At 34.6% G+C, this 72089-nt stretch overlaps 1 protein-coding gene across 1 annotated transcript; it reads right to left on the bottom strand.

Annotated features, from left to right (window-relative positions):
* Positions 1–8403: 8403 nt before the first annotated feature.
* LOC123554030 (uncharacterized) lies at positions 8404–35928 on the bottom strand. Its single transcript, XM_053548561.1, has 9 exons — positions 35544–35928; positions 26385–26549; positions 24389–24553; positions 23506–23682; positions 22209–22405; positions 21614–21674; positions 15249–15348; positions 13092–13279; positions 8404–10438 (listed from the first exon to the last, which is right to left on the bottom strand). Exons 1-9 carry the CDS (start codon positions 35815–35817, stop codon positions 10392–10394), a joined length of 1374 nt encoding a protein of 457 aa, XP_053404536.1. The 5' UTR covers positions 35818–35928; the 3' UTR covers positions 8404–10391.
* Positions 35929–72089: the final 36161 nt, after the last annotated feature.

Consider the following 72089-nt stretch of genomic DNA (forward strand, 5'->3'; position numbering starts at 1 on the left):
ATCGCCATCATAGTTGTTTTATGTGAAGATACTGCTTGAAGTGGGTGGCGTGAGTTGACTTCTGACCAACAATTATCTTTAGCACAATTGTGTATTTGTTTTCACAAAAGCAAGGCATTTCTTTTGTATTAGGTACATATCTGCCGGCTATTTTAAAATGTGAACCTATGTCACACAGCCAATATAGCTGCCATTTTTTCAAAATGGCGACCAAGATGACCATCAAAGGTAAGAATGTTCAAAAGTATGCATATACATGAGCGTTTATATTTTGATGTAATTTATTGCAGTATTAAGATTGATAAGTACAATTGATGACATCATGATAAGACCACACGCCATGTAGGCAACCTCAGATAACCAATATGGCGCTCAATTTTCAAAATGGCTGCCAAATGTCAATATGTTAAGGTTTCTTTGCGTACATTATAGAGTTTACATAGTTCTTTTATGTAGTTCAGTAATAAATTGTGATTGAAAAAACATTACTATTTCAAATCAGGTTGACACCATCTCAGACAACCAATAAGACATTCACTTCCAAGAAGTCAGTATGTTCAGGTTTTCTAACATACTGGAGACCGTACAAAAGGTTTTATGTAAGGTTTTGCAGTATTTTGACGGATAATTAAACAATAATCTATAATACATATATTGGGTTTACAGACAGGATAGTCTAAATTGGTATCAATAGTATACTTGTTATAACGGCTGGGCATCTAATGTATCTAGAGGTATAGAGAAGGAAACTATGGATGTCTTCGGTATATCGGCAGGCAAACTTGGCTTTTCATACAGCCTACTACGGATATTCTTAATTAAAGACAGGCAAACTGTGTATCGGTGATAAATAGTAAGGCCATTTTTGGTATCATTTGTTTACAGACACGCCATCCGGGCTAAATATTGATGCAACTATCGGTATCAAGGGTATACAGACATGCCCTCTGGGTATCCTGTGTATACAGACTGGCCCTTCTTGCTATACACACAGACATCTAGGGAAAGCCTGGCTATACATATAGGCAACAAAAGGTAGCCAGGAAATAGAGAAAGATAAAATGGTTATCCTAGTTATGCAGGAAAATTATCGTGGGTATACATACATGTACATTCCACTATGGGTATCTTAGTTATACAATCATTTACTCTGCGTGTTTTGTGCATACATGTATGGCCACCTTGGCTATACATACAGTTAAGGGTACCTTGGCTATACATACAGGTCACTATGGGTATCATGGGTATACAGAAAGGCCTATCTGGGTATTCTGTGCATACAGACAGGTCATATTGGCTACACATGTATACATACTGGCAAATACTGGTGTACTGAATATACAGACAGGCAATTCTGTGTATTCTGGACATACAGAAGGGCCAATCGAGTTTTCTTGCAACTCTAGATATTCTGGGTATACAGGCATGTCATCCTGGCTATACAATTGTATATATAGTCTACTAAGGGTATCTTCGATTTACATACACACCATTCTGGGTATCTTGAGTATATAGACATGCCATCATTGCTATATATTCAGGTCACTTTGGATGGCACTGGTATACAGACAGGTTACCTATGTATCCATGGTATAGAGCCATGCCACTTTGTGTAGCCTGGATATACAAACATGTCATCGTGGCCATATATACTTGTCATTATGGATATCCCCGATTAACATATAAATCTTTCCGGGTAAAAAACCTGGGTATACAGGCAGACCATCGTTGCTATACACTAGGCCAGTATGTGCGTTGAGTATGCTTGGTATATAGACAAGTCACCTGAGTGCATCCTATGTAGGCCGCCTTGAGTATCCTGGGTATACAAACAGGCCATTCTGACCGTTTACTTAATGTCACCACTATAAATATCCTGGGTATAATTACATGTCACAGGTGTACCCTAGGTAAAGAGGCAGGTCTATCTGGGTATCCTTGGTATACTATCAGGTCTTTTTGGCTTTAAATACAGGTCACTATTGGATCCTGGGTACCGCTATTTGTAAACTTGCTATACATAAAGACCACTATGGGTATACTGGGTATACTGGGTATATAGGTCTTCCTGGTTATATATACAGAAAACTTTGGTTATCCTAGGTGTACATACAGGCCTCTTGTGGTATTCATTGTACACATACAGGCTATATGCCAATACGGATATCCTTGGTATACAGAAAGACCGCCAATGTATCCAAGGCATAAAGGTCACTCTGGGTATCATGGATATACATAAGGTCAGGTTTGCGATACATACAGATACACTATGACTATCAGTGGCATACAAAGAGGCAACTATCGGTACCTTAGGTATAGATGCAGGCCATTGTGAGTAACAGGGTTATACAGACTGACCACATGTGTATCCTGTGTATACAGACAGACTATCATAGCTAAACATATATTTATGCCAGTTTGGACAATACTAACTACGCTTCACAACTTTGCATCGATAGCGTAAAATAATGGATCTAATTTTTCATGCAAACAAAGGATACCACGGGTGACATGTATGACTGCATTCCTTTAATACCCAAAGTAACATATCATATACTAATGTGCAAGACGAAATGTGGCAGTTCAATGGGTATTTAAATACCAACTGTAGAAATGTACATGACAACGAGGACAATAAAGTTGTGACATTCTTAAAACAATGTCCTCTGGTATTGTGTATAGAGAAAAGACTATGAGCAAGATTGAACTGTGTGAACTACGTTGTGCAGTATTTGAATAGGTGTTAAATACTAATTATATTCTTAATACACGAAATATTTACAGGATTTACTTGGACATTTGTAAAACTGATATCAATGGTTAAGAACAGACATATGTGTACTAAATGAACGTTTTAAATGCATATTTGATACATTTTAATTAATATTCATGAGCTGAAAAACTCTTAATTAATATTTATTAAGAACATTATTCCAAACTTAAAACATCTTACTATCTCAAAATATGGTTTATATGTGAGATACAGTCAAACCTGTGTTAAAGACCACCTATGAATAGAGACTACCTGGGTCTTAAGAACACATGTTTTGTTTCCCATTTTAATTTTTACAGAATATTTTAACCTGTGAATAAAGACCATCTCCCAATAAAGACCACATTTAAGTTCTCCCAAGGGTGGACTTTATAGACAGGTTTGACTATATAAATATTGTCAGTTTTTTTAATATTTGTTTTTCTTAATGATTAATATACCCCACCCACTTTCGACAGTATTTACTTGCAAACAATAAATAATGCTACAAACAGATAGATATTTATATTAAGTAAAGTTTCAAATGTAATATTGATTATTGTCCATTTATAAACACAAATAGTGAAGATTTGATCTTATTATTATTTGAAAATATCAAATGAATATTCATAAGTATGTAAATGAGAAAATTTTTGAATAAGTGTTTGTAAATAAATGTACAAAGCCCTGGCTTCGTTTTGATACCATTGTTGTTATTCTACACCGATAAATGACCAAGATACAAGGTATTTTATGTGACACACATGATTTTTTTTCGGTTCGATTGTTCACTTCAACTAAAATCACGGCGCAGGGGATGTGGAAGCAATTTTTAGCTATTTTCGTGTTTCGGGAGAGAAAAAGATTTCTAATTTTTCAGATTTATACCCCAGTCACAGATACGGCACGGATAGCTACGTCTAGCCACGGACAGTAACGTAGTAATCCGTATCGATCCGTACCCGAACCGTACCTTAAAGATGTAATCCGTATCAATCCGTACCAATCCGTGCGGCTCAGGTACGGATCGATACGGATTACTACGTTTCTATCCGTAGCTAGACGTAGCTATCTGCGCCGTATGTGTGACATGATTTCATGATTTACGTAGGCCAATAGCTGTCAACCTATATGAGACAGTTAAGTAGGGATATAACTTAAATTCCGTCCAATCATGTTCATATTGTAGGGATAACGCATGTTTTTTGTGTTATAACAGCTGCAGAGTCCCGATGAATTGGTTGATCCCGAGAAATTATGTAGATGTTAAAACACGAAATGAACATTTGTTAACGCTATTCTAACATAGAAATCTAATAAACGAATAGATTATCCCTCAGCGTCGTTAATTTCAATGAAACGCGCGGAAATGTCTGCGTTGTTTTTTCACGTTGACGTAATTTCCTTTGGAGCTATCCGTTATTAGGCCGTAATGCGTTTAACATGCATATTTATGTACATGTATTCAATTTATCATAATTGGTCTGGTATAGCGGTATTGTATTTGTAATTTAGTTCGTATAAATTTTCTCTACTATAGAGTCCATTTTAATTGACCTGACGAGGCGGGGTTTCGCGACGGTCCACTGTATTATTATGCAGAATTATAAGATTCTTTCACTGGTTGTAGGTGTAGATGGAATTTCCGGTCTCGAGGGTAACTGTTTCGGCGGTAACGAGGCTCCTGCCGAGATACCGCGTAAACAGTTACCCGAGAGCCGGATATTCCCATCTGCACCTGCAGCCAGTGATATAATTTTTTTCTTGCATACCATATTCAACAAATAATTGTGAAAAATAAATTCAAACAAATGATTTTCTTACAGCACTTTTTTCTTATAGTAGCGTATTATAAAAACGCGGGAACTTTACGTCTGTAAACAGGAAGTACGTTACATGTGACGTTACAACGACGAAAACAACGTAATAGTTCCGGTTTTGTTTTATCATCTGCAGTGAAACGTTATGTTATTTCCGTAAAATGACGTTTTTATATCAAGAAATATGTTATAAAGAACGAAGAGGAATTATCAAGGTATTTGATTTTTATCTCGTTTTACGTAAAACATTATTATTACTACACACATCTTCTGTACACATGTAGTTCGTTATACGTCATTTACAGCACGAGAGTCATCTTACACCCAAGGGTGTAAGATGGAGTTTTCAAGCACCGGTGAAATCACCTGAAATCCCAGTCTGGTATGCAAGAAATGTAGTATATTCGGCGATGGCCGTCTACCCTACACTGTAACCACTGCAGCTCTACCTATTTTGCTCGTCGTTTTATGAGATTACCATTATTTGCATAAGCCAGAGATTATATATATTTATATATATATAAAATTCTGTTGCAGTAGTATCCAGTTAACGGAGCGGACGAGCTTTCAATTTTTTATTCTGATAGGCAGAACATTTCAACATGTACGTATTGTCCGTGTGTGACCGGGTGAAAATTCAGTTCTATTTAAACGGACATGAGATAGGCAATTCATTTAGACGAGTAGACCTTTGTGCATTTCAAAACTTTATTTTGATAAGTGAATTTATATGTGCTCCTCAAGTGAACAGACAAGAGTTCAGTTCTGTATTGTAACACGTACCCACATACAATCATTTCTGATATCATGTAAAACATACATTGAATGGCTTACCATTCAATAGTCAGAACTATTTGCATTCGGAAACAACACAAACCTTGCCAGCGAAAAAAGATCATTTTATACAGTCATTGGTTTAAACATTTATTTTATCTATGTAACCGGTGCTTCCAACATTAACAGATAATTAATTGTTAATTCTTTACCTTTAACAGCATCATTATGTTATAAAATGCTGATTTAATAACTTTGTAGTATCACCTTACATAATGTGGAAAATGATTAAAGGTGCATTTCACGTTTTAAATTAAAAACAATCTAATCATCCAATCGGACCCTATTGGCTGCTTGATCAAATATTATATTTTTTCTCAACTTCATAGTGATAAGAAAGGATTATTTAAGAGGTATTCTTACGTTTGAGGTCATGGATTTAAGTATTTGGGGTACCCCTTTCATTGTGTTAAATACAAAGTTGATCTATAAAACAAAAAACTGAACATGAATTTTAAAAAGTGATAACTATTCATTTTTTAAAGGGAATGAATAGGATATTAAGATATATTTATAGACAAAATCTGGGGATAGGGATTTTGACCGTATTCGTTTTCCATATTATGACTTAGTAAGACCTTACTTTTTTCTACAACGTTTCCTTCCAGTAACCAAAACACCTTATTATTTGATCACGTGTAGATATATTGCAAACTTTTTTAAACGTCTTCTGAAGAAAAATCTGCTGTAAATGTAATAAAATAAAGATCATGGGAAACATAATCTAGTCATATAAATAGTCCTCATTTGCTTTACTATCATACAAAATGCTGTAAAGATAAAAGGATGTGAAGAAGTTCAAAAATAAGTATCTCAAATTGCTAGTGGGGCCGGCGGGGATAGTTTAATCCAAACAATGTACAGAAGCTCGACTTTAAAGCTTTTAAAGGTATGACTCAACTAAACAAAAACAAAACAAAAATACCACTACATAATTACGTTGGTAGCAGAAAACTATAAATTCTTCACACACGTTGTGCATTCAGTGCAGTTCTCTCAACTAGCACTTCTTTATAAGAAATGTATTTCTCCCTCTCCCTTATGTAGAAAAATTGAATCATACTTTCATTTCTTTTTCGAATGTAGGTTATACAATGTCTGCTGTAATATCTTTCTACTCAATCTACAAAATTAAGAGACAGACCTTAACACAGTGCTCTTTGGAAATCCACCCCTTTTCGAGGGATAATACTATAATTTTGCGCATGTCCAGAATTACATCTCTGAGAGTAAGACACATTTCTTTCGAGACAGTATTCTTTTTTTTTCTATTCTCCCACTTTCTTAATACTTTACTCTTTCATAATAAACTAAAACTAAAGGCTGTTATATTTTTTAATCATAATTTACAGAGACTTGTATATGACTACTTCCCACTACGAGTATAATATAACGCTCTCTAATAAATACTTACAAACAAACAGTATTGCCAGCCTTTAATATCTAGTTATTTTGTTGTTAGTCTATGCTTTGTACACTGGGGAATAAATGTGTCTCAACTAATTATGAGGCAATTAGCAGACAAAAGAGGAATTTGTTTGCAACCCAGGACTGAAATTGACAGAATACCGTTGACCGTATTTTCTAATATTTCACGGTTTCAAATGACAACCTTTAAAACTGAATTTTTAAAAAAATTCCCAATGGTGGTCTTGCCACTAACCGTTATAATTCTGTGATATTTTATGTTCTTTGCTCTTGTATAATGTGTGTTCCCATTTGTTACATGTAGGCTGGTTTATGCAATATTATTCAATTCACCTTTTTGTTCGTGTACACATGTGTAATTTTTCATGGGACAGCTGTATGTGTGGTTGCGTCCTGTTGGCCCTTTGTCATCGATTTGATCACTAAAAAATTAGAGACTAATTTTTATGTTGGATGGTAAATCAATGCCAACATGACATAGGTATAATTCATTTTCTTGTATCTTTCATGTTTCAGCATAACCTCTGTATGCGAAAGTACACGTAATACAATCATCAAAAGTAAAGATGTGATCTGTTTTACTGTGCCTATAAAAAGCCGTTCAAAATAAATAAATAAAATAATATAGTTTTTAAAGTTCCACAGTGTTTTAGTATTTGTAGCAGTTGCCAAAATATCGAATCTGCATAATTCAATTAATAAGAAAAGTACTACTTAACGTAAACTGTAAGAAGTATAAAGGGAGGTAATGAACTAGAATTAGTTCCATTATGCTTTTTACTGTGTATGTAATTTATTCAAACCCATGAGAAATAGAAAAGATAACGATTACCTAATATAGGAAATAACAGTTCATAATATATTTATTTTAATTTAGACAACATTATATACCTTAGGTCAATTAGGAACCTTTGACACACGAAACTTAAATTTACATTAAGTATTGCGTTGCACATTTAATTACCTTTCATGAACATACTTAATCAAACCGAGTCTTCTATTATTCTTCTTGGTTGCATTCTTTGCTACCAAAGGGTCTTTTTACAGCATTTATTAACTTTCACAACAGCAATCTTTAAGTGCCGTGTTGCGGCTGTAAAAAGTCTCCCCTTACTTGGATTCAGTGTTGTTATATTTTTTTGGTCTTTTGGGATCATGGATACCATTCAACATATGTGTAATAGAGTTCCGCTTAACCCAGTGCTAGGGGGCGTGAGAGGTGTTGTACATTTGATTTCCTTTTAATGAACAGACTCAATCAAACCGAGTCTGCTATTATTCTTCTTGGTTGTATTCCTTGCTTCCAAAGGATCTTTTTACAGATTTTATTATTCATATTCGCATGTTTATAATTTCAAATGGGCTTTCTTCAGGATGCATATCGATTATCGATATCTATAAGAACTTTACGGCAAATAAAAAATAAACACGATTTAATAGGCGGGGTTAATCTACAAAATTCTAGTGTTGATGCAAAATGCATTCACTGAAATTCTATACAAGGATAAACATATATCCCACATACAACATTATTACTTGAAATGATAACGTTTGACGAACACAAATCGATGTTGGTTAAAACAATGACACTTTAATGACAATTTTTGACATAACTATGGTAGGTTGAAAATTATGTACACACACTATAGTTACCACGAAAGCAGTGAAAGATTGAATTACCTGTATACATCTGAAGATATGATATAAAGATATAATGCCCATCTTTCCCTCAATATTTTATGAATGATATTGATTTAAATTAAAAAAATTGTCGTCAAATATATCTGACTAAAGAAGCTGTTCATGTTGAACTGCCATCACAATTTAATGTTATCTAGTGACAGACTTTTGTTAGAAAAACTTCCAAATATTTAAGTGGTATATCATATTCACGCTGTGTTAACTTAAACATATATAATACTTTAAACCTAGCATGTAGACATGTTTCTTGAATGTTTATATAAATACTAATAAGATATTGTTAAATATGAGATTTGGATTATCATGCCCAAATTATATATATCTATGAATATGAACAATCGTGTACATGAGATTCGTGATGTACGATATTGTACGGTAAGTATGTAGTCCTATAGACTGCGATCAGTGTTTTCATGGGACATGTAAGGTAAAGATTTAGTTATATAGAATGCATGGTCTACAAGACTGGTGCGGTGGATTATTGTTTCTATGCATCAGTAGTTGTAGTTGTTGTGGTGCACTATTGTCCTCATGTGTCATTGTTCGGAAAGGACGAATTTGCGTGTATTGAGATGCAAGATACCTGCGGTGAATTCTTGTTTCAGTGTGTCAGTGTACGGTAAAGATGTAGTTAAATAGAATGTGCGGTGAACTATTGTTTCCATGCGTCAGTGTACGGTAAAGATGTAGTTAGATAGAATGTGTGGTGGACTATTGTTTCCATGCGTCAGTGTACGGTAAAGATGTAGTTAAATAGAATGTGCGGTGAACTATTGTTTCCATGCGTCAGTGTACGGTATAGATGTAGTTAAGTAGAATGTGCGGTGAACTATTATTTTCAGGCGTCAGTGTACAGTGAAGATGTTGTTAAATAGAATGTGTGATGGACTATTGTTCCCATGCGTTAGTGTACGGTAGAGAATTAGTTAAATACAGGGTGCGGTGAACTATTGTTTCGATGCGTCAGTGCACGGTAAAGATGTAGTGAAATACAGGGTGCGGTGGATTATTGTTTGTATGCGTCAGTGTACGGTATAGATGTAGTTAAATACAGGATGTGGTGAACTTTTGTTTCAATGTGTCAGTGTACGGCATAGATGTAGTTAAATACAGGGTGCGGTGGATTATTGTTTCCATGCGTCAGTGTACGGTAAAGATGTAGTTAAATACAGGGTGCAGTGGACTATTGTTCTCATGCGTCAGTGTACGGTAAAGATGTAGTTAAATACAGGGTGCGGTGGACTATTGTTCGCATACGTCAGTGTACGGTAAAGATGTAGTTAAATACAGGGTGCGACGAACTATTGTTTCTATGCGTCAGTGTACGAAAGATGTAGTTAAATACAGGGTGTGACGAAATATTGTTTCTATGCGTCAGTGTACGGTCAAGATGTAGTTAAATACAGGGTGCGGTGGACTATCGTTTCCATGCGTCAGTGTACGGTGAATATATAGTTAAATACAGGGTGCGGTGGACTATTGATTCTCTTCGTCAGTGTACGGAAAAGATGTTGTTAAATACAGGGTGCAGTGGACTATGTTTTCCATTCGTCAGTGTACGGTAAAGATGTAATTGTAAACTTATTCAGTTTCATTGTTTGAAACATATTGATCTTGATGTGTTACTAAACTGCATGACATATGTCTAATGATATTGAATTTGATCAATGGACAATGTGCATTTAGTTATATTTAACATAGTTATAAATATAATAATACATTACAACGCAAGCCATCTATTGGGACTGACAAGACATTGATTCGAAGTAAATATAGGAAGAATACAATATTTAGTCTATACACACTTCAGTTACTATTATTTATATTTCTTATATAGTATCATCAACTCTGAAGTTTTAGTAGTATTTTACCCATATTCCCATTGTTGCAGCGGTATAGAATGCTGAAACAGAAATAAAAAAGAGGTGAATACTAGTAAACAGTGTCAAGAAAATAAGATTCACAGATTAATACATGTATACGAATATCAGAATAATTTGAAATATGTAAATTGCTAAATTCTATACAAATGAATTGTCACATGGTGAGAAAAATGTGCAGTCAGTCCGGGGCTTGAACTCGGGACCCCTTGCTTACAGGGCGAGTGCTCTACCGACCAAGCTACCCGGCTGCCACATCTTCTTCCCTAACGTGACCAAATCCGTACCGTGACATACACCCTCACAAATTGGAAAGTCGTCCTCGAATTTCGGAGGTACATAATATTGCAAACGTCGTAAGACTAACCAAGCAAGCATGCCATGGTCCCCCGTTGGACGCCAAATGTCACAGGGTGAGAAAAATGTGCAGTCGATCCGGGGCTCGAACTCGAGACCCCTCGCTTACAGGGCGAGTGCTCTACCGAACAAGCTTCCCGGCTGCCTGACACATCTTCTCCCCGAACGTGACCAAGTCCGTACCGTGACAAAGTTATTCATATCGGATGAGATGAGGAGTTCAGAATAACATTTTCATATTGTTATTACATTGTATTTCCTTTGGGCTTTTTTGTACCTGCTCTAAGGTAGGTTTGAAAAAAAAAGTGTTCAGGTGGATTATCTGATCTATTTAATTAAAGGGGCATGTCATTTTCAACATTCGAAAAGTTTTAACATTTTAGTAACTGTAAATAAACAAGAGCTGTCAATATTGTAGACAAATGCCCCCCCCCCCCCCCCCACCCCCCCCCCCCCCCCCCACCCCGCGCATGCACAAGAATGACACAGCTGTATGCGTAAAAATCACACATCATTTCGTGACCTTGACCTTAACCTAAGAAACCCATGTCATAAGCGTTAACAGACATTCTCAATATGGTTAACATTTGTTTAAAAATATTTTCAAATCTCTTGATAAATGGCAGAGTTATGAACCAGACAAGAAAACCTTTGAACTCTCAATGTGACCTTGACCTTGGAGCTTGGGGTCTGGGTCTTGTGTATGACACCTCATATCATTATAGGGAACATTTATTCCAAGTAATTTCAAAATCCCTTCATCGATGGTTGACTTGTGGACCGTAAAAAGAACAAACCCTTTTAACTTTTAACCTCTAAGAGTGATCTTGCGCACGACATGTCGTCTCATTATGAGGAACATTTATGCCAAGTAATTTCAATTGTCCTTGATGAATGGCAGAGTTATGGACCGGACACGAAACAGACCATATTAACGTTTTGACTTCTCAGTGTGACCTTAACCTTGGAGGCAGGGGTCTGGATCCTGCGCATGACACGTCGTCTCATTATGGTTAACATTTATGCTAAGTTATTTGAAAAACCTTCAGAGTTATGGACCGGACACGAAACAGACCATGAAAACCTTTGACTTCTGAGTGTGACCTTGACCTTAGAACTACGGTCTGGGTCACGCGCATAACATGTAATCTCATTATGGTGAACATTTATGCCAAGTAATTTCAAAATCCCAAGAATTAACATGACACACAGACGCACGCACGGACAGGCGGACAGGGCATTTTAATATGCCCACATTCGGGGGCATAAAATTATAAATACTGATTCAGTGAGTTCTTGATAGTATTTATAACAACAACACACGCGTATTTTGTTAAATACATGTATAAAGAAACAATAACGCTTTTGAAACACTGCGAGTTTAATAATACTCATAAAATATCAACAAAAAATTGATTATATATGATATGATCTAGAGCTGCTTTTGAGAAAAGCGCATGTCTCCAACAATTGCCTAATCATTGGAATAGTTATGTATCTGAGTCAACTGTACATCAATACATGTATCATAGGCATTTGTACAAAAGTGATTTCCGGTAATTCAAGGATCATAACGCTGAAGTGCCTGTGCAGATTTGGCTAGTTATCGTACTTGGTCGAGGACTCATTGGCAAATACATTTTATTCAAGTCTGGTGAAGATCGGAAAAGAAGTGTTCAATTTAGAGTGCGGACAAGTGTGTAAAGAGCGATTTTCGGTAGCTCAAGGGACATAATTCTGAAGTGCCCTGCAGGCCGATTTGGCTTGTTATCAAACTTGACCAAGGACGTATTAGCAAACACTTTGTTTAAGTTTGGAGAAGATCGGATACGAACTATTAAAATTAGAGCGTGGACAAGATTACAAAAGGCAAGTTTTCAGTAATTCAAGGGCCATGATTCTGAATTGCCTGGGGCGATTCGGCTCGTTATCGAACTTGGCCGAGGACTTATTGGTAAACACAGTTTGTTAAAGTTTGAAGAAGAACGGATGAGAACTATTCAACTTAGAGCGCGAACAAGACTTGTGACAGACAGACAGACAGACAGACACACACACACACACACACACATGGACACACACAGAGCAGTAAATCAATATACTTCCCACATCTCTATGTGGTGGGAGACAAAATTACTCCAGAAATATTTTCTTATTATGCTTTCAAATCTATGATAATTGGAGGCTATACTGGAGGTGAGTACATTTACATATGTTCCTATTTTTATCATTGTAATTCAATGGCAATCAAACACAGAAGCATAATTTTCCACTCTTTTGACACATCTATTGTCAAAATCAGATTAAGTAGTAACTTACTTTCATAAGAGTATATGGAGCCTCCAGTTAAAGCCGAATATGTAAATTTTGGATAGTTGTCAAAGGCGTCATAGGAACAGCTATAGAGTGGTGGGAAAAACACAACCGTGTAAAAGTGATCTTGACATGGAACAGCGTCAATGTCATATCCAGCAGTCATCCTAAACGATCTACCATACATTATATCACTAAAATAGAAAGAGAGGAAAACAGGTAAACATCTGTAAAACTGGCCACTATTTACTTCAAATTAATTTAAGCAAAGATAAGGATAAAATATCATAAAAATTCAAATAAACTAGGTGGAACGTAGTTTTCAGCAAATCTTTATTTTCATTTATTTATCAGATGGCATTCAGTTGTAAAGGAGTCAACTTTATTCTTTACTAGAATATTTTAAGCATTCATTGTACAGGACAGCACGGCCGATATGGTTAGACAGATTGTTGGTAAACATGTTGTTCGTTTATCCTAATATATTTCTGTGTTTTGATGATATACTACTAAGATAAAAAAAAAGAAAACTCCACAGTTCGCTCAACACGTCAGATATGAAAATGTTGCAGGCATAGAGGTAGTGCAAATGCATTCTACCGGGCACGCCCTGTAGCCCCGGGTTTGGCTGAAGTTAACATTTACACATGTTACAAGAGCTTTCAGGTGAAAAATTCTAACTCATTTCTCACCGTGTTTCAAAGTCAAGACCAGAGTAAATAATGGTATAGTTCAAGTCCCGAATTAGTAACAAGCGCACATTGTAGATAAACACACTAATATAAACATTAAGGGCTTTTCAAACAGTCGTTATTGCGCAAACTTTAGTCATTTACGTAAGTCGCTGTCTGTTTGTCTGTAAATGCTAGTTAATCTGTGCATGCTAGTTTTAGTTGCAAGTATAGTATAGTGTACTGCTCTGTATTACTGGAGGTGAAGAATTAGTAATACAAAATTTGGCGGCGCCTGTTGAAACTTCTCTCACAGTTTCTTTGTTTAGTTTCGGTGATTTATCAGGTCAAATTTCAATCCAGTAATACAGACCATGTTACAGTTATCTTTTAACAACAGTTAAGAGCACTGAATTAAAGATAATACTTAGAATATTGTAATTCAACTTCGTCAACATTTTCTAACCCTAGAAGAACCAAACTCTTCCGCCAGTAAAACAATGATTAAAACTTACGTCATACCAAATACCTAGAGCACGTTATAAGCCACAACAGTTAAACTTTAACTACAAACTAAGTCTTTGAATCGCTTTCAAGATTAAGTATAAAGTTGAGTAGTTACAAACGTTATGGTATTGGAAACGAAACAAACTAGGCGTTGGTAAAAAGCGGAAAGGTCGGTTTATAGAAGGAAAGGTGAATACAACGAAAAGTATGGAAAGCCGATGTGGCATGCTAATTGTAAAATGCTTAACACCACTTACTTAAATGCCAACTGCTAATTGTGCATATACGTGTACCGGAAACGTCGTTGAAATATTAATTTTATATTGTATTCAAGAATCAAGATCCTTTTAGCATATTAAATAGACAGCAAAAGTGAATTTTACAAAGCGATGATTTATACAATAAAATTCTTTACAATGACAAGACACGAGACGCTTTTTTCAACTCCAAATGCCTTTCTTATTATGTTTTAAAATACAAGATTCAAATCAAAGCGTATAACCCTTTTTACTTACGCAATGTCACGTGCATTGCAATTTCATATCCACAATATATAAGTTGGAACAATGCCATACAGGTATATCAGATTTTTAAGATTTCTTTTATATTTTAATGCGGTAGAGTGTATATTTCTAATTTTCGTGTAAGAATTTAAATTTACCGAAATATATCCCAAAGTTAATCATTCATACTATTTCGCATTCAAGTATAGATCTGGTGCCATTCCAGTGAAAAACAATAATGAAATTTTCATTGCTTTTCAGAAATAAACGGTGAAAATATCAATTCTATTTCACTCATATATTATCAGTATTACACTGAAAAGCATACATAAAATATGTACATATGCAAGCTATGCAGATAGTACACTGATATCTTATTGACAATTTTATAAATGAGAGAAATAATAATCAGCTACTTTTAAAAACATGTATATTTGTTTTGGTCCATTTCCTTTTTTTTTTCAAAAAATAATTGTACTTACGTTGAACCGTTCAGGTCCCACCAAGTGTTGGTAAGTACTGGGATACTCCATGGATGTTCAATGACACGCGAAGTTGTAAACCAGTTGTTGATCGTCGAACCTATGTTAAAATTGTATTACATAATGCTTGACACATTAAAGAGCTTGTAGGTCTTCATCTTTTTTCAGTACTTTCAATATTCCTTTCCAGCAAAGCAGTAATTTTGAACAAAATGTTTTTATTTCGCTCTTTATTTCTTCAGATTGCACCGTTTTGAGACTTCTTATAACAAGATTTCATACAGTACGTAGTAGTAAATGTTTTCTATCTTATGATATCAATGAATGGTTTCTTGAATCGAAATGTTAAAGGAGGTAATACTATACAGACACTAGATAAGGAAATTGCGCGAAAATAATGGTAGTCGCATAATGGCGGATTAAAATGGTCCTCGGATTATTTGCTCTAAAGAGCTATTTTCCTAATGTTCTTTTCTCCACAACTACAATTTAGAGTCCTATTTTCAGTGGGTGTGTTTGACTGAAAATACTTTTCTTGCATTACTCATGACACCTTCATTTCTTTTGTTATTTATTCAGCACTGACAATAATCTCCAAGAAAATGTATGTTACAGATACATAAAATGGGCCTTATATGTGCTGCAGCTACTGGAAATATGTCGCTTTTATATAGAAGAAAGAGATACAGCTATTTAGTGTGTTTAACCAAAGGTGTATTTTAGGTGACCCGTGCTCGACTATTCACTGCAACGTCATTGAAGTTTACCTTACAAACTCAAAACTGTAATAGAAAGTAAGAGCAAAACAGGAACGCTTCGTCATAGGAATATCATGTAAGGAATTAAATACTCGCGTACCGTTAACATCGCTTTTCAAGCAGGACCTTTGCGCATGGTCTTGAGAAGTTATTCAAAATACCTTAATAACTATATCCTCAACAACAATATTACTATGACAACAGAGTGATAATAATTTCTACCGTCTTGGGATCAGATGGGTTTGTTGTTGGGTTAAATGTCGCACCGACACAATTTTATGTCATATGACGACATTCCAGCTTTGATGGTGGAGGAAGACCCTAGGTGCCCCTCCGTGCATTATGTCATCAAGAGCAAAAAACCTAGGTATATTGGTAGAACCATCGACCTTCCGTAAGCCAGCTGGATGGCTTCCTCACATGAAGAATTCAGCGCCCTTGAGTGAGGCTTGAATCAACATCGATAAGGGGCAAGTGATTTGAAGTCAGCGACATTAAGCACTTGGCCACGGAGGCCCCAGGATCAGACAGAAGTTCTCTTTTATGATACTTTATTGGATAACCATAATAATCCGATGAAGATTTTATGTAGTTCTATGTGTAATTAATAACTATGCATAAACATCTAGTATATCGAATCGTTATACGTGTTACTAATTTCGAACTAGCTTAGAATCTTATGCGAGCCAAAGACCGAAATTCAACTTCATAACTTTATGTTAAAATTTTCAAAAAGTCTACTTTCTAAGTAGCATTCGAAGAAGGATCGAATTTCATGATATTCCAAAAGCCGAATTCGATCTGGTTTTGAATTGACAGTCTGTTCAGACACTTAAACTGAAACTTTTTAAGACGAAAATTTAGCTAGCACTGACTGTCGAGCCAGCTCGAAAAATCGTACTTCAAATTTTTGAAAAGCTGAGTTTCATTGTAATTCTGAAACTGCTCACAATTTAAAGTTTACAAATCGCGGAAATTGGATATATCAAATTCAAATTTTTAAGAAGCTTATAATATTATATTAATTCTGGTATTATATTTCAAGCACGCTCGAATTTTCAAAACATTCAAATTTAAAGCTAGAATTGAGTGTAAAACTAGCTGTTGAATTAGCTGCACTTCGATCTTAAATATGGAGCCAGCCTAATCGACGTTTCGAAAATCTAGCACTGCATGTTGAACCAGCTCTGACATCAAAATTCAAATTTTCCATTAAAATATCGAGCAGGTATTAAATAAACAGCCAGCTTGAGGATCGCATTTAACATTTTTCAAAATATCGATTGACTTGAAATTCATGTTAGCTAAAAAAAACTCGATCATTCAGTTGACTTCAATTCTATCTCGAAATTCGGTGGTTTTTTTATCATTTTTATTTTAATATCAATTTCAGAGTTTGATTGAAATTCAATGTCTTGCTTATCTACCTTGGAATAATGTACCGTTTAGTCCGTTCTGATTGGTAAGTAATGTAAACAAACATCATTCTAAAACCGGTTAACTTTGAAAATGTAAAGAAAAGTGGAGATCATGTTTGATGCAAGAAAACGGTAAAACACTCTGTAACGTTAAAATGAGACCCGGAATTGTAGTGGTAGTGTATTACCTATGTATCCATGACAAAGTCTGAAATGCTATTTTTCGTGATGAAAATGCTGCCTTAATGTTACATTTAGATCTGTCATGTGATTTCAACAAAAATACAGTAAAAATTAAGAAAATCACACAGTCCGCCATTATGCGCAAACCATTTCTGCCTAGTTACTGTCTGTTTACATAAGGTACCATTTCCAGCCATATTAACACTTCTTTCATATCAGATATGGTGTCACCCCGGTATAGAAGTACTTCCGGGTCGTTGTATCCTAGAAAATAGTTCTTTGAAATTTTGAAGTTCCCAATTTAAGGCTATCCCTACTTTGACATGTTAAATTCCAAATGTATTTATTGATACTGTGTACATTTTTTTGTCATTTCTGATGTCTTTAACAGTTGCTTTATGTGTGTTTTTCAGGATTACATTTCTGTGCGGAAGGATTAAAAAACTACAACAGACTTTGTGACCATGACAGATGTCAGTGGGAAATTTAAACATGGACTTTGATGTGTAGCAAAAAGGTTCATCGTTGATGGATGTGTTTTTCTGTGATATGTTGACTGGGATAGTATTACTCTTCAGAAATACAGAGCTGTCAATGCTGCAATTTTGTTGTGAAATTCACAATCCATGTCCAAAAGTGCTTGTTTTACTATACCAGCAAAGAAGGAGAAATTGTACCGGGCCGACACCTATATGGCAAATTCAGAAAGTGGAATTTCTCAGCAACCATAGGGTTTACAGTCATGAAACTTCACACACTAGTAGTTGATAACAATACAAATCAGTGGCTAAAAGGATATATTTTCAAGGTTTGTGAAAATTTAATTTTATTCAAATTTTAAAAATTCAGTAGCTGAATTTTTCTTTGAAATTTGGTAATAGTTGTCTTCCTCTTGATTTGTCAGTCTTCTCAATAGTGCAAAGACACTGAACAAGCAGGAAGCTTTAAAAAGGCTATATAAAAAGAAGACACATAGTTTTCACTTTAATTTTAAGAAAACAAAATATAAAGTTAAATTTCTTAAATTTTTAAAAAAAAAATCTTATTTCGCATAGCGTCTCTTTTCCGAAGAATTTATAAGTATTATTTTGTGAACATGTTACATAGTGCCGCAAAGACCGTGGATGAACAGTGTTGTATTTAGGGAAAAACTATACATTTTGGACCGGATGGGTTTATAAATGAGGCTATAGTGGGTTTTTTCATAACAAGAGTCGGGGGAGACTGACTGCTTGTCGGGCCTGGATCTCGAACCGGTCAGGGTGTTATTACACTGATGTTAAACCCAGTCAGCAGGCGTCTCATATATGATATAAAGAAATTGCGTGATTGTTCGTTCCCTTGCGTATGAACGCATAACTAATATTACACGAAATAATTATTTTTTCATTTCAGTCAAATTAAATTGTGCTACCGGCATTTTGGGCATTGAAGAACATTGCTTCCCGGTGTGCCGAGTGCATTTGACGGCATTATTAATGTATAACAATTTTCTTTACACTGACAGGACTTTGGGTTTTGTATTACAGGGAATCATGGAGGTTGCTTCAGTGTGAAAATAGTTGTTGTTGTTGTTTGTGTATTATTTTATTTATTCATTTGTTTTTTCAGTTTAGAACATACTCGAGCTTTCAGCTTAGCCCACATCAGGCCATAGTCAGATAAATTCTCCTTAAATGGATGCTTCTATTCTGATTTGCTTTTCAGGTTTTAAAAACGCAGGTCTGTGCTACTAAGAAACTATTTAACGGGGTGATTTCCTGGGTGGGGGCCTGTGCAGTTTCCCTTATATGTATTTGTCTGGTACCGCTGGAAACATAACTTGACGGTATTTGTTTTTAAGTTTTGACCGAATCATTCTACTTCATTCTTTAGATGGGACTTTTCCTGTTGGGACTTTTATCCATGTTTTTTCTGTATGTTGTTTTTTCATGCATTTATGTGTTTCAGTTCTTTTAAATGTTCATTTCAGATACTTTGTTGTCCGTGCTGAAAGAGGTTGTCTGGTTAATACTTTTTTTAATATTCTTTTCATATTTCAGCTAAACATTTATGTAGAAAATTATTCAGTTGCAGTGTTTTAATGACAGACTTCCTGTAAAGTTCCTGAACCAGTTGATATCAGATGAAAAAGAAATGATAGATGGTACCAATCTGTGAAATATGTCACTTTTTTTTTCTATAGTTTTTTCCTGATCACACTTAGAACTATACACATACACTCAATTGTTTCTCAAAAAGGCCGCCCACCAGTTTCACGATCTTTCTTTGTCATTTGCAGGGCGATGAATTCCATACGTTAGAAAAATTTAGAACCGTACAACCAAACCCAGCAGTTTACCCATAAACCAGACCAACCTATTTAGTCGAGCGGGCAAAAAGCTGTGATTCCCAGTGTAACACCGCAGACGACGGGCTGTTTTCGGTAAGCGATTTACGTGTTCCACCGGCACTTTTCCCCTTGGTCCTAATGTCTTTAGTCAGAACTGTAGTCTTGTCAGTAACTGTTTAAACAGTTTCAGGGGTACCCTGAGCTGTTTTCTGGCTCCATTTTTGGAGTTCTTGACCTTCCGCACTTGCCTGTTTCCCAAGATGGCGCGGATGGGTTTTTGCATTTGAACGTTTTCAGGCATCCCCGGGCTTATTTCGAAGAAATAATTCATTTTAAGATAGACTGTGATGTATTAAATCTGTTTTAATCCAGTAATTATCTAAATATAATCACATATTGGTCTTTGCTTGTGGGTTTTGGTCTTTCAATCATTAAAATGTTCATTTTTCTGCAATTGTAGTGGGTAAATTATGCATTTTTTACTAAAATTGCATATTTTTAAAGTAATACTCATTTTGATACATTATTTTACAAAATAGATAAGCTTAAAGTTACATAAAACATACTATAAGAACATTAACTAGTTGATAATCACACGTTGATTTCATGAAATCTGATTGAAATTTTCAGAAGGAAGGCAAATTTTGTAATGTGCCTTTTTTCTTCAAAATTCCGGTTTCCGAGCCAATTTTCTCCGCAGAGAAGGTCTAAATTTTGAATGTTCCTGCGGAACAAAATTTCTTTGCGATGACAATGTCTTGTGTAACTTTTCTCGCAAAACCCTAAGTTACAAGATTTTGTGGGAAAAATTTGGCTAAATTGATTATTTGATAAGATTTAGGTGTCACCCCGGTATAGAAGTACTTCCGGGTCGCTGTATCCTAGAAAATAGTTCTTTGAAATTTTGAAGTTCCCAATTTAAGGCTATCCCTACTTTGACATGTTAAATTCCAAATGTATTTATTGATACTGTGTACATTTTTTGTCATTTCTGATGTCTTTAACAGTTGTTTTATGTGTGTTTTTCAGGATTACATTTCTGTGCGGAAGGATTAAAAAACTACACCAGACTGATGGCCATGACAGATGTCAGTGGGAAATTTAAACATGGACTAGATACTTTGATGTGTAGCAAAAAAGTTCATCGTTGATGGATGTGTTTTTCTGTGATATATTGACTGGGATAGTATTACTCTTCAGAAATACAGAGCTGTCAATGCTGCAATTTTGTTGTGAAATTCACAATCCATGTCCAAAAGTGCTTGTTTTACTATACAGCAAAGAAGGAGAAATTGTACCGGGCCGACACCATATAAGAGCATTATCGGCGCTTGATGGTTAAGTGCTATGTTTCATAATTTTGTGCATCTTTATATGTTTGCAATTTGTGTGAACGTTTTGGTAAAACGAAAAAGTGCTGATATCTAATTTCGCATTATTAGCGTAATGTAACCATGGTTTCCTTGCCTTATAGTTGACCCACTTTTTCTGGCCTTTTTTCTTGCCTGTAGACAACAATTTAATACAAAGGTAATCTTGCAAGAAGCAAAAGGCATGAAATGATATTATACACGGTTGCTTTCATAAAGAAAGTAGCGGTCATTCCTATTACCGTATAACGTTTAAATTTGACCGGTTTTGTTCTGTGTAACATTGCGGAATCTGCACACTTACCAGATCCACCAAATCGTACAGAGAGAACATTTGTGGTGGTGTCGTAGAGTTCATAAGTTACCTAGAAGTAGAACAAAACAGTTGAAGAGCCATAATGTATAAATTTAAAGTGAAAAGAGGAATTGGGACATGTGTCTTTCGTTTTGGAACTAAATTGAATTGAGGCCTTGAAAATACAGCTAGTGTCACAGGGTGAGAAAAATGTGCAGCCAGACGGGAACCCGAACACGGGGCCTCGAAATACCGTTCCGATGCTCTACCCATGAGCTACCCGGCCGCCTACACAATTTCTCCCCAATTAATATTCAAGTCCTTTACCGTCACATTAGCATACATGTTGATGGCGTTATCTCATTCAACGCTTAAGGATTATAGTTCAGAAGATGATAAAAAGTCAAAATTCAAGGTATCAATCTACTTTTACCAAGATGGTATTTCATTTATTGAACCGAAGGACAAAATAGTAGCAAAACTGAATGCTTGATCAAACGAAGCTGTAGCCACCGTATTTGCTTTAGCACCATTCTTTCTCGAATGGTGTTGAAATTCTAAATTTGACAATGGTAATATGGCTGATCTTAAAGATACATATTACCTCCTGGATATTTAAAAGACCCCATTGGTCAACCTTCGAGTTTCTGTAGTTTAAAGAACAGCTTGTGTTGTAGACATCCTTACAGCCTTCTTCATCTGTCACTCCGTCACTCCCATAGCCGAAGAGGAACGCATTGGTGACATTGTAGCCATTTTCCGCTGAACCGCGGAACATTAACTCCCAAATACAGTCAGGAGCTGTAAAAAGACAAATGTAATATATATAAATATTGGTATGAATCCCTTGGCAAGTATAGAATTAATCTGACAGATAACATCCACGCATGAAATACAGTACAATATAAGATACAATATTATGCTAAGATGGTATTTGTAAATTATACTATATTATATTCTGCGTGGATACTATTTGTAAAACCAACTGGATACATGCGAATGAATTATACCATGACAGATCTGTGTTTTCGCATTTCCTTTGCTATACTGTCCTTGCTGTGATACTGAACCCGTAATGTATGAAATATCGTAATAAAATATCCGCATTATTCGGCCGTTAATGCAGTTTCTACGAGCACCTGATTCAATACGCCAAATTCCTGTGATCGAATGCCACTTACCTACTATCATTGAGTCAATTACCATCAGTCAAATTAGGTTTCAATGATGTGCAGGAAAGACGGTCTACATTCGTTAAAAAATACAAGAAACAACTAGTATAGAGTGGTAAATTTCGCATTAGGTTACACCACTATCTTACAGAAAAAATAAGCTTGCGTTGTATCCTCATACAGTAACAAGGAGAACAAATATGAACATAACTCGCTATGTAAACATAATCAATTTTCAAAATGTTGACTTAGACCCGTACATGTGCAGAAACACGAAATGAATTTATTTAATGCAAAGTAAACAAATGTAATAGTCCGGAATGCATGAGCCTTTTTTACAACTTTGAATTCAATATCGATTCTAAAATATAAACAAAACGCAAGTCAGTGTCATTAGACACACATTTTGTAAAATTGTCTAAAATAGGCAGATCGTTATTAAGGTATTTTGATTAATTAACCAAATAACATTAGGTTATGTTAATCTCCTCTTAATTCCCGTGTCTGAAGTGCAAACAGATTGAAATATAAATAAATAAAAAAAATAGTCATAGTCCCAGATACATGTATGTTATTTTCGAAAATAAATACAACGAAAGTAAAACACTTTTCAGAGCCAGAGGAAATTTTACTAAAATCTATTCGATTCCACCGTTATACTTCTTCCATTTTAGGTGTGATTATCCTCAAAGTCGTAAATGAATGCGTGCATAAAATAAGACAGCAAACCTTGAGTAATTTTCCACTGGGAACCAATCGCATCGCATGTAAAAGCCCAAGACGTTAAACCGCTGTCACTTTTATACCCTGGGGCGCACGCGACTGTGGCTGTAGCCCCGGCCTGTGATCCGAGAGGGTAGGAAACTCTTACATTAATATAGTCTGTTTCAAGTGCTGTTCCACAATCTGTAAATGGCGAGAAATCAGGTATGAACAAAATGTTGAACGAAGATCCTTTGAAAGTATAGAATGCTACCAAGCAAAATAATAGTAGACGCGCTTTGACATAATCGGGTTATGGCGTGTAATTGATATTCCTAGCACTGGCTTAAATAGATTTAAAATCAGGCTTATATGTCTAGAAAACCAAACATGGACGCAAAATTCACGGCCTCTTTTTCAAATTAAATGCATTTAAGAGCAGCTAAAACCTTTCAAAACGGTCAAAAAGTATTTTAGAAGTACGTTTGAAAGGTCAAAAGAAACTGGGTACAGGCGTGCCATGAGGACATCAAATATTATGATTATATGTGTCCACACTCAATGATCGTTCATTTGTATTGAAAGGACTAAGTACACATTGTCATAATTATTATAAGCAAAAACAAATAAGGTCGGTGTCACTGTAGCAAAATAATTGTTAGGTGAAGATACTTGATCAATTTTAGAGTAAACGCCAGCTGTCGTACAGGGATAACCTACATACTTTGTAAGTTCACGTGAGTAAAATGTACTTACAGCTTTATACGTTTTTTTTTTCCAATTGCACAATTTTCAGTGAACACCCCTTTGAATATTAAGTGGTACTGCCCAGATTGAATGATGGATCAGTCCATTTTAGAAATTTAGCAAGCTAAGGGTTAAGCTAATTAAGACCTTTAAGAATCGTCACCTTCTGTACAAGATGTACTTTCCCACTGTCCGTCTGCTTGACACGTTACACTGTTAACTGTAGGTGAAAATCCCGGAAAACATACCAAGGTAGCAACATCATTCAATGCAGTTCCCGTGTAGCTGAAATGATCCCCGTTAGCGGGAAGGAGCGGCGATCCGCAGTCTGAAAGTTTAGTTTATTTCAGTATTAGGGGATTTTCGAGATTCACGTTACTTTAGATAGTTTTAAAGCTAATGCAATACTTCTAAAGAGTTTAAAAAAAATCAGTGTTGATTTATCGCAATTTGCACGTCTGCAGTTTCCGATGCATCGTTAAATGGTAATTGATTACTAGCGTTGCCAGAATACTCGATCAATTATTCTAGGTGGCATCATAATGTCTAAGAAAGATCCTATTTTTCAAATTTACATTTAAATTTACTGTCACACAGGCCAGAGTCAAAATAAACTGTTGCGTGTCTATTGTGTTAAAAGTTGAGACCTTTCTATCGCTTTTATAACAAATACATTAAAACAATCTAGATCAATAATAAAATAGTTATGGCTGTTAGGAAATGCCTGCGGAGTGGAGTTTATTTCGAAATATTTTTCAAATTTAGTTCATTTAGGAGTTCAAAACTGTCAAAATATTATTTGTAGAATTACGTTTGAAAGGTCAAAAGAAACTGTGTGCAGGCGTCCCATGAGTACATCAAATATAATGATTAAATGTGTCCACATTCGACAAGCTTTCATTTAAATTGAAAGGACTAAGTACATATTGTCATAACTAAAATAAGTACAAACAAAAAAGGTCTGTGCCACTGTACCAAAGTAATTGTTAGGTGAAGATACTTGATCAATTTCAGAGTAAACGCCAGCTGCCGTACAGATGAATGCACTTTTGAGGTTAACCTCCATACGTTTGAAAGTTCACGCGAGTAAAATGTCGTTACACCTTCATACTTTATTTTCCACTTTCACAATGCGTCCGTATGTACACTGGATATTACTGGAAAAGTTCAGCCTTTGACACACCGACACGGAACCACATGTGACATCTTGATGTATATATTATTTTTCACAATTCATTCACGTATATAAAAATGATCTGAAGTTTGCATACTTTTAAAAATGAAAATTAGCTTTGCACATTTACATTTTATGAAGGGGAAACATAAAATAAAACATAGCCGTTAAGTACAGTCGGTAAAGTAGTGATTCTAATGTTTCAATCACTTTTACACTTGTCTAATTAAAAATAATGTCAGAAGTAATAATTACTTTTGATATACTAGGAAATGTTAAATCATACAATGTAAAAGGCTATCAACTAATTGTGAATAATAAAGATGACTTTAAGCTAATTAAAACCTTTAAGAATCGTCACCTTCTATACAAGATGTACTTTCCCATTGTCCGTCTGTATGACACGTTACACTGTTAACTGTAGGTGCAAATCCCGGCAAACATACCAAGGTAGCAACATCATTCAAGGCAGTTCCCGTGTAACTGAAATGATCCCCGTTTGTGGGAAGGAGTGGCGGTCCGCAGTCTGAAAGTTTAGTTTATTTCAGTATAAGGGGCTTTTCGGGATTCACGTTAGAATAGTTTAAAGTTAATGCATTGCTTCTAAAGAGTTTAAACAATCTGTGTTGCTTTTGCGCAATACTAGCAATGCAAAAACTATAAAAAAAATTCTTTCTCCAAAAATATATATAGTAACAGGGTTCCATTTCAAGACCTGAAAGGTACAAATCATTTACTTTTGTAATATACAATGATTCATTTTCACTTGAATGAAATATAAAGTTCGTGGAGTGAAATATTAGGGGCGTTAGAGTAAAATAGCAATATTCATAAAAATACTGAATCCGCAGTCTCCAGACTTAGCGGCCGATAACATTTATGTTTTTGCTGCCATTTCTTTATAAAACTATCTAATTATCTATATAGTTTATTTTTCTAATTTCGTAGTGCAGATAGAAATATGTGATATGTATGAAGTACAAACCAGCTCCTGTACAAGTGGGAACAGTTCCGTTCCAGGAACCATGCATACAGTGAAGAATTTCAGTCCCGGCTAAAGTATAGTCGTTATCGCAGGAGAAACTGGCAATTTTTCCATCACTGGATATTTCAACGTTCCCATTTCCCGGTGTCTGCGGAGATCCACAAACTAAAACAGATGAACAAAGATTCTGAAATTCAAATGAATGTTGGTTTACGTCTAATGACTGATGTTCGGTAGTTTGCGACAAATGTACGCTCAAACTCGTATCAAGGTTTATTTTGTATTGTTATATTTAAGAAATAATTTGAAGCAAAACAGTGTTTTAACACTACATGTATGTATGGAAAAAATGTACAAGATGTGCGATTATACATCGAGCGTAATAATTTAAAGTATTGGACCCCTAACAGTAATGCTTAAAAAATGACATTTACTTGGTATATTCTTAAAGTTGACCATGTTTCGCACTGTGTTGCAAATTTTAAAGAACTTTTACCGTGCCGTTTTTGTGTATAATTTATGGTATTTCCTCAAGCTCAAGTAGAGACAAATTTCAGTGTGATGACCACTATCTAAAACGTTTGCAGAGAATTCATTACAGCATTAATTTTGATAAAAGAAACATCAAACTATTGTTAAACAATTATAAAACACAAAATAAAACTGCAAATATCATTTTTCTAGGGTGTCTCAAGTAAACAGATTTAATGAGATAGAATTCTAACTCCAACATTGAAAAATTAAGGTCGAATCCTCTGGGTCTGTTTTGAATTTTGCTCACTTCATTCCAAAAAACCTTGACGTAGAAGTAAAACTACCTGCATTTCTTCCTAAATATGTAATCTAAAGAATGAAGGCAAAATAGAGACTTTTTTTACCGCATGTAACTCAGTATTTTTGAATACGTCTAACTATAACCCTCCTGATTCAGAAGTAAATTCACTTTGAACAGCAAGAAATCGTTTATAAAATGAAAAATTTCCACTTTTGTACAATACATCCATAATAAGTCTTGAAAGAAGTAAAAACTTACTAGAAAAAAGGAAAATATGGAAAAAAAGGTTTGGTCCTCTTGAACCTATGCCCCTCGCTCCCCTGAAAATTAGGTTTATGGTAGGAATTGAATACTCTTCAAAAAGGAGGTACTCTTTTACGGGTCCAATACCTTAACGAGGGCGTAGCCCGAGTGAATTATTTCGTAGGACGTATAAAAGGACGTAGGACGTGTTCGCACAGCGAATTACCAACTCAGTGTGTGTGTGTAAATTAATCAATATAATCATTATTATTTGTGCTATATGACATTTCGATTTAAACGTGTCTTTAAGTAAAATATTTGATCAAATTTGAAAGCGTTATTTCTCGATGTTGTCAACATAATATTGTTGTGATGATTTTAAGCATTGCCTAGTCATATCAAAATTTTTATTAATAACATTGACAATGAAACTACAAGAGGAAGCCATTATTCAACTCGTACCATAATTCAGCACTTAAACTAAAACCAATTCAAATAATTTATTTGATGATAGTTTTCAATCAAAACGTATGAACCATTGCAAAATGCATTGGGTCCATTTTCCTTTTCATTACGCAATGGCCATTTATCTCTTACATTTCAAGTGTTTTGGATATTTGTAATGGAATTTATAAGCATAGGGAATGCAACGCCAAGTTGAATTTTTGTCTTAAAATCAAAGCTTTTTGTTCCCATTGAATAGGTTCAACTATAGTGGCTGATTTCTGCCATTTCGTGTTTTCGTGTTGGCGGGGCGAAAACACGACAACTCGACGTTTAAAGAGCGCCGACACGACAGATTGATCTGTCGAGTTTTCGTATTGGCGGGTATAAATATGTCGTGTCGGTGCCCATTATTTGTCGAGTTTTCGTGTTTTCACAGGGTCTATCTCTTGTCATTTTTGACATATAGGTATGAAATGGTGGTCCCTGCTGCATTATTTTTCCAAAATTTGAGATACGTTAGGGGGTCATGCCCTCCTATTTAGGGGCTGAGAGGGTATCCTCATGGACTTTTTTGAAATACAGGAATAAAATGATGGCCTCTGTTGCATTTTGGGTCTAAATTGTGAAAAAATATTATTCCTTTGCCAAAATAGTTGGGTTGGGTGCAACTATGACGAGTACAGGTCACTTTGGGGGTTTGGGTCGGGGATGGAGGCGTGGCGATGGCACGGCCATCGGCCCCGACCCCGGCCAAGAACCTGAGCTTGTACAAATAGAAAAATAATTACGTATATGCGTGGGCTTCAATGAAGATTAACTTATTCACAGGAAATACACAACCCCCGTACCTCAAAATTTTGGCTCAAAAATGCAGCAGAGACCACCACTTTATACATATATTTCAATTACTCTACATTTTATAATAGATGTCTGAAAAGAATTTGTCGTATTTTCGTGTTGTCGTGTTTTCGTGTCGGCGGGGCGATAAACACGACAACACGAAAATTCAATAAAATAATGTATTTGTCGTGTTTTCGTTTTGTCGTGTCGGCGGAGCGAAACACGAAAACACGACAAATACATAATTTGTCGTGTTTTCACCCAGCCGACACGAAAACACGACAAATAAAGGGCGCCGACACGACATATTTATACCCGCCAACACGAACATCGACAGATCAATCTGTCGTGTCGGCGCTCTTTAAACCTCGAGTTTTCGCGTAAAATTTGTCGAGTTTTCGTATTTTCGCCCCACCGACACGACAACACAAAAATACGAAAACTCGACAAATTAGGTTTTTGTCGAGTTTTCGTGTTTTCGCCCCGCCAACTCGAAAACACGAAATGGCAGAAATCAGCCACCATAGTCAACAAATAAAAACATGCAACATGTTGTTAAACATTGCTTGCAGAGTCTGACATCCGTTATCGATGTCTGTAATTGTAATTTTAAATGAAAATTATATTTTCTTTTGCTTTATATGGTGATTGATCACTAGCGTTGCAAGAATACTTTATAAATGAATCCGGGTGGCATAATAATGTCTTGGAAAGATCTTAGTTTTTTTCAAATTTACATTTAAATTTACTGTCACACAGGTCAGAGTCAAAATAAACCGATGCGTATCTATTGGGTTAGAAGTTGAGACCTTTCTATCACTTTTATAACGAATACATTAAAAACAATCTAGATAAATAAGAAAAAAGAAAACAATTATGGCTTTTAGAAAATGGCTAGGGAGTGGAGTTTATTTCGAAGTATTACATAGGTATATCAATAAGCGTAAATTATGGTCATACTAACTATTAAGGTTGAATCATACATATATTTATTTAATTGCTAATGAAAAGGGAACATGAAACCTTTGAATTTAATGAAATGATTAATTGATCATGAACTGGCGAGTAACGTTTGAAATGCAAAAGTGCGCCTTAAATTACAAAACAATATATATATTTTGCTTATCTCCAAAATTTCAAAGTGCACGAATATACAGAATTTTCAAATCATACGCCCGTTTCATTTGTCCTACAAATGGCTACGAGTTGTGTAAGGGAGACAACTCGAACTAAGGTCCAATACAGATGGAATGAAACTTTTAGAAACGATTTCAGAACGGATATTTCTCTAACAATTCCGGAACTAAATGCTGTTCTTGGAAATGATGATGTATCTGTAGATAAAAAGGTGGATTATTTTAGTAGCATTTTTACAGAGAACGCAGAAAAATACTTTAAGAAATGTGTCAAATGCAATATGCCTTCGTTTGTCGATAAAGATACGGAAAGGAAGAAATGGTTTAATACGGACTGTATAGACAAGCAACGCAAATACAAGGCATCATTAGCAAAGTATTTGAATAATCGAAACAGTAGTAATCTTAATGAACTACACACATTAAAGCGAGACTACAAAATATGTGTCAAACGATCAAAATACATATATAATCGTGAGCGCTGTCGGAAAATGAACGATATGAGAAGGCTAAGGCCTAAGGATTTTTGGCGAATGTTTAAAACAAGACCGACATGCTTCAACGACTCCGTCTCATCGGAGGATCTGCTTGAGCATTTCAAATCTCTGTCGAAGCAAAACATAGAAGACAATGACGATTTTAGTGATTTCTTGAAAACTTTTGATCGTATCAACACAGGGAATAACTCATGTACATTTGAAGAATTAGATGTCCCAATTACATACGAAGAAGTTAATAAAGCTTGTAAAAATTTAAAGCGTAGCAAGTCACCAGGCTTAGATAATATCATTAACGAATACTTCATAGAAGCCTCAGATATACTAATTGGGCCAGTAACAATGCTATTTAACAGCATTCTTGATTCTGGAAAATTCCCAAGGTCATGGTCACAAGGAGTCATTGTTCCTGTCTTGAAAAAACAGCCATCGGATAACCCTAGCAATTACAGAGGAGTAACGCTTACAAGCTGCTTTGCAAAACTATTTACAACAGTTATAAACGAACGTCTTAAGAGATGGTCTACACAAAACGATAAAATAACTGACGCGCAATTTGGATTTCGATCGGGACATGGTACTACCGATGCCATCTTTGTTTTGCAGACTTTGATTGACTACTACTTGAATAGCGGAAAGCGATTGTACTGCGCCTTCGTCGATTACCAAAAGGCTTTTGACTCTATATCAAGAAGTGCTTTATGGTACAAACTTATCAAAATTGGAATTGATGGTAAAATACTAAAAATATTAAGATCTATGTACAGTGAAGTAAGGTCTTGTGTTAAACACACTGACACGTTGTCAGAGTTCTTTAACTGCGATTTGGGTGTATTTCAAGGGGAGATAACATCGTCTTTACTTTTTTCTCTTTTCGTGAACGACATTGAAATGGCAATGCAGGAGAACACATCTTCCGGGTTAACTATTGAACAATTGAATATTTACCTTTTACTATATGCTGACGATTGCGTTTTACTGAGTGATACGCCGGAGGGTCTACAGTCACATCTTGACTTATTGTTTGATTACTGTCATCGGTGGAAATTAACCGTTAATATTGCAAAAACCAAAATTATCGTATTTAAAAAGGGCAATTGTCAATTAAGGGAAGTAGAAAAGTGGACGTATGATGGAACTGACATAGAAATTGTGGACTCATTTAATTATTTAGGATTCGTTTTAAGCAGTAATGGTTCATTAAGACGCGGCATTAACGCGCTGTCTAGCAAGGCCATAAAATCAATGAATTCACTATTAACACTCATGAAAGACATCAATACGCCGATAAATATTAAATTTAACTTGTTCGATGCATATGTCGCATCCATCCTCTGCTACAGTTCTGAGGTATGGGGCTTCTCGTCGGCCGAAGTGGTGGAACGTGTGCACCGTAAATTCATTAAACGAATCCTGAACGTCAAGACAGCTACAAGCACTCATGGCATATATGGAGAATCCGGAAGGCACCCACTGATTATTAACAGAAAATGCAAGATTATAAAATACTGGTTCAAACTTGTTAACAGTGATCAAAATAACTGTATTATGTCACACATGTATCAATTGTTACTAAAAGGCGTCGAAAATGGAACTATAAACTGGCTTTATAAAGTTAAAACGTTGTTAAATGAAAGTGGTTTCGGAGAAGTATGGATGTACCCCAACTCAGTTAACGTTAAACACTTCATGGTTACATTTAAAAACAGGATTAAAGGCATGTATATTGCTGAATGGAGACAAAGCTTAAACAATAGCCCTTCATTGATGCTGTTCAAAGAATTGAAAGACTCATTTCAATTATCTGAGTACCTATTATTAGTTGAAAACTGTAAATATAGGCATATTTTAACAAAGCTGCGTTTGTCATCTCACTGTTTGGAAATAGAAAAAGGCAGATATAGGAATATAAATAGAAATGAACGTCTATGCACATTATGTAACAAACAATCAATTGAAGATGAATTCCATTTTACCTTGGAGTGCCCAGTCTATAGTGATTTTCGTGTACAATTGATACCATTTAGATATAGGAACAGACCTAGCATGTTTAAATTCATTGAACTATTAACATCCAAGAATAGAGTGATACTTAATAGACTAGCTTTATTTTTGCTGAAATCGTTTGATAAACGTAAGACAATGTTAAATGCTGCAGTACCTTGACAAATTTATATCAAGTCGATCATAATGTATTATGTGTTAATCTCATCTATCATTCTCTCTATTACATAGCAGATGGTGTATATCCCCGCGCTTTGTGATTATTATTAATATAATGTACTCTTATAATGTCATGTACTCTTTGTACTATGTGTCTTATTTGTACAATCGATATGCTATATGCGTAAGATTTATTCAATAAACTATGTTATGTTATGTTATGTTATATATTTCCTATCGGTTGGCTCAATAATACAAACCTCATACTATTAATGGGAGTGAAAAGCTTAAAACTCGTACTTAATTGCTTACACATTCAATGAAAAGATGTAGTTCGAAAAGTGATTGAAAAGGACAGCCTGTACTCTGTTATAAAACTGGAATAATGTACACAATAATTAGATTATTACATTATTCTTTTGTGAATCGAACATAGATCTTGACAGCATGTGGAACATTCATACTGTTTGACTGACATCAGATTGGCTGTCTGGTCATTAAGACCAGTTTGCAGTTGCTTTTTTCAATGCAGTCTCCATATGTATTTCTCTTGTGCAACTGCAAGTACTTCAATCTTTAGTAATTATATATAGCTAAAAAGCAATAAATGTAGCAATTCAGTGGATCAAGGGGATGTGAAGAACGCACCGTATTAAATATCCAAAAGCTATTAAGATTCACGTGCAATTAGAAAATCAATGCATTTTCGTATCAAAATATAAACTTAAGATTTCGTTGTTAATCTCAAGGCATAACTCAAAAATATTTGGCTTGGTTGGAAATACATTTACAAATAGCTACAGGATCAGACATCAATTGGCATTTATGAAGAAAATCACATACCGGGAGTCTATTAAAGTTTTCCTTTGGCGCTATATACTTTAGTCAGACAAATGCTTATATTCAGATTGTCAGGCCCTAGACTATTTTAGAGTTTGGCATTTAAAGGGCTGGCTGGTGTGCCAAAACAACTTTGAACTTGACATGTTGACAAGTTAGTGCACGGACTGGATGTTTTGGCACACCCACCAGAAAAACAGATATCTCATTTATCGTACTGGCACGCTAATTTGGTGACTTGGCGCGTGGGTGCACTTCAAAAGCCACCACAGATTCGTGAACTGTCAATGGTTGTTGATGAAACTTCAACACAATTATTAAGGACAACGATGTACATTGATTACTGACGAATGTACCGCCACTGTTTGTGTTCACTGAATTTGAGTAAACCTAAACGTTTGGCGACATGTCTCGTTTTGAAGTTCGGGCAAAACAACAGCGACACCCAGGAGCATTTTAGCTTAACAAATGAATTAATTAGCAAATGGTTATTATTATTTGATACTTATATTTCATTTCTAGTGAATAATTAATATTTCATAAATCTAAAGCTTCTTTTATAATATCTTAATTAGATGAAACTATTCATTGTCAATTTTATTACAAAATATTTAAACTGGTGTACGACAGAATCTTGTAACCCAGGCCAATGACCGGAAGCGGACATAGTAAAACAGTAATTGGACCGGTACGAATTTGTGACGTCATTTTAATGTCATATTGTGGCCTAAAAAAGTCTAAAAATTGTTAACGTCAATAATGTATACGACTGACTGATTCTAACAATCAAGTACACATGGTTGTGTATAGGTATATAATAAACAATTCATTAAACGGCAATGACCGGCCCAAAGAGTTTATTAAAATTACTAAACCTATGTTTGCATGAGGACGTAGCATTGTCAGACTGGGTTTACCACAGATTCAAACATACAATTATTCTTTTTCCCCACAAAATCTAACTGGTACCTCTACAATCTTGTAGTTTGTATCGAACAAATTTATCTGCCGTGTAAATATTTGCAAGAAAAATCCTTTTACATCACTGGATAAATTCAAAAATAATATTATAATTACAGTGATAATATGAGCTAAAATACTTAGCAAATTATATTTTTATTATTTTCAAAACGCTATAAACAATGAGTTCTAAATAAAAATTGTAATAGTTTTCTTTTTATGCGTTAAAATAGGTATAAACCACTGGTAAAAGACCCGCGCATTCGCTATCCGGTGAAAACGCAATTCCTGATTTTCATTTAAAACTATCTTTAAATCCTGTATAAACTAGAGCTGATTTTGAGAAAAGTGCATGTCTCCCACAACTGCCTAATAATCTAGACTGACATTTTTTCTCCATTATTTATCTGAGTCAATCATGCACCAAGACCTGTATCACTGGCATTAGTATTTTCGGTAATTCAAGGGCCATAATTCTGAAGTGCCTGGGCCGATTTTGCTTGTTATCGAACTTGGCCGAAACTTATTGGCAAACACATTTTGTTCAAGTGTGGTGAAGATCGGGTGAGAAATTTTCGACTTAAAGTGCGGACAAGATTTGTGACAGACAGACACACAGACAGGAGTAAATCAACATGATTAACAAAGTTGCATCGATTCAATTTTGATCTGTCAGATTATTTTTTTTTGAAATTTCGCTTTTCAGTTTTAAAGACATTTTTCATTTTTCTCCTCGCGGAAAAAGACCACTCGTTATATTATTGCAACAATGTTGTTAATACGAAACTAAACGTTGTTCTCCTTTCTGTTCAAACATATAGTGAATGTAAATATGATACAGCGTAATATAATAATTGAGCCGCACCATGAGAAAACCAGCATAGTGCGTTTGCGACCAGCATGGATCTTGACCAGCCTGCGGTTTCTCTAATTGCAATAGGCTTTGAAAGCGAACAGCATGGATTCTGACCAGACTGCGCGGTTGCGCAGGTTGGTCTAAATCCATTCTGGTCGCAAATGTACTATGTTGGTTTTCTCATGATGCGGTCATATGCGAATCTTAAACGAAAAAAAGTCTTGTAAGGTTAAAAATCTATAGATTATATCTACAACTACATAATTATGATGAAATATACATGTATTTTCTACCGGTTGCTACTTCTAGTATAAACTTTCCTGCTAAAATGTAAGGACATATAAATATTAAGAACTTTAACTCAATTTATAAAGGATTTATTTAAAATAGACATGAACTTACCGTCTGAAAATTTGATGATAACGGAGTCAGGGTCTGTAACTGTAGTATTGTTAGACGATATCTGACATGTCTGAGAGTCTATGTTGTATCCAGCCTGCACGCACTGGGCATACTCTATGCAATTTCTGCCACATTCAAGAATCGAGATGTCGTTAAAATATGACACAACATTAACAACCTTAGTACCTTGTAAAATTTCAAAGTACTTTTGATTGTAATTTCCCGCCACCACACCAGCGAAGCAGATGATGGATAAGATAATGTTTCTATGCATTTTACCTTATGCAGACACTTATATTCATGCAGGTAATGCAATAGGAACCGTTATCTCAACCAGTGTTTAAGTTACTACCGGACACGTACGGAATCTCTGATTCAGCGCAGTGTTTAGACAGACATATTCCAGAAGAGCGGCGCTGATAAATGATCTGAAGAAACGCCAGTGGGCAACGTCAATGTAGAGTAAAGCTCCGCCTTAGCAAATAGTCCGCCTGTTTTACAATCAATCGCATGGATCGGCGCGTGCTTTATAAAGTATTGATCAGCATACCCAGGTCATCAATTTTAGCTCCATTCTAAGACTTTTACGGTGTTCATAAAAGTATTCACTCGTATGTATTCGAAATTTGTTTTTCCATAAGTAGTAATCTTTGAGAATACTAATATCCGAGCGGAAAACTGTCAAAAAAAAAAACAACAACAAACAAAACAAGAATAGATCTAAAATAGGTTTCGGTTTATGTACCATTTTAGTAAATAAGAACATTTAACATTTTAATAAAGGGAAACAAAATCCACTAAACAATTTGTAAGAATGTGACACGTGTAAGTGTTATAGCCGATTCTTGATGCATTTGAAATTTGTGCTGATAAGACGGCCTTTTCTCATACAAATGTATACATGCACCAAGTCATTGTGCATCAGGTATGACGAAATTAATGTTTCTGCCTTGAAAACAAAGAGAAAAAGAGGAAAAGGGGAAGAGGTTTTTTAAAACAAAATATAACAAAATTGCTGTCTAAAATATGCGTTCATGTTAAAATGAATTGAAAAAAATACAAATGATAAGAAACATAAATTTTGTTGTTGACCTTTGATCTAGTGCCCAATAAAACAAAACTGGTCATCTTTCAGCCTCAGGGTGCCTTCCTATGAAATTGGACCGCAGTTGTACAAATGAATCGTAAACCGTTTTCAATCTCAAAGTAGCTTATATTTTATCTTTTGACATTCCACATCCAGTCCATAACGTAAGCACAACAGAAAATCTTGTTGGAGCATTGTAACGATCATAGGCTAAACTTGCTCCAGTTGTTAATTAAAACTGTTTTTTTAATCTCGAGATAGCTTTGATATTAACATCCGAAGAGATCACCAACTGACCACTGTCAATCATTCATAATCCTTAATCAATATGGTTCACATACGGACCAGAGAGGCAGTCAGCCTTCGGATATCGAAGGTCGCAGTCTTGGAGCTATCCAGCTAACGATCAAGAATCAATTTCAGTCTCAATATCACTCTGATCTTGAACTTTCATCTACTGACCCTAATTATGGAACGCCAAATTAACATAAACTTGATTATTTGCACCTATGTTCAGTTTAACTTAATATGCTCTATTAAAATATATTAAATGATTTTTTAGCGTGCAGTAATTATTTTCATCGCTCTCTTAATAATCAACTGATGTGAACATTAATTTTTATCATTTGTTCTGAACATTACAAAAAATAAGCAGTACGCAGTATGGAATCTCGTTCGATAAAAATCCTTTATAGATTGATTAACAGAAACTCGCTTACTTCATTGTCTTTAATTCGTTGCAATTCTCTTCAATTCAGCGAATGTTCGATATTCTCTTTTAAACCAATTGCTATGCGCTTTGATTTTTTTGCACTTCTCTCTTACGTATAATTTGTATTTAGCATTGACTAGTAATGAACATTTGCAGAGCGCAATACACGAAATCAAGAAAAGCTGAAATCCATTTAACGTCGGTTGAAATCAATTAATGCGCATTTTAAAATTAACTTCATCAACATTCAATTATTTAGAGATAGTTTCAGTTGAATAACACCGATCACTTAAAGATTTAAATTTGTCGTAATGCTGTCGATCAATGCTCTCTCTATATATAATACAAGAGGGCTTAAAACATGTTAATTTAGTGCTCCATGCATCTGGGGCTATTAACCAGCAATCATCCTATAACGGTTGTAGGCTATAGCATTCTCCCTCCATTTATTGATCTGATATCGCTTAGCATTATGACATTGACATTGTTACTTCTGATCCTTTAGAATAAGGATAATGTACTCATCAACAGACCATTTTACTATGAACCCTGTTTGTTTTAGACTAGCCCCAATCTGTGACTCTAGTTACCTCCCTTGACATTCCGTCCACAGCAAATTAAAATATTTCTTTCGTTTCTTACGATTTATGTTCGTATGTGAATCACTAATGATTACGACCATTTTCAGACGTAAATCAGTTGGACGTAATATCAGACTGAAATGAAAAGAAAGTGATAATAACGTCACGAGTTTGACTAGTTTCAGGCCAGTACGTTCTCAAGCTTTTGATCTGAGAGAGACTGAATAACCGACAAACCCCCATTGAGCAAATAAATATCAGGGTATAAAAAAATCTGCATATCCCATTATATAGCAATGGACATCATTCTACCTGAGTAGGTAGAGCAGCAAAACCACCATGAGATGTAGCATTTCAAACAGTTTCTACAAAGGACGGAAAGTGAAAAACTACTAAAACATTGAATTGTAAATAACATATAAAACGAAACGGACAAAAAAGCAAGTTGAAAATAGGGGCACCAGCTTGTAACGGTCAGTAACCTATATATATATAAACGAAACGCTTACAGACATGCCAGCCTCACATTTACCCAATTTTCAATTAATTAGTCAAACAAGTATAAATAAAAGTACCCTCTTATTAGATAAAATAACAGAAAGTATAAAGTTAAACATAAAAGGGTCAGTCTGAGGTATCAGTACAATAATGTATTTAATAACTTGTCTGAAGTTAAAGCACCAAGAGTATTTGTACAAAAACACATGATGGAATCAAATGGTGACAGTTTGTCGGTAAGAATCTGTTTGAGTATTGGCGAAAAAGCGTACAATAAGTTTTAAGAGGACGGTCTAAGTAGCACTTTGGGCGGATGATAAAGCTGGTAATTCTTGTAAAAACTGGTATTTTGTAGTTAAGCAAAAGTTAAGTCATTGTGATTTAGCGAATGCTGTTTCCGTTGGAAATCGTGCTTCAAAACATTTTGTTATGAAGCAGGTTACTAACAATGTTATGGATAAATATTTAGCAGATTGGAAAAGTTCAATTTGTAGAACCTACAGTGCAAGTGGTAGAGGAAGAAACAAGTTTAGAACATATAGTACTTTTAAGACTGATTTTATGGTTGAGATGTATTGTGAGCTCATTCTCCCCTCTTCTCATAGGGCAGCATTAAGTAATTTTCATTGTGGCGTCGCTCCTATCAGAATAGAGACAGGCAGACAAGTCCGTGATCGTACATGCCCATTTTGTAATGCAGTAGAAACCGAGAGTCATGTTTTGTTGGACTGTGTTATGTACGATTTACGAATAATGCTGATGCAGAAAGCTGTTTTTGTTGAGCAGAACTTTTTTCACTTGCCAGATCTAAATAAACTGAATGTACTTTTCACTAACAATTCCTTGATCAGACTTTGTGCCAAAACCTGCCATAATATTTTAAATAGGAGAATGTTTTATCTGTGTAAATAATGTATAGTATATAATCGTGCATTAGTGCCCTTTTCCTTGTTTCAGTTTTTAACCATATATTTCCAGTCTTAATATAAATTTTATAACAACGATTAGCAGCTTCAGTTTGGTTTTATTTTGTAGATAATTGTGTAAACTTCTGAATGAATTGTATTTGTTTTGCATTGTGCATAGTCTCTTATAATTCATTAATTGAATGGCAATGTATTTCTTGTTAATGGTGTTTTCTGTATCTGTACATATGATATGTGATCTACATTGAAGAGACTTAAATAATGATTAAAATCTTAAGGACGCAGTACGCATCGATCAGCAGAGTTCAAACATACATTTCTAGTTTGTTTAGATCTTATGGTTTGGAATAGATAGATAGGTTTTAGACTGCTTTAAATAGACCAGAAATAAACGTGAACATTTAGACGTTTCCGGTAACTTTCCGGCTTATTCAACATTAAATTCAATAGACTTTATAACGCTTTATTCAAATATTTGTAAAGAAGATTTTTTTTTCCAAGAAATGTCCGCTCTTCCTGGAAAAGAATAAAAATTAAAGCGATCTGCTCATACATAAATGACAATCTTTATGTGGATCGTTTGCATTGTCTAGAAAATATCGACGATGCACTGAATATTATTTTTCCGAAATGGCACCGACAAACATCAAAATAATGTTTTTTGCCCCTCATTCAGTTTATCCCAAATTTGCATGATAATGGTAGATACCAAGGTTTTCAAAAAGTTATGTTACTGGGCTCAAAATATAAAGGAGAAAATCTACCTTAATAACACCTATATCGACCCATCAAAGTATCCCTTAACATAAGGGATAACGTAAGAGCTGCATTTGGTATCTCTTTCAAGCACTGATTGAGTGTGCTTCTAATGACATTTTTACTGTTATATCGTCGTCCAGACAACATTGTTTTTGAAGCGAGGAAATAGAAGAAAGTCGCATGGTCTTAAATCTGGAGAATATGGTCATTGTAGAAGTGTGTATACCTTATCGTTGTGCAGAAAGTTGATGACACTGCTTTAATTGGCTAGCGCATTGCTATGAAACGAAAATGCCTGTCAAACCAGTGTTCATGTTCTTTTTTTAATAGAATTTATTGATGGAATCAAATACTGTGTTCTTGTAGAAACTGATATTAATATATTTCCTTTTTACAAGGGGTCTGTACAAATGAGCCACAAGATTAAATTATACAAAAACTTATTTTTGCGCTTTTCTGACGCTTTGCTATTACCAGGCGTGTTTCTTTTTTTTCCCTCCATAGCTTGTTGTCAGATCGCTTTTGGGTTTCAAACATATTCACCCAAGTTTCAATTCCTGTTAGAAAGTTAAATAGTTTTATACCATCGCATTTTTAAAATTGTTTAAGCAGGATTATGGAACATTGTAATTCTGCTTTCTTCTGATCAGGGATTGATAAAGGTGTGATCCACCTAGCACCTTTCTAATGCTTTTTCAAAATGGAGTTAACTGTTCTGAAATTACCCATAATGTGACTATGTGTATATTCAGTTCATTAAAGATATATTTTGCTGAAACTTTAAGCGCACTATTTAAATGTGTTTCTTCCCCGGTTTCCATGAACTTTTCGAGTTTGTGTAGGTATTAAAGACCCACCACAACCTAGTGATCTAGTTTTTCCTCCCACTGCAAATCATGTATAATTACCATAATTGAAATACAAAAGAATACAGTTATTTTGTGGTGCGTCTTTAAATTACCATCATGGAAATACAAAAGAATACAGTCAGTTATTTTGTGGCGCGTCTTTAAAGACGCACCATAAAACAACTGTTTTTTTTTTTTATATATTTCCATGATAATAATTAAACATGATTTGCATGATAAAATTGAAACTGACAAGTACATAGTTACAAATTGACAGTGACATATCTTAGGCCAACACAATGTGTTTAATGTCTAAACGTTTTATTGAATAAATGTAGCAGTATGCACAGTATTTGGTGAATTAAATTGAGTTAGAACCAGATTTTGTTTCTACAGCGTAAGGTACATGCATATATTAATCTATGTTTTCAAAACTATTCTGACACGAGATTGACTGAATAAGTTTGCAGATGAGTTTGTGGAAGCATATTTATTGTGGGTGGACCTAAACTGTTCGAGTGTTTATCACAATTCCCTCAGTCAAAACCTCATTAGCTGAAAAATGACATAGTGGTCATATCTCCTCAACAAAAATGACAGGGTGGTCATAATCCCTTTAGCAAAAATGATGGTGTGGTCTAAGCCCCCGCGATGTTTAGTCAAAATCACCACGATGCTTATAGTCAAAATCCCCCACAATAATATGAAATTGTGAGGCAAAATTTCATTCTTGAAACTATATGTTCATTTTGATTTTATATATTTTAATAAAAGAAAGATACAGTTGCAACTTGTAGAAGAAAAGACAGATATAGAAAAATTTACAAACAAATAATGATAACTATTTGTCAGAGCCAGTTAATTAATCATGTCAGTGAGAGACATCTTAATTGATCAAATTGATAATAGTATAAGATCTTTTTTTCTGATAATTACATTACATGATATTAATTTTCAATCTCTTGGGGACTTCTTGAGTTCTTGGACAGGTGATAAGAATAAAAAAATGAACTGCTGAATAAATGTTTCCAATGTGTAGCAAAACTGTGTGCGAAACGAAAGGAAAATTGAAATGTCATATGTCTTTTTTACACAGCACTATCAAAGAAAATACAATTATTAAAAATCAGACAATATTTATTTAGTTGTTGTATAATGAATTTATCTAAAATAATTATCAACAATTTTATGTAAACAGTGGTACTATTGGCAGTTTGTTATATTCAGAGGTGTGCTCTATCAATATTCAAGGCTTCAATTTACAAAAAGCTGGCTAATTATAGTGGTAAAATGTGCGCCTTTGACGGGCTGGTCGGCACTTGCTCCAAGTCTTAAATAAATTAATAGCCGTGTTCTTTACTAAGCCTTTTGTAGATATTTATTTACGTTAAAAGAATAACAAGAATTACATGTTAGTAAGTTATAAAATTGTATACCTTTTAGTACTTGCAAACATCTTTTCTGTTCAGTTGTAAATATATGTCCATTAGTCCGTTAATAGAATTATTAGCGTCTAGACTCAAGTCATGATCCGTGACCTCTGACCCATCCATAATGTCTGGTCCGAGTGTTATTTCTAGTAACAACACAGGTGTGTAATACGCAAAAAAACTTTACCTGCGTGACTGCGTGCATGTATATATATATACATAGGTTTTGAATTGTTTAACCGATCTGATGTGTACAGTATTTCATATGATTATATTATTATATATTTACTTAACAATTTATCATATATGTTGCATGCAAATACGACTACGCTTAGAATAATTTTTTAATATACAAATGTAATATTTTAACTTAGCATGCTATTAGTTTCTTAAACAGCAATGGTTATAAGATCTGCGAAATGACATAATCTTAATTAATATTTATAAGTATCCCTAGCCCCCCCCCCCCCTCCCCATTGGAGAACTGAAGCATGTATAATTTGTTTTATTTCAGTACTAAAACTATTTAGTGATTTGACCGGAATGCCATTTTTAGCTCGACTATTCATAGAATAGTAGAGTTATTGGACTCGCCCATGCGTCGGCGTCCGCGTCCCGACTTGTTTAAGTTTTTGTATGTAAGCTGGTATCTCAGCAAACACTTGTGGGAATGGATTGAAACTTCACACACTTATTCACTGTGATAAACTGACTTACACTGCACAGGTTCCATAACTCTATTTTGCTTTTTTACAAAATTATGCCCCTTTTTTGACTTAGAAATTTTTGGTTAAGGTTTTGTATATAAGCTGGTATCTCAGTAACCACTTGTGGGAATGGATTGAAACTTTACACACTTATTTACTGTGATAAACTGACTTGCATTGCACAGGTTCCATAAATCTATTTTGCTTTTTTACAAAATTATGCCCCTTTTTCGACTTAGAAATTTTTGGTTAACGTTTTGTATGTAAGCTGGTATCTCAGTACTCACTAAATGGAATGGATTGAAACTTCACACACTTGTTCACTGTCATGATCTGACATGCACAAAGCAGGTCCTGTAACATTATTTTGCTTTTTTACAAAATTATGCCCCTTTTTCAACATAGACATTTTGGTTAAGTTTCTGTATGTAAGCTTGTATCTCAGTATCCACTAATGGGAAAGGATTGAAACTTCACACACTTGTTAACTTTCATGATATGACATGCAGTGCTAAGGGTCAATAACTCAACTTCGCATTTTACAAAATTATGCCCCTTTTTCAACTTTGGAGTTTTGGGTTAAATTCTTATATGTAAGCTGGTATCTCAGTACCCACTAATGGGAATCGATTGAAACTTCACACACGTGTCCACTGTCATGAGCTTATAAGCACTATGCAGGTTCCATAACCCTATTTTGCTTTTTTACTAAATAATGCCTCTTTTTCGACTTCCGTATTCATTCAATCGACAAGGCTGTTGAATAGTCGAGCGTTGCTGTCCTCCGAGAGCTCTTGTTCTCTTCTTACGTTTGTATATATGTGTGTTAAAAGCCCATGCGGTATTTCGTATACATAGGTAAAAAAAACTTTTGTTCTGTTTGTTCTGTAAATATTTTATGAAATTAACATTGAAAGATTTGGCTGATAATTTTTGTTGCATCCTTTATCACCCGTTAATTAATAAATTTAGTTATTGACAAATGTTTTATTAAATTAATGGGATTTGTTGATAATTATTTGTAGATCTAATACCCTTTTCACCCTTTAATTAATAAATTTGTCAATCAAAAAAGTGTTTTATTGAATAAACAGTTTTTGCAGATGATAATTTGTTACACCTTTTATCATACTTTAATTAATGACATGAGAATAGTATTGTTTTTGCTGGTCCTGTCAAAAGAATGGTGATTATTTTTAGTACGATTTGCTTACATATAGAATGAAGAAAATGTTATGTAATGTTAAATTATTATGAAAAACTGTTATATTTTGCCAAACTCTATAGACTATGAAAACGATCTTGCATTGAAATGATATAGAAGTTTTTCTTTTTAAAAGTCATGCTTCTGACACCTCTCACACGGGCCATGAACATTTCTTTAAAAAGCGCTACTTCATTGTGAAATGGTACTCTTTTCACCTACTCCACGTAACTTCTATTTCTTAATAGCATCCTACTAAACACAGTTGCTGTCTTCAGAATAACAAAAATCAAAGAGGAATTAGAAGTTGAGTTTTTTTACTATCCATTGAGAGAATTATGAACACCTTATTTCTGTTGAAGGGGTTCTAATATTCATGTCATTTTCAGCCAAGGGTGTTTTGCTTGAGTGGATTTTGAGCGTTCCCCGGCAACTGTCCATCTGTAATCTTGTAATATAGCTGTATTATACCAGTATCATCAGAATGGATTTCACGAAATTCATGTTGAAGGAAAATATAGGTTTCTAGGTTGTGGTGTGTCTTTAAATGCATCTTACAGGCATGTAGAAACTAAAAAAGAGAATCATGTACTTATGTATGGTACGAAGTACCCGCGCTTGTTTTTAAATAACGTCTATATTTATTTCTTAGGGTTACAGATTATCGTTCAAAATTGAACCTATATACGTTACATACATCACGTGGTCACAATTATCGGATACGTTCGCCTGTGAAAAGTGTAAGCTGTAATGAAGCGTTGGAACGTTTAATTTTATGCTTATTCGTGAAATACTGGAAAATAGCAATGAGATATAAATTGATATCACTCACAGTGCCGAACTTCTTTTTTTTCCAGATGAATTATCTCCCTTGAAATATATTCTTTAAATACCCCCCTTTGCTGCTTTTAAAATTACTGGATTATACTAATACTCAAGCCATACACGAGTCATGAACTGCTAGACAATCCCATATAGAACAGGCTAGCTATAATTAAATATGTTACCTTTGTCAGCTTGGTTGCTAGGCCTTGCCATTCATGTAGCTACAGATATGTGTCATTGTGTGTTTCCTCTACTTTTTTCCATTGGTTCACTATCGTGTGGTAGATTTTACTGGCGACAGCACATTTAGTTGGTTGTTGTCTTAGCTAATTATCACAAGACATCAACTCAACCTTACGTAATATGCCAGCATTTTCGTCGAAGTACTTTCCCACTACAACTAGTACAAGGCAACAAGCCCAGCCAGTTGCGTTCCAACTTCCATCCATTTTGTTATGCTATGCAGCTCCTAGATCAATATTTCCTAGCTATTTCTATTGAATCCATGATGATATTTAATTCTGCAGCTTGATTTTCCAAGGACTTACGCATATTCCACAGTTGTTTAGAATTTTCGTGTTTTTTTTTTTTAATCTGACCTTCAGCGTGTGTTTTGGTAAACAAAGCAAGCTTCCGGTTATTCAACGAATTGACGGATTGACCCGAAAAGTTTTAAATATGCTTCTACTTAACTACCGGCATTTGTCAATGTCTCTGTTAGCCGCGGACTGTGTATTTTTACACAAAATATTTAAATGCAGTTTTTGTTTTTAAAAACAAAATGGCGTCGTGTTGATTTAATGAACCTAATCACCAATATTCGATAATAATGTGCCTAAGTGTTCATGGTAATTTAGCGGATGTATCATATGTAACACGGTAGCTTAAATAAATCCGAATTTCGTCATGAAATATTGGATTTATATGAACATTTATGCACGTAATAAACAGAAAATTCGTTGATCCTTACAAACTAGCATAAAATAAAAAGAAAATTTGTTTGTTTGCAGTGAGATATCGAAATATATCATCACCGATACGGGAGACAATTCTGACATTTTCACTCAGGCTCCGCCTTCGTGAAAATATTCAATTGTCTCCCTTATCGGTGATGATATATTTCGATATCTCACTGCAAACAAACAAATATCCTCTATATATCAAACATCGATATGTTTGTCTTTTGGGAGATTCAATACTTAGCATCGATCAAAATAATGTGAAAGAAAGAGAAAAAATACAATAAATATAAGTTATACAGCGCAGTTATGTAATTTAAATTTGAGTGTGGAATATATGGTTTTGTATGGTTTAAAACAAATGTACAGGCGACATATATTTCAAACTAAATGGACACCTCTAAATGGCGATGTTTTCGTGCGGAATTTTTCAAAATCTTTACTTACTTAAAACTGAAACAAGCATACATTATTCAGAAAGAACTAATTATAAATGAAAATCGGTATGAAATTATGATACTCATGCATGTTGACATATTTTATTACTCAACAGAAATGCAATGCGTTGTTTACGAGACACCAGGTTTGCAAATAAATATGGATTGCTTTCAAACCTATACAATCAGCACAAATGGGCAATTACAGTAACTATTAAACATAAATTTATGTATATAAATAAATGTGTGTAGTTTGGTGTATGAATGCACCGTGTGTAGACTTCCATGGAGGAAATCTCTTGGAACAAAAGTAAACTCATTTATACAATAGATAACTTTTAGGCCCGGTTTTCCACGTCCGAATCTCAACCGTTAGGTAACTCGTGTATAGCATTCCCAGTTAAAAATATCCACTCGAGTAATAGAAAAATTAATCAAATATTTAAACTGAAAAGACATTAGATCAAGCATAAAAAGATACATTAGAACAGGCATTTTGAATACAATATCATATCTGATTTGTATCGTCTTTTCCAATATTTGACTCTTGTTCAGCGTGAGAATTTTTTTCAGGAAGTAGAATCATGCATCAAAAAAGGAGCTCCGTTCACATTATATTTCATTCTACAAAACAAATAAAGCATTCAAAGATGCTTCCGATATATTTTCTTGTCTAGTCACAGTCTATTTCAAAATGCATTACATTCCGATATTTATTGAATGATAAAGGATTTCTTTCCTCCAAATTTCTGGACTAGTTTCTGGATTAGTTGACGCAGATTGCGAACTATTTGTTGGTATAAAAGAAGATAAAAGACCAAGGGAATGTTGTTGCGCTTTTCTTTCTTTTACAATTTTTCAACTATTCTATAAGTCAAAAGACGTCACGTGCTCGCCCGACATATTCAACATAGGATTAGTAATGGCTGCCGCATCGCTGGTATAGCTAGAGTTGACAGAATTTGAAAATCCACCGCAACAATATTTGTACATTAAATTGTACTCCATGTTCAAAGTCCACTATTCAAGGAGCGTTTAAAGGGAGATAAATTTCCGTTTTACTCATATTTTACTATCTTTAATGCTTACTTGTAGCTATATTCTTATTACTGATGAATGTATCAAAATAATATAATTTCAAGTTTTACAACTTTTAATTTCTTTTCTCTCCATACTTCAATGTTAGAATGCTTCTTACACCATGTCAGGAGAGGTCTGGGTTTACGTCCAAGTGTCCCAGAGTATCTTTCTATAATGTCATGTAGACTGGACAAAAAACATTGCTGCTGCAGCAAATGTTAATTAAAGGAAATGCGGAATTAATAGTCTCATTCAGATAGAATTAAAGCATGTCGTTGAAACGGATTACCTGATACAAATTAAAGAATTCAATATACATCTTTGACTGTGCAACCTTTGTGATGATAAAAGTGTGTTTGTTTACTTAAATGATTTCCTCGAATTTTTTAAACACTTTCACTTAAACATCCACTATTCAGAATCACATCAAAATTGGTTTGTATGAGAAACTTCTATCATTAAATGTTTTGCACTTATGTATGAAACAACATAACGACATTCAGAATTTCCTGTCGATCTCAAACCTTGTCTACTAGGAACATACTCTGCAACCAGTTCTGTTAAATACACAGGTGCTCTGCCAATGTGACAGCTATACATGAAATACTAGTTTGTGACATCTAGCTATTATGTATGCAGAGGAGAAGATATTCAAAGTTATATTAATATATATGTATTACAGACATATCTATGACAATTTTACCTCCATAAAGGAAAATCCATTGTGGATTATATGTTCGTTCCACATGAAAAAATCCATTTTGTTGATAACTTCACCGTGTTTTGTATCTCAGATATATATTGTACATATCACATTCAGCCTCAAAAGGGCAATGTCAGACCATACCGTCCTAACATGTTCAGTTAAGGTTTAGGAGTATATCACCAAAACACAGAAATATTTTATAAACGAACAACATCGTTACCAATATTTTACCTGACCATTACACGTTCTGCCGTACTGTCCAAGGTTATAATGAAGTAATTCGGTCCGAAATGTGCTTCCGTGGTGTAGTCGAAAGAAGTCCCTAATAAATAGATCCTATTTTTTCCATTTTTCGCGCATTTGCGCGTAAATCGGGGACCAAATGGGCATTATTTCACTCGTGGAATGAATTTTACATAAAATAGGACACGTTTCATGCTAATTCTCTCATGTTTTCGAGTTGTTTACTTGAAAACGAAAGTAGGTGTTTATTCTGCGGACCGCTTTCTGAAATGCGGCAATATGAGGGTATCTGACTTCAGTTGACTTGCATTTCACTGCATACTATTCAACACCCCTTTTTCTTTTCGTTTTCTTGAAGCAAATGTATGGATATCTTGTGGAAAATAGGTCTACGACGAAGTGAAAATCTATAAACTGTAGCAAAATTGGTCTGAAGTAGCTGGATTTTATATGAAACAAAGAACAAATTCTTTTATTGGTATATAGCCTCCAATACTGAAAATATTCTGAAAAAGTTGTCCCCCTTTGAAAATGAATGCCATTTGTAAAGAAATAAAAATAAACAATTGCTGAAAACTGTGTTCCACCTAGTTAAGTGAAATTTCAACACTCGCACCCTATTACAAATGCATCAAAACGAACATGTGTAACAGTTCCTTGAAAATGGTGAGTTTTTAAAGGCGCTTGACTGTCTGGAAGTGGGGCCTATTTAGACAGTCCTTTTTCGGAATTCAATGCTCATATCAGTATACTGACACTTGTTTTGTAGAAAATATACACGCTTTCATTACAAAAACAACAAAACAAGTGTCAGTATACTAATATAAACATTGAATTCCGAAAAAAGGACTGCCCAAAGGGGCACCACTTCCGGACAGTCAAATGCCTTCAAAAACTCACCATTTTCAAGGAACTGTTACACATGTTTGTTTTGATGCATTTGTAATAGGGTGCGAGTGTTGAAATTTCACATAACTAGGTGGAACACAGTTTTCAGCAATTGTTTATTTTTATTTCTTTACAAATGGCATTCATTTTCAAAGGGGGACAACTTTTTCAGAATATTTTCAGTACGGGACAGTACGGCAGAACATGTAATTGTTAGGTAAAATATTGGTAACGATGTTTTTCGTATATAAAATATTTTTGTGTTTTGGTGATATACTCCTAAACCTTAAGAATGTTTTTATTATGCATAATATATCAAGTAAAGAGGACACAAATGCAAAAACCTGATCGGCTATATTTAAAGCACCAAAGGACAACAATCCCTGAAAACTTTATGTGTGACGATGATAAACGATGTTATTGTTAGACTCGGGGAGCAACATATAAATAAAGCTTTTATTTTATTTCATAGGGTGTATGCTGAGATTTGTAATATATACTACAGTGAAATGAAACTACAAATATCTAGGCGTTGTGCATAATGAACTCTTAGATTATACTGAAACAGCAAATGCTTTAACAGATCTGCAAGTAAAGCTTTTTAAAGTTTAATATTAAACTTATACAGTAAAAATGACCTGATGTTTACTACAAACACGAAAATATATGAAATTAGATTAATCCCTTTTATGTATGGGGCTTTAAACTTTATTCCAAGCCGGGCGCTCTGCACAACAGAATAATGAAATATTTCCCCGGTGCTCCATAAATGCACTTCAAATCCTGTCATTCAGGGAGATATGGGGCGGATACCACCTACATGGATTGTATAGTCAAGAAAAGTGTGAACTGTATTCGTCTTTATAAAAGATTTATTTCTATGAGCAACAACTGATTGACCAAAAAAATCCTTGTGGGACTATACGAAATGTAAACAAAATTCATCCAGTGATGTTAAAAGTACATTTAAGGATATTGAAAAGTTGAAGCATTTAGAATATTAAAATTCAGAGTTTTCAATCAAAATGATCTTTTGAAAGAAGTTTGAACAAAATAAATGGAAAATTCTATACGTAAATGGCAAAATGAGGTAAATTCACAGAGCAAACTTGATATTTATAGAATCATATAAACAGAATTTCATACTGTACAATATGTAAACATGAACCTTTGTAAGCATATCAGGTCTGTTATTACTCATTTAAGATATGGTACTCCGCCAATTGAAATTTGTTGCTATCGCAACATAGACTTTGCAAGCAAACTGATTTACAAACAAGGACAATTTGTGTGAAATTATTTTAAATTCCGACCAGCAGTTTCATACAAGAAGATATTTTAGGTTTCAACTATAAACATATACACATATAAACTAGAATCAAAATTGTGTGACTTTCTACCAAGACTCTTAAATTTATTTTGATTTGTCAAAACACATGGACGAATTGGAGTATTTTGAACTGACTTGTTAGAAGGTTACATAATGTATTTATGTTAAATTATTTCAAAATCGGACCAGCGGTTAATGAGGAGGAGATGTCACTCTATTTTTAGCTGTGGCGGTCTCTGTGCAACCAAGTGGAATCATTTGAACAACGGTGATAGAGGTCACCCAAGAAACATCAAGTTAAACCAAAATCTATTCAAAGGTTTTTGAGATGTCGTTAAAAGAAATTGTTGACGACGGACAGACGCCCGAAAGACGACGAACACACCCAGAATATATTAGCTTACCATGAGGATTACGTAACGTTATGTCAGAAACATGCAATTTGACTGGGGGAGGTAATTTCTTACCTGCAAATCATACAAACATATTTGATTATTCTCCCCTGTTCCAAAGTCTGTACTAATATGTTTGGACAACATTACGCGTTCCCGATACAACCATGACACGGCAGATGTATCATCTTTGTTTGATAACATAGCTTTTGCAATATCTGAGACTGTAAATGGAGTTTTATAAGGCACCAAAAAAGTTATACATTCTTATGTAGGAAATTATTTATCACATACTTTTTTTCTTGGTAAGGTAACTTGAATTAATGAAATTGCGATGCGGCAGACATCGATGTCGTTGATTTATCGGTAGATATATTTTATTTTCTTATTTCCTCAAATACACCATACTATAATTAATTGATATCTTGAAAGAATATCTGTCTGCTGCTTAAAGAAAAATGTGAGCCATAATTATCTATATTTTTGGAGTATATTTTTCCAACAGTACTAATAACCTGTGGAATTGTTTTTCAAACAGATGTTTCTAGGCCTAAAAATATATATACGATGAAAGCTATGCACATATAATTTTTTGAATAAATTCTTGCGTACGAACTACTTTTGTCACTGAACCTGGGCATGTATTAACCGGAGAAAAATCATGTATGTATTGATAATACGATTCGTTTGCTGTTAATAAATATTTTGCATTGATGTAAACAGTTAATGTATTAAACCGCATGTAACGTATGTGATTGTTCAATTTAGATTTAATAAAACTATCAATCGATATGTTATTGTTTAATATTTCACAGTGTTTATATAAGTCTTGGAAGTACGTTGAACGGTTAGTACTAACACTAACTTGTATGCAAAAAAGATTGTCTTGAAAATGTGTTTCTGTTGTTTACCGAATTTAAAGTGATAGGCTAAACGTACGGTTAATGTAATGTTTGTTTGTAAACGAGAAATAAATATAATCATTTAAAAACCCTGAATACAGGCTTTTGATAGTGTTATTGAGTTGTGGGCCCCGTTTATGCATATTTAAAACGTGTTGAACAAAAATTGTATCGGAATCGTAAAGTCATCATGTATAAAAACAATACATTTAGTTTTTGTGTCATATTTTAATGCACCAATAGCGACAATACACGTTTTCGTGTATAAACATCAATACACAAAAATGTATTGTTGAATTCGTTGGCCTGTGCAAGTTTACATGGTGATTTAAACTACAATATTTCAAGGGTGAAAAAGTAACACTGTAAAAACCTTGTTTAAAATTAATACATGTACCAATGTTCAGCTAAACGTTTTATATTTCATTTAATATGTAACTATTCATACAGTATTTCAGTTACGTAACGTCCGTCAGTTAGATAACCAGACTCCGTCGATCCTGTATCCCTATTCACTGTATTTGTAACTAACTGACAACGTCCTCTGGTAAAGCAGACTTGGCAGACAAATGACTTCAGACACTATGTTTCTATGACAATCGTCATGGAGATTACATTGCCTTGAGTATTCCCTCCCATTCCCATTCCCTACTAATTCTAAGTCGAATGTACCATTCACAACAGATATCGACGAATATTGGAAACCCCTGCATATGTGTTCAGGAGTTCAAAACGAGGGAAGCATATATGCAAAACTCCTAAATGGGTGATTTTAGCTGAAACCCTTGCATGAGTGTTCGGGTTTTCAAAGCAAGGCTAGTGTTTATGTAAAACTCCTAAATGTGTGGTTACTAGCAGGAATCCTCGTTTCGATTCAATTTATTATTTTTTATCTTAAATTATTTATTTCATATCAGTTGTAGAGTTAAGTTCTTACAAGGTAAACCATTGTATAAACTACTCTCGATGACTGCTTCCTGGAGTTCCGACCAGTACTCGTGCCAAAAGAATGGATTGTGAAGGTCGCGGTCAAATTCCGCAGACGGGATTCGAACCTGCGACCTATGGGTTAGGAGTCCGACGCTCTACCCCTACACCAAGGTGCCTCCCGGTGCGATTTATTAAATCACTCGTGCTACGTACTCGGGATTTTATTACTACCCATCCGAACTCTTGTCTATATTTTATTTACTGATAAAGTATAGGAACGTATTTATTATCTGTTAGTGATATAAATGTCAATACTATCCATATACATGTATAATTTCACATTTCACAATGACATTGTTAAAAGCTGGAAACTCCTTTCTTGGAAAAAAGTCATCGAACAAATCAGATGAAAAAGTTATCACATTAGTTTTCATTCATGTGGCCATGCATATTTGTGTTTCGAAGAACGAGCCTATGCAAACAGTACAATTCTCCTGAACACTTTGTATGCCTACATAATGTACTTATTTTTAAACTTCATTCTGTATTAGAACTCATATGTGTCACTTTATTTTGAAATAAATATTCTAACTTTTACTATTTCGTTGACAATGTTATATATCAGATTATTCACATAACTCACCTATATTATGTACAAAAATAAATAATCATTTGGTCATGATGAACCTCCTGCTGTGCTGATGCTGAGATATCTGATAGTGGTGGTTTGTAGGCAAAGGTCATATGTTTTTGCTCTTGATAATGTATGCTGGAGTTCTGTTTACCATAAGCTACAAGTAATAACTTGATAATTAGGTGACAATTAGAAAATATTATGGATCATGCTAAGGTGATAACCATTTCCCCCGGGTACGGAAGGTAGGCCTTTAAAATGTGTTCGGTTGTCAAAAACAAGACTAGCGTGCATGCAAAAACCAATAAATATGTGTGCATAGAACACAGATACACATACTGTTAGACACTGAATAACACTGTACACATTTTGCCTCTTGTTGATAATGCCAGATATTAGAAGATACCTTAGACGAACCTAAAAAAAGTTTATAGATCTTTATGCACAGGATGAACTTCCAAACAGTTGAAAGTGTAGGGATATTATAATTAATATACTGAATAATTGTTCGTTTTCGAACAAGTTCTATTTCATTGGCAAAGTAATTTTTGTGTCATATTATTCATATTTTCGTGTTAATTTGTTTTAATGTCTTCTTTTTATGGCTATTGTTTGGTAAAAGTTCATAACTTAAATGGGGTTATCCCTATTGGGAGCCCGGTAAAAAAAAGACAGAAAACGAAATTCATGGCATTATGGCTGAACCTAGGCGTAAAAAAATCGGTACATTGTCAGAACTGTATTACACTAGTTTATTTATGGCTTTATTTCATTCACACGACGTCAAACCATCAACAAAAATGTATGTGTAATTGCAAATATGTAGGTACATACTTATATATTAATTTACTCGTGCACGTTCATATGTGCATGCTGTTTGTAAATATACAAGCACCCAGAATAAATCGTGCATGCATAAAATTAAACGCCTATTATGGAATTTCCCATGGGAAAATCTGTCAAATAATAAAATGACAAATAACTTTTTCCAAAGTCATGTTATAATGTGCCTGGTGTAGAATAAGTTTAAAAGATAATGATTTATCAATTTAAGAAACAAATATATTTCCCATGGGAAATCCACCTTCCCATGGGAAAATTTATCACATGTTCTTCCCATGGGAAAAGACCGCATTCCTATGGGAAAGTAGCATTTCCCATGGGAAAGTTTAGTTTTTAATGTTGATTGCTGCTTTGTTGGTGGTATAAAATCAGATTGCAAAGTATTTCGCGCATGAGAATTTGAAGTACTTTACTTTTGCGAAAGAATTTTAAAGATAGCATGTGCATGTACAGAAGTACTTGCTGTTTTTGCCACATATTGGCGTGGCAAATTAAAATTGGCGGCCATTAAAACTGCTGTTCTTGTCACTTTTCGGGGGTGTTTTAACAGGAGAGAAAACGTGTGTTAACAGAGAGATTCTCGCGCTCGCGTGCTGTTAAAACACCTTTTTATATATGCACGTTCCGTGGCAAAGCGTAAACGTATTACGGCCCCAAAACGGATAATTCAAATGAAAATGACGTCAACGTGAAAAAACAACGCAGACCTTCCGCGCGTTTCATGGAAATCTAATGACGTTGAGTGACAATGTATTAATTTATTAGTTTTTCCGTGTTTTATGCTAGAATAGCGTTAACGCATGTTGATTTCGTCTTATAACATCTTCAGAACCCTCGGGATACGTTGGTGCCCGAGCCCGTACAACAAATCCCTCGGGATTCTGCAGACGTTATAACACGAAAAAACATGCGTTATCCCTACAATGTAACAAAGAGAAGTAGAATTGCCTTAACGCTTAGCCTTACATTTCGAGAAAACGCTTAGCCTTACATTTCGAGAAAACGCTTAGCCTTACATTTCGAGAAAACAAATTCCATTTACACCAAATCATAGAAAGAAAGGTTTATTTTACATGAAACTTGAAATGCATATAAAACATTATGTTACTCTACAAAATAATTATCCGTTTACTGATATATACAATTAATTCCAGAAAAGGTCACACTTTCGGACAGTTCAAAGAACTGCTAGAACTGCTACATATCTTCGTTTTGATGCATTTGCAATAATGTCCTAGTACTAAACTAGGTGGGGCATTGTTTTTAGCAATTTTTCTATTCCTTTACAAATGACATTCATCTTTTGAATAGGAACATTTTTTTTAGAATAGTTTAAGTATCCATTATACCGTACAGTATGTCATAACATGTAATGATCAGGTAGATTGTTGGTAAAGATGTTGTTCGTTTATCACATATTTCTGTGTTTTGATGGTAACCGTCTAAAAACCATCACATTATTGACTATAGTCTGCCCCACCTAATTTTGGATCTCAACTTTTTTTATAGTCTATAAAATACATTTCTCGAACGTTTACACTTCTATTATAAGTATCGACTCAACAAAAGATTACCAATTACGTTCTCATTTTGGTGAATCAGTTTTGACACTTGAGAACGTAAAAATCTGCGAATTCAGTTTTAACTTGACTACTGCTATTTTATTATGTCAGGTAACCAGAGTAACATAAATATTACTAGATAAAAGAAACCTATTATTTATTTCAGTTAACAAAACTTAGTATACATAAAAATTGCTGTACACTGCTTTTTGATAACAGTATTATACATCGATCATATAGTTGCTTTTGTAGAATTAAATGACATTCAGTAGGGGGAAAAACAACGAAAATACAATTCAGTTTTATGACTACTGCTATTTTATTTCATGTATTTAACCAGATAACATAAATATACTAGAAAAAGAAACCTATTATTATTTGCAGTAAATCAAAAACTAGTATACATAAAATTGTAACATGCTTTTGATACGTTTATACATCGAGTATTTAGTTGCTTATTGTAGAAATTAAATGACATTCGTTAGGGAAAAACAACAACCCAATAAACGGAGTTGCTGTTGTGATTAAGCATATATAGTTTATTACCTTCAGTTTTGACAATACGGATATGCAAGAAATAATAAACTATTGAAATTGAAAAGAAGAAAAATTCAATAAAAGTTACAATAACTTGAAATGTTCTTTGCTACGTGAAGAAGACCGACTTCTAATGTGATATAAATGACTTGATGATAACATTGGTGAAAATAGACATACTTACAGTATAATTCCATTTTCCTGATATCACAGCTTGCTTTTCATCAAGTGTTATTCTTTAATAGGCATTGACGAAAGAATTTGTAATATCCTTCGAGTATACGAAACATAATATCTAGAAGTCGCATTTCGCTTCATCCTACAATGTGGTCTTAATGATATGTAAAGCACACAATCGAATCAACTTCTATTAATAATATTTATATAACTGTATATTACGAAAAATAATATAGTTTTAATATGTAGCTATTTAGTATTCTTCAATCACTAATCAGAGAGACACTTAAGCTGCAGCATAATCCTCAGTCAGTTAATCGTTGACGTCAACTGAATGTCGTAAATAACAAGAACAAGATAAAAAGGAACCAATGTTTTTCTATATAACAAATGCACTACTGAAAAACAGAAAACTAAAGTGGTTTTCAAGTAAACTATCAATGCAATAAGAAACAAAGAAAAAGAGGATGCGGGCCTTGAATTTTTTATCCATCTACTTGAACAAGGAATTACATTACCAGTTTAAAGATGAGAAAAAAGATGCTCTCTTTAGCAGTATCATATTTCTGTTATTAAATTAGGAGGGAATTGCGGTGAATGGTGACTGCAGGCTATAAGAGTAATTTGACTGGTAATATTCCCTCTAAGGATTCTTAAGGAATCTTGAACAATAACATTACGTCTTTTAACAATGAATTTGAATAGAAAGGCCCTGTCATTTAAAAAAAAATCACAATCCCTGTATTAATTTTCATTTGTTTGTACATTAGGCATTTTTGTATAAAATCCCACCTTACATTGTGCTAACTGTAAGACGTCTTCCAGATCATTTTTATAATTGAGCCGCGCCATGAGAAAACCAACATAGTGGCTTTGCGACCAGCATGGATCCAGACCAGCCTGCGCATCCGCGCAGTCTGGTCAGGATCCATGCTGTTCGCTAACAGTTTCTCCAATTCCAATAGGCTTTAAAAGCGAACAGCATGGAGCCTGACCAGACTGCGCGGATGCGCAGGCTGGTCTGGATCCATGCTGGTCGCATACCCACTATGTTGGTTTTTCTCATGGCACGGCTCATATAATTTGTCAAAGGAGGCTTTATTTTTCGAGACAATCAATTTAATTTTGTCATTATTGTTACTATCCCTTTTACAGGATCTTGTATTTTGTATAGAGTAACTAGCTTAACAGTTTTTGATATCTTTGTAACAATAATATATATGTTTCTAGGTCAAATATGATTCTTATTTGACCACCATGCATTGAAATGAATGTCTTTTTTTCAGCATGTATGCGCTGAAAAGAAACACTCAACGTTTTATAGTGTATGTATGCATGTTCGGTCTTTTAAAGTGTCTGTAAGAAGCTAAGTTTATGCAAACAATACTAAAGGCATTTCAAGGTTTAATTTCATCATTATCAATTTAGGATTGGCATTTGAATTGATGTGTATTTACCTAACAGTAAAGTGGTACGTAAAATCAGACATCAAATAGTTACAATAAAGAACTCCATGTTTTAGGTGAGAATGTGCGATTGAAATGGGTTACTTTTTCCCCGTTCATAACCATTATTCTATCTAGGGGTAGGGTATAACATATACAGTGGCTTTTTTCTCTCTGGTCTGGTGCCAATGGGCAATCATACAGATATTTATATTGTGGTGTAACAGGGTCTAAAGTTCACTATTCTAACTACAACAACAACAACACTGTTCTCTATAATAACTACTGTTTAATATTGTACTAAGTTCTAAGATAATGTATACATCAATGTCTTTCTTCATAATTCACTAACATAGTTCACTAACATTTCCTTAGTTATTAACAGAACTTCTATTCTTCGACATAATTACTTCAACGTTAATTGCCTCAGTTCTAATCTAACTAATTCATTTTGCGAGTATCGAACATACGCATCTAACCTAACTGAGTACCAGAATGATACTGAAGTTTTGTCTCAGAACTTCTGCTTATGAAAGAAATGATTCGTGACTTGAGTCATGCGGCGTGATCAAAAGCCCGGGTGTTTATAATTACCCTGTCATTTATCCAGTTAGTCAGTTGTCAAAACAATTAGTAATTTTGAAACATGCATTGCTGGACAATGCATTAACTGGGCGATATAATGTAACCTGTCATTTAATGCACATGACTAATTTCTAGACCGTAAAGCTAAGTGTGAAAAGGAATGCGAAATATATTCTTAAAGTACATGACTAATTATTGACCGAAAAGCTATCTGAAAAGAATGCCTAAGAAGTATTTGATATAATGGATTCTTTAAACCATTATATCACACTCGCCCCTTTCTTGTGAGTTTTTCTTTTAATTATCTTTAAGAAAATAAAAATAAAAACAAAAACAAAAATTTACATGAGGCAATCAACAAATTAAACATGAGGCAATACATAAAACCGGCTGATTATTAATATGTAATTTTATTTTTAAAGTTTTATGTAACATTGTCAAAAGTTTCGTTTGTCTAAGAACTTTACATAAGGATGCCTTTTAGAATCTCTCAATAGAATGTTTATAAATATCTCTTTTGTATACAAATCTAGCTTCCTGTTTTCTGTCTTTCAATCTTTTATAGTTTTTATTTCATTTTAGTAACAAAGCGTCGTCGTCTTAAGTCAGGACTGTTAAAAACTCCGTAAACCTCAGATAACTATTCGGAATATATTCATTATAGAACTCAAATTGCCATTGTCTTTTCAAAAATAATTCTAATAATAGATATATCTACGATGTAACATGTTTTTCTTATACATGAATTATCCTTAAATCTTAAACTTAAATTCATAAAATACATGGAATATTCTATTTTCTTTTCGGAATTCCGTCTTAAATGCCTATAAAGCATTGAAATATGTTACTAGTTAAAAAGAATCCATCCAGCTAATTAACAAGTACTACTAATTCATATTGAAACATAACCGCAACTACTCTGACTCATTACATAAGAAGCAATCTCTATGTCTGATTGCAAGGGTCGCATGCCTAGCGACATTATTCTCTACAACTCAACTTTAAGTTAATAAACTTCATGTTTCACATCAAAACACGGTCGCTTTCCTAGTGACATAATTCCCCTAAGACTCATAATATGAGAAACTTCGAGTTTCATCAACGGTCGCATGTCTTGCGACATTCTACTATGTATAAGCATTACACATGCTCTATGATGGTTCTTGACACATCATACAACGATACATTATAATAATACATTTAGCGTTACACACGCCACGTCATCTCAAAATCTCATGGAGTTCAGAGCATTTCGGTTATGATTCATACAATGTTATCTTGTCATTTTACTAATTGAGAGCAATTATACAAATTTACTTCCCTAAGGGTATTCCTCACTTAATATCATAGTGACAAAAATAATGAAGCTGGACTATATATATATATTCTTTGACATTTTTATGTTCTAATAAGGAAGTTGTAGAATCTTTGAAATTTATCTGTACAACAGTAATGTATTTTCATTATGAATGATAACATCTTCCTAATTATTCTCCGTAATATTTTGTAATATTAATAAAACAAATTATAAATGATGACTTTAATGTACGAAAATTCGCTATATTTAAGATTAAAGTTTCTGTTGGTACGTATATAAAAATGTATGAAATGTTTAACAGATCTAAAAATATCCTCAAATCAAAAAAAGTAACAAAAGAATTCCCGAATAGCACCGTTGGTATACGAGTTAAAATGAACAGTCACTAACCTGATGAAGCATCGATTTCTTTTTCCATAACCATACACCATGGATGTTCTCTTTCCTTGCCGAGCCTTAAACTGCATCTTGTCCGTACGTTTCGTTTGCTCATGGGGGTTCTAACTGCTGTCTTAAGAGGTTTATCGGTCGTCAGTTCCATTTCCAGTCGTCTACCGAATCGTCAGTGTTGAAAGTTATTCCGTCTTATTCGTCATAGCGGCCTCGTGGTAGTTGGTAGTACTTCTTTCGTGTTGTGTCCGCGACGTTTCGAAGATTGGTTAAAATCCTGGTCACGGCACCAAACATGCCCGTGTGGTGTAACAGGTTCTAAAGTTCACTATTCTAACTACAACAACAACAATACTGTTCTCTATAATAACTACTGTTTAATATTGTACTAAGTTCTAAGATAATGTATACATCAATGTCTTTCTTCATAATTCACTAACATAGGTCACTAACATTTCCTCAGTTATTAACAGAACTTCTATTCTTCGACATAATTACTTCAACGTTAATTGCCTCAGTTCTAATCTAACTAATTCATTTTGCGAGTATCGAACATACGCATCTAACCTAACTGAGTACCAGAATGATACTGAAGTTTTGTCTCAAAACTTCTGCTTATGAAAGAAATGATTCGTGACTTGAGTCATGCGGCGTGATCAAAAGCCCGGGTGTTTATAATTACCCTGTCATTTATCCAGTTAGTCAGTTGTCAAAACAATTAGTAATTTTGAAACATGCATTGCTGGACAATGTATTAACTGGGCGATATAATGTAACCTGTCATTTAATGCACATGACTAATTTCTAGACCGTAAAGCTAAGTGTGAAAAGGAATGCGAAATATATTCTTAAAGTACATGACTTATTATTGACCAAAAAGCTATCTGAAAAGAATGCCTAAGAAGTATTTGATATAATGGATTCTTTAAACCATTATATCACAATATTATAACTGCTAATCCTTCGATATTTGTTAGTTTGTTTTCTGCTAAATATGGTTAAGGTCGTTTGTTTCCAATCACTTGCACTAAAGTTTCTTGCTTAACAAATTAATACAACACTGAAATCTGTTCTATAGTATAAAATACAATAAATGAAACGAATTTGGACCTTGGTCGTTGATAACTTTACAAAAGTAACTTTAATTTTCTCTGATTACGAAAAACTACTGTTTCTTAAAATGTGATCTGATTTGATAATATAAGGGAAAATTATTTTCAAGGCAGATCTCAAAAAGAATTTTTAACAAATAATTCAGATGATAGCCGGTAATTGTACAATAACTTTGCACCACGCGTTAAGAACATAAAGTTAGTTTAATGGAACCTTACAGACACGTCGGCAAAGCCTAGATTCAGGATACGTGCTCAGATTCCAAAATGTTACATAACCAAAATAAACGAGACTGTGAAAATTCTTAAGAGACTTGCGTTTTGTTATATCTTTCCTTGAGCTAATAGAAAACAGTCATTTTCTCATATAATAGAAATCCGGTGCTAGGGGGCGTGAGGGGTGTTGCAGATTTCATAGACTTTTATAACTAAATCAAACTGAGTCTGCTGTTATGCAGCTTGGTTGCGAAGTATATAATAAATTTTCCAAAGTTTCTTCACTTCAGGAAATTCAGGAAAACAATAATTAACACATCTTTAAGATTTAATATACATACATACAATACAGGGAATGTTTTACAAATCCTTCTATATTATCAAGAGATTTTGTTGAATTCCAGCGTTCAATGTTTCGACCTAGGTTTTGATTGATTACTTCCGTTCACAGCGTTTCTTGAGAAATGACACATTTGCATGCTGAGTAATGTCTCCAAAGTCATATTAATCTTCTGTTCAAAATTCTGTTATCAGTGCGACTAAATCGGTTAACTTGCACGTATGCCTGGATAATTGATTATATCATCCTGTCTTGCAAATGAAACATCATAGCTCATAGTAATCTTCTTCTGTCGTACGATATTCGAATTGTTCTTTGTCAGACATATGATGACAAAACTGCTTACGAATAAACTGCAATAAAATAATCAGTGTATAAAGATTTTCACACACTCTTATAAAAAATAAAATATCCGTCATCTACTACTGCGTCTATTATAACAGGCGGAAAATTTGTAACAACCAGACATAACCATTCTGGAATTTGCTTAATGACACTTATGAACGGATATTAGACGGAAAAGCGACAGACAGGAATATGAGATTAAAATCTGATGAGTATATAGAAACCCTGTTTTGTGGGGGCAGACATAATCAAAATATCTATATTCCTGTAATTTTATTGACTAAAATAACAGCTAAACTTAATACAGTTATTACCCTAAGGGGTATCGAATGTTCAAAGACTCTATAGTTTTCACTCAGTTTTATTTTAAGGTTTCGGCCTTAAGGCCTTTATCAAAATGATATCTGATGTTGTACATGTGTTCCATAACGACCATTTGATGGAAACTCTGTGTAAATACTTGAAGTCCTTCCCAAATTATATTAACTAATCTGTTCACAGATTTGTTGGTTATGTTTTAAATTACTATCATAAAGTTTTTTGATGACACAATTGCTGGAAATCTACGAACAATCTGAAACGTTCGTCTTAAATAACGTTGTATATATAAAAAATTGGGAAAAAAATGATCAAAACTGAAATGCATGTTCAATATTATTTTGATTAGATAATATCTGATTGTTAAAGACACTGATTCTGGTATGCAAGGTATGTGGCCTATGGTCTGCGTATTGGTGGTAAGAGCCAATATACAAGACTGGACGATTGATAGACTTGCTTCTGTTTATCATATTAAGCTACTGTATAGCTACTGTGCAGTACGTAGATTGCATGTGATATTTTTCACCTTTACAGCAAACCAGTTCTCACTTTTTTAACGATTTTAGAAAGCCTGATTAAATTGGGACTAAACAAACAAAGTGATAAAATACAACAGCATATTTATTTTTCAATTAATCAAGCTTTAAAACAATTATATCTCATTATTGCTTAATTAAAAAAATAAAAGAAAAGAAAATGCATTCAGGCACCTTTTTAAAAGTAATGAATAATTTATTTATAAATAAATCATGTGTATTTTGAACAATGATATCTGTTTATTGCTGGATTTTATCATGAAGGTCCATATTTTATTTTTAATTTATTTAAAATGCAACTGAGCGCTTCTTTAATTTCTAATAAAATCCAGCGATATTCAATTTTTCTGTTTTTATTTTGTTACTCAGATAAAAAAATCATAATTAATTAATAATTGAAAAAATGGGTGTCGTTTCTGTTATTGAGTTTTAAATAATTATTTCATTTTTCATTAAATAAAGGTGAGAGTTTTCTAAAATGGTGAGAATTGTCTTACATCGTAAGACGTCGTATTACATCGACATTTCACCATCGTACCATCGCACCATCGCGAGTTCATCATCGTGCCATCGCGTTTTCACCATCGTACCATCGTTGTTTCATCATCGTGCTATCGCGCCATCGCGTTTTCGTCGTCGTACCATCGTGCATCGCGGTTTAGTATTAAATAAAATGTCACGATTGTCCAAACGGAACACCGTATTACAAGGTATATAATTGCAGTAAAAATGATAGTGTAACACTGACAAATAGACTAACGGCCCGCTATACGGAACTATCTCAGCCGATAACACAGTATAAATTGCATCGTTATTAAGTATGCAGATGTCTACTAGAGAGCAGATTAGTCACAACTATCTGTAATTAAATCTTGACTTTGGATCAAGCTAGGGATAGATTAATGCCACTTTTGACAGTTCAGTATCATCAACTGAATTTGCAATAAATCTATTCATATAAGTACAGCCATCGCAGTACTGCTATGTTATAGTTGACGCAAGAAACAAACTGACAACATCGACATTTTCCATTTCAGGGTGACTATCTCACGCGGCTTTTTTACTAAGTCAAAATCTCGTCTGGTACAATCTAAATCCAGATTTAGGTAGTTTTTAACAATTAATTAATTATTCCTGTATTGATTTTAAAACGGTATGGCGCAGAAACGAATAATATGTGGGTTTTTTTGTACTACACTTTCGTAAATTCAAAGGTAAATTTTGAAACCACAGTGATAGTAATTATATGCACACGTCATTTTGATACGTTTATAGTTACAAATGTACTGGAATTTTAAAAAACTCCAAATAAAAAAAGACATGTTCCCGGCATATGTCCTGTCTCAAGTTACTATCTATTGACATGAATACAAAATGCAACGAATCAGTATTTTTCAAGATTTCCTACGCAAACGTGTACAAAGAAAGGTTTGTACATTCCTTAAAATGCAAATTTATCAAATTGACGTGTTCATCACTTTTACTGTCAGCATATTTGAAAGTTTGGAATAAAAAACTAGAAGGTTTATGCATGAAACAATTTGTGCCAAAAAGTGTTAGCACTGAATTTTTGTCTATGCCAAATTGTTTTGAAATCCATTCAGGAACTGTAAATTTGTCATTAAAACGTATATTGATCGACGCTAATATATTTACAGACGTGGTCCGATCCCAGAAAAAAGTCACTTGAGAAAGCCGCCTTGCTTTTACATCAGTGGTATTAAGTTACAGCAAATTATATATCATACCAACAGATCCTTTGACGGGAAACTGGCACCTTTTGCTCTCACACCCTCGTCAAGATGGATTCCATCAGGAATAAGGTGTTTAGTTTGATTGATATAAGTTGCAGAACTTGCTTCCCAACTGACTTTGAATAAATTAGTATAAACTAATAAATAAAAAAGTTGATTCAAATAAAATACCTGTCATAATACCAACCCGTCTTGAATAAGTAACACTCTGACAAGTTTCCAACAATCAGCAAGTGTATAATTCGTTCTGTTAGCCTATTTTGATTTGCAGATATAATCTATATAGAGCAAATATTGGCCGCTTACTATGCTACAATAATTTTTCTCAGTAATCAGAATTGTCTTAGTTAACTACGCAGGCAGCTTCTCTCTTGTGACAATCTATCACATGCTTTCATTATAGTTCCTTATATTTCCTCAAAATCAGGAAGTCTGGAAATATAAATCAGAAACATTTACTCAAGCGCTTAACATTGATGTTTCAATGAGTGTTGTATGAATTATATCTAACATAATATTCTTTTGTCGATTCTTGTTTGTATATATCTACGAAGCCAGACCATTTAAGGTTAAACACTGACAAGCGCTTCATTTAGCACAGGTGATTTCGCTTGTACTTATTTTGAATAATGCTGCATCACATGTCGTAAAAATACGGTGTTCCGTTAGGGCCATCTTGGTTTCGCGCTGTCGTCCTAAGGGCGAAATCGCGAAAACACGATGCATTGACGCGAAAACACGATGTGATAAAGCGAAAACACGATGCGATAAAGCGAAAACACGATGCCAAACATATCGCGTTTTCACGTTTTCACCCTCGATCTTCCATCGTGTTTTCGTGTTTTCGCCTTCGCGGTCAGTAGGGCAAAAACGCGAAAACACGATATTAATAGCGCGAAAACGCGATATTTTTCGCATCGTGTTTTCGCGATCTTGTATCGTGTTTTCGCGTTTTCGCCCTACTGACCGCGAAGGCGAAAACACGATGGGAGATCGAATAGTATCACACTTTCACCTTCCGGTTGGACATGCGTAAACATGGAAGACGAATTAGACTCGCGTATCAGGAAGTATTTTTCAGCCGGTTTTGTCGTGTTCTCTTCAAGAGATCTTGAGATATTTTGCTTAACGGTTTCTATGTGTAAAGACGTTTAAATGGTGAAGTATTTGAAACATATAAAACAGTATATGCATACGTTAAAACACTGACGCACATGTATGGATTTAGCAGAGCAATGATAAATTTTAATTAGGAAATTTTAGTTCATTAAATCTGCAAACCGGATCCTGTTTGTCTTCTGTCTAGGAATATCACCTGATTAATGTCAAACATCAAATATTCTCCTCCTGTATTTGACTGGACATAATTCCAGGATATGGGATCACGTGATTAAAATGCACAGTTACAGATACCGAAGTACACAGAGGTAAAAGTCGAATTTTTGTTGCTTGGCGTTTTTTTTATTTCTTTCAGACATGTCCCAGTCTGGAGCTATTTTTATCTCTTTTTGGCTAAAACTTTCTACGTTGTTCAAACACTTCAACTAGATGTGTGTCCATAGGACACAGGTGTCCCCACTCCTGCCACTGTAACATGGTTTTATGACTCAGGTTAAATAATTTTTAAGATGTTTGCAACACAAACTTTTAAGAACCTTATGTGTATTTTTCACTTAGTTAGCCATAACTCTGGCCTAGCTGAGTAAAATCCTAAAGAGAACACTTCACAGGCTATAAAACAATCCTCTAATGATTTATGATTCTAGGTCAAGTACATTTTAACACACATGTTTCACAAACTTTTTTTTTTGAGTAAGTCTAAACAAGAAGTCTGGTCTTGTGTAATGAAAAAACTTAAAAAACAAAATAAGTCAGGGGCCATAACTCCTACACGACTGAATGAATCCGGACGCGAAACCCCAGGTGCACAACTGCACATGCTGACCAAAATTCCTGTAAACTTTGATGACTCTAGGTCAAATACTTTTGGAGCTAGGCGCGACACAACACTAAAATGACCAATTTTTACAAAGTCAGGGGCCTTAACTCCTACAGGACTGAATGAATCCGGACGCGAAACCCCAGGTGCACAATTACACATGCTGACAAACATTCCTGTAAAGTTTTGTGACTCTACGTCAAATACTTTTGGAGCTTAACGCGACACAAGATTCTCGGAAGGACGAACGGACAAGAGCAAATCTATATGCCCCCACCACTCATTTGGTGGGGAGGGGTGGGGGTGGGCACAAAAATGAACACTATAGTCATCGTCCCTACATTATTTGAGGTGTTTGAACTAAGTAGGACGTTAAAGCTAAAAAGCGATATACCTAAAGAAACAGCTCCAGTCTTCGTTTTAACTGAAAGACCAAACGCTAAGCAATAAATAAACAAGAGGACCAACTGGTCCTGCGCTCACCTGACCAAATGCAGCTTACTGCATTAAAACAAAAAGAAGACACGTTTTTCTAATATATAGCACTAAGTGACTCCAGGGGTGGGGCCAATTTGACCCTGGGACCATGATTTGAATATCGTTCGTAATTGTCTAGTAGACAATGATGCACACACTCAGGTGACCTATAAAACACGAGTTTTCAGCTTAGTGTATTTCAGTATCAATACATCTGTATCCGTATATGGTATCCAGATTATATCATTACATAACCACGTGATCCCATACCCTGAATTATTCGCATATCAAGGGTTGAGTGGTACAAAGTGCCAAATGTATCTAAAGAAAATATGTACCTTTTAACTAAGGTTCGACAATACATGATTCCGATTATCATACTCAAGCAAACAATGAGACTTACACTATAGGTTGAAACAACAGAGCCATTATTCTTACTACCTACGATAAATCGGCAATAACTCTGCATATCAGATCATATTGTTAGGGTGCCTGTAAAGTTCTAACATATATATTAAAACATCGTGTTTTCGTGGTTTCGCCTTCGCGGTTGAGAGAGCGAAAACACTAAAACACGACACATGATCGCGAAAACACGATGCGAAAAATATCACAATGGGAGACCGAGGGCGAAAACGCGAAAGCACGATATTAATAGCGCGAGAACACGATATTTGGGCATCGTGTTTTCGCTTTATCACATCGTGTTTTCGCTTTATCACATCGTGTTTTCGCGTCAATGCATCGTGTTTTCGCGATTTCGCCCTTAGGACGACAGCGCGAAACCATGATAGCCCTAACGGAACACAGTATAAAAACCTGTGAAGTGCAGATTCTCTGAAAAACTGACAATTTAAGGGCACATAAATCTCAGACAACAGTCTGCGGAAACTCGACTATCACTGTTAATAAAATATGGTTCTATTTAATTTCAAAACCCCCAGATAAAAGCTATTTGACGAAACAGATCACTGATGTTAAATAATTTGATTTTGATTTTCTAGATGTAGCCCAAAATTCAACATTATACTGTGGACTAAAATTCCATCAAATATTATTTTATCATGGTTATGACGCTTATTCTATTCAATTACAGATCAATACTGTATACGGATTGTCTGGCAAACTCGAAAACAGGAAATGAATTTAAACTTCAAAGAAAAGAAAATCGTAGAACTGCGTATTTTTTGTCATGCTGAATTAATAACTATATACGTAATGCATAATCACAAAGCTTAGACAGGCCCGACCCAGAAATATTGGGGGGGGGGGGGGGGGGGGGGGAACCCGTTAAGAACAAAGGTGTCACCAGCGAGGAGAGGGGGTAGGTACGGGATGGGATCTCTGTACGTATTGGGGGGAAGAGTGGGGTCTCCTCCCAGGAAGTTTTTTTATATACAGGTATGAAATGGTGGCCTCTGATGCATTTTTTGCTCTAAAGTTTAAGGCACTGGCGGGGTACTCCCCTCATTTTAGGGGGGTCAGGAGGCTGTCCCAAAGGAAAATTTTTAAATATAGGTATGGAATGGTGGCTCTTATGCATTTTTGGTCTAAATTTTGAAGTACTGGAGGGGTACACCCCTCATTTGGCGATTGTGCATTTTTTGTTTTGTTTTAAACGTTGATGTATGGGATTGGAGTATCCCTGTTATTTTAGGGGGGTCAGGGGGCTCTCCCCCTTAAAAATTTTGAAATACAGATTTGAAATGTTGACCGCTGGTGTATTTTTGGTCTAAACATTGATGTATGGGAGGGGGTATCCCTGTCATTTTAGGGGGGCTCTCCCCGTGGAAAATTTCGAAATACAGGTATGAAATGGTGGCCTCTGGTGCATTTTTTGCTAAATTTTGAGATACTGGAGGCGTACTTCCGTCATTTCAGGGGTCTGGGGGTTTTCCCCTCTGGAAAATTTTGAAATATAGGTATGAAATGGTGGCCTCTGTTGCGCTTTGGGTCTAAATTTTGAGAAATGTTATTTCTTTGCAAAAATAGTTTGGTACACTGAATTTGATGAGTATAGGTCACTTCTTAGCCAATGGAGGGGTGGGGGGGGGGGGGGGGGCACGGGCCCCCTCGGCCCGGTCCTGGATCTGGGCCTGAGCTAGTTACATTAAACACAAAAGAAAACCTGAAAAAGCAACATTCGTTGTGTCTGATATCATTCGTCCTCCATCCCTGATTCATATGGGGAAGTTGACAGTTACTTGCGGTGAACAGGTTTGTACTGGTATAGAATCCAGGAAAGATTGGTTAGGTTAACTGCCGTTACACACTTAAATATTTTTGAAAAACGGCGTTAAATCCAAAACAAATAAGCAAAAACATTAATTCATAACAAATATTTTATTTCTTGCAACTTGTTCACACCACTTTTGATATACATCTATTGTTATTCGTCACCGCCAATTAAATTCTACAGCTTTCTACAGTTTGTATTTACAAATTTAATATCAAATGTAATTAAATTTGGATCCATTTTTAGCTCGACTATACGAAGTATATGGAGAGCTATTCTACTCACCACGGCGTCTGCGTCTTTCCGCGTCCCCACCTTGGTTAAAGTTTTTTTTACATTTTCTCTTTTTTCTCCTTATCTCTGTAATTACTTTATGGATTTGCTTTAAACTTGAAATAGTTATTCCTCATCATCACCCACATCATATGTCACAAGGGCCATAACTCTCACACCAATTATCCCCCTTTTTACTTAGAATTTCAGGTTAAAGTTTTGACGCACTTTCACTCTATCTCAGTTATTCCTATATGGATTTAATTCAAACTGAAAGTAGTTGTTCCACATCATCTCCCACATCATACGAGACAAGGCACATAACTCTGGTACCAATATTATCCCACATTTTACTTAGAATTTCAGGTTAAAGTTTTGATGCACTTTCACTATATCTCAGTTATTACTTAATGAATTTGATTCAAACTTGAAATAGTTGTTCAACATCATCACTCAAATCATATGACACAAGGGCCATAACTCTTGCACCAATATTTCATGAATTATCACCCCTTTTTACTTAGAATTTCATGTTAAAGTGTTGATACACTTTCACTCTATCTCAGTCATTACTAAATTGATTTGATTCAAACTTTATCCACCTTATCACCCACATGATATGACACAAGGTGCATAACTCTGGCACCAATCTTTTTTATGAATTATGCCCCATTTTATTTAAAATTTAAGGTTAATTTTGATGTATTTTCACTATATCTCAGTTATAACGAAATGCATTTGATTCAAACTTGAAGTAGTTGTTCCAAATCATCACCCACATCATATGATACAAGGTGCATAGCTCTTACACCAATATTTTATGAATTATGCCCCCTTTTTGCTTAGAATTATACTTATATAGCGTTTTGATACACTTTATCTTTACCTCTCTTATTACTTAATATTTTTGACACAGACTCAAGCTATTGTACAATATCTCCATCCACAATTGGAGTCATTAAACACTCCAGTGACAGCTCCAGTTTCCTGTTTCCTCAGATGTGCCCAGTTACACTATCCAGCATCGAAATAGTCGAGCGCGCTGGCTCCTGTGACAGCTCTTGTTTGTATAACTGTCTGACCTTTCTCAACATTAGTGCATGTTTATTGAAATTGTTATTGAAGCCTTTGTAGTAATTGGAAGATTATAGATACCATTTTTGACACTGAAGGAGTTTATGACAGTACCATATAAGTATCTTTACAAGACAAAACAGGCCAGTTTATGATATCATTATATATTTTTTCTGTCATATTCTTGTACATCACTTTTATTCCTGTCAAAAGCCTGTGTAACTTGTATTCGCAGTGTATATGACAGTATCACGTTTGTAAATGATATTAATTAACTCTAAAAATATTTCAAATACCAACGGGTTGTTCTAATGACTATTCAAGTGTCGTATTATTTCAGTCAATGAACTGTTTTCTAATATGATGTAAAAGCAATACTATTATATTTATGCTAACGAAGATGTAATACTTTTAGAGAAGTTTTAAACAAAAGAATCAAATGCATTTCGGCCGTATAATAAGAACAGCATCTGGGTTCATTTAAAGCAAAACATATTACAATGTGTAATGTCTTTGGAATGATAAACTATTTATTAACAGTTCAGCGATTCTAGTTAGCTAGCAAATCCCGTCAATAGCCTTTATTGACAATTAAAAATTAGTTTGTGCTGGGTGTTTGTCAAGTAATTATTTCGCAAAAGAAAAATAGATTTTTTTGGTTAGTTCCCACAAAAAAACAGGTTACTATATTATTTGTTTTTAATTCTTTGTATATTCCTGTCTATCTTTTTCCCGTCTATGTACAATGATAAAATAGTGTCAATTAAAACAAATCCCAAACATTTTTAACGAACTTCCCACCGCTATTTAAATAAATGCATATTTTGAGATGATATTTTGTAGTATACAGTGTTATCAATGTTATATAACCGATGTTCTGCAGTTTATCAAAAGTTTTTCGCGAAAATCTTATGTTATTGTTCTTTTTTCCCATTCGTAAGTTGTTATTTTGGGAAATACTTTATCTTTGGCGATTATACCCCGGGGT

The sequence above is a fragment of the Mercenaria mercenaria genome, chromosome 7 (assembly GCF_021730395.1).
Source record: "Mercenaria mercenaria strain notata chromosome 7, MADL_Memer_1, whole genome shotgun sequence".
Lineage (NCBI taxonomy): Eukaryota > Metazoa > Mollusca > Bivalvia > Venerida > Veneridae > Mercenaria > Mercenaria mercenaria.

Bases quoted from the DNA above. Each gene is read 5' to 3' on its own strand.
- LOC123554030 (XM_053548561.1), bottom strand. From the start codon at position 35,817: ATGCATAGAAACATTATCTTATCCATCATCTGCTTCGCTGGTGTGGTG. The intron at 21,675-22,208 runs GTAATATGTATC...TTCTACTTCTAG, and splicing joins GTCTTTTAAATATCCAGGAG to GTAACTTATGAACTCTACGA. The intron at 13,280-15,248 runs GTAAGTACAATT...TTTCTATTTTAG, and splicing joins TGGGACCTGAACGGTTCAAC to TGATATAATGTATGGTAGAT.